At 37.8% G+C, this 71,269-nt stretch overlaps 7 protein-coding genes and 3 pseudogenes across 8 annotated transcripts; 2 read left to right on the top strand and 8 right to left on the bottom strand.

Annotated features, from left to right (window-relative positions):
* Positions 1 to 60: 60 nt before the first annotated feature.
* On the bottom strand, positions 61 to 823 carry LOC147944119 (uncharacterized; annotated as a pseudogene).
* Positions 824 to 1,368: 545 nt separating this feature from the next.
* LOC104789327 (uncharacterized) lies at positions 1,369 to 6,181 on the bottom strand (annotated as a pseudogene). The gene is made up of 4 exons (XR_015557292.1): positions 6,027 to 6,181; positions 4,275 to 5,927; positions 2,944 to 3,403; positions 1,369 to 2,848 (listed from the first exon to the last, which is right to left on the bottom strand). The product of XR_015557292.1 is annotated as an uncharacterized LOC104789327 (transcript).
* Positions 5,274 to 14,544, bottom strand: LOC147944118 (uncharacterized). The gene is made up of 4 exons (XM_087512469.1): positions 14,424 to 14,544; positions 14,304 to 14,325; positions 5,682 to 5,927; positions 5,274 to 5,517 (listed from the first exon to the last, which is right to left on the bottom strand). The coding sequence occupies exons 1-4, from the start codon at positions 14,542 to 14,544 to the stop codon at positions 5,274 to 5,276; spliced, it is 633 nt and encodes a 210-aa protein (XP_087368595.1).
* A 9,202-nt stretch (positions 14,545 to 23,746) lies between these two features.
* LOC147944117 (uncharacterized) lies at positions 23,747 to 26,683 on the bottom strand. The gene is made up of 2 exons (XM_087512468.1): positions 25,726 to 26,683; positions 23,747 to 24,618 (listed from the first exon to the last, which is right to left on the bottom strand). The coding sequence occupies exons 1-2, from the start codon at positions 26,681 to 26,683 to the stop codon at positions 23,747 to 23,749; spliced, it is 1,830 nt and encodes a 609-aa protein (XP_087368594.1).
* A 23,529-nt stretch (positions 26,684 to 50,212) lies between these two features.
* Positions 50,213 to 52,037, bottom strand: LOC104787098 (putative aldo-keto reductase 6). Its single transcript, XM_010512612.3, has 5 exons — positions 51,603 to 52,037; positions 51,311 to 51,514; positions 50,988 to 51,160; positions 50,811 to 50,913; positions 50,213 to 50,684 (listed from the first exon to the last, which is right to left on the bottom strand). Exons 1-5 carry the CDS (start codon positions 51,825 to 51,827, stop codon positions 50,346 to 50,348), a joined length of 1,044 nt encoding a protein of 347 aa, XP_010510914.1. The 5' UTR covers positions 51,828 to 52,037; the 3' UTR covers positions 50,213 to 50,345.
* Positions 52,038 to 52,513: 476 nt separating this feature from the next.
* Positions 52,514 to 53,786, bottom strand: LOC104789326 (F-box/kelch-repeat protein At4g23580 pseudogene; annotated as a pseudogene).
* A 5,485-nt stretch (positions 53,787 to 59,271) lies between these two features.
* On the top strand, positions 59,272 to 60,031 carry LOC104787097 (uncharacterized). The gene has a single exon (XM_010512611.3). The coding sequence runs from the start codon at positions 59,354 to 59,356 to the stop codon at positions 59,843 to 59,845; it is 492 nt and encodes a 163-aa protein (XP_010510913.1). The 5' UTR covers positions 59,272 to 59,353; the 3' UTR covers positions 59,846 to 60,031.
* Positions 60,032 to 60,129: 98 nt separating this feature from the next.
* On the bottom strand, positions 60,130 to 62,260 carry LOC104787096 (large ribosomal subunit protein mL101 (rPPR4)). Its single transcript, XM_010512610.3, has 2 exons — positions 61,939 to 62,260; positions 60,130 to 61,660 (listed from the first exon to the last, which is right to left on the bottom strand). The coding sequence occupies exons 1-2, from the start codon at positions 62,164 to 62,166 to the stop codon at positions 60,410 to 60,412; spliced, it is 1,479 nt and encodes a 492-aa protein (XP_010510912.1). The 5' UTR covers positions 62,167 to 62,260; the 3' UTR covers positions 60,130 to 60,409.
* Positions 62,261 to 62,440: 180 nt separating this feature from the next.
* On the bottom strand, positions 62,441 to 65,675 carry LOC104787095 (AP-1 complex subunit mu-2). The gene is made up of 11 exons (XM_010512608.3): positions 65,266 to 65,675; positions 64,751 to 64,897; positions 64,590 to 64,652; positions 64,273 to 64,449; positions 64,082 to 64,185; positions 63,841 to 63,948; positions 63,612 to 63,708; positions 63,407 to 63,504; positions 63,155 to 63,296; positions 62,932 to 63,054; positions 62,441 to 62,819 (listed from the first exon to the last, which is right to left on the bottom strand). Exons 1-11 carry the CDS (start codon positions 65,392 to 65,394, stop codon positions 62,721 to 62,723), a joined length of 1,287 nt encoding a protein of 428 aa, XP_010510910.1. The 5' UTR covers positions 65,395 to 65,675; the 3' UTR covers positions 62,441 to 62,720.
* A 3,219-nt stretch (positions 65,676 to 68,894) lies between these two features.
* LOC104787094 (cyclin-dependent protein kinase inhibitor SMR15-like) lies at positions 68,895 to 69,263 on the top strand. The gene has a single exon (XM_010512607.2). The coding sequence runs from the start codon at positions 68,931 to 68,933 to the stop codon at positions 69,261 to 69,263; it is 333 nt and encodes a 110-aa protein (XP_010510909.1). The 5' UTR covers positions 68,895 to 68,930.
* The last annotated feature ends 2,006 nt before the right edge of the window (positions 69,264 to 71,269 follow it).

Genomic DNA, 71,269 nt, shown 5'->3' with positions numbered 1-71,269 from the left:
AAAATAAACATAATTTTTTTTAATATAGATTATTTTCTAAATAATTTCACAATTTGAAAACATTAAACACAAATTATCCAAATGCAACAAAAATAAAACTTAGAATAGTTTAATGGAAATTATTTTGATTTTCCCATAACATATCTGCAATATTTTCTCTAATGTTTGTCATTTAATCTCCATCAGCTATAGCTGTAGTCTCCATGCCACCTTCATTATTCTCTGAATTTGTGTCGCTAATATCAGTATGCTCCATTACTTCAGCAAAATCTTCATCGAAATAATTTGAAATTCTGATAAAGTTATATAGTCCCATTGTAGCCATCACCACTCTTTTTTGAACATAAGTGTTATATCTAGGAAACTCACAAAGGATCCTCCATTTCTTCTTCCGAACTCCAAATGTCCTCTCGATGACAGAACGTAGTGATGCATGACAACGATTAAATAGTTTTTGTTTGTTTCTAGGAGGAGGACCATTGTAGAACTGTGACATATGATACCTAACAACCCTATTCTGTGAAGATCTACAATGAGCCAAAAAACCTTGTTTATTTGGATAGCCAGAATCATCTACATAATATTTGTCTGCATGAGGCAAGAGTAATTCAGCATCACTATCTTGCGCCATCGTGCGAACTGCTGTATCGTGACATGATCCCGGTGCTCCATTCCAAACGTATGTGAACATCATATTCAAATCACATATCCCCATTATATTAAACGAGGTTCTGTCATGGTGATTCCAATACATTCCTTGGAGTTCAGGTTTAACTTTTACACATACATGAACTCCATCCATGGCTCAAACAAATCCACTAAAATATGGCCAATATCTTCGATCCATTTGCAGTCGTTCAGGAATTCGACGTAGTTCTTGTCTCGTTGGAGTCTTGATATAATCACAAAAAAGTAACTCAGTTGCTCTAAGGACTTCAAAAAATGCTCTTTACACTGTCTCTTGCGTTCGTCCAAATCTCAATCCAACATCTCTTTGAACTTCACTGTGGCCACATATTCGTAAAAACATGGCCACTCCCTCTTCGATGCTTACATTCATTGTAGGTTGTAACCCATAACTCATTTTTAATTTGTCACACAATGCTCTAAAAACATCAAGTGACATCTTAGTAATTGAAGACATGCAGTATTATCTTCTTGGACTCGACGCCATATATTTTTCCATCCTAAACCGTTATATGTTTGCACTGGACCTCTTTCAAAATATCGATTATAGTATCTCAGTGACGGTTGAATTATTAACTCTTCAAATTGTTCATTTTCCTGATTCCACAACTCAACTCTCTCATCATAGTTCAGATTGTGGGCACCTTGTGATCGCAACTGACATATACGAAATGCCTGAAATTTTATAAAGACAACATAAAACCAAATTAAATTGATGAAAATTACATTATTCAATAATAGTAAAAACATAACATAACTTTTAACAACAAAGTACAAATGTTATAACTAATCATCATATCCTGAATCACTTTGCTGATTTTCATTTAAATTTGGTACTTCTTTATTTCCCCAAATGTTGAATAATCCTCCTCGTCTACGTGATCGTGATGTTTTCCCTCCTGATGATTAATTTGTGAAATTGAATTCTGGTGAAACTCCTCTAAAAAACATTATCGAAAGAGGGTACTTCTACTCCATGTGAAACTCTTTGTTGAGCATTTGTGGTAGTCTCTACTTCTGTTCCTAGTGAGAATCCATGCTGCACATTTGTTGGAGGAATACATTGTGGAGCATTTTGTGATGAACCCCTGTGTTGAGTACTTGGTGGTGAAGTCCATTGAGGCGCATTTTGTTTTGTTCTCCATTGCGGACCAGTTGGAATTGTACCTCACTGCAGAGCATTTGGAAGTGTACCGCACTGCAGAGCATTTGGAAGTGTACTCCATTGTTGAAAATTAGAACCCTATTGTGGTGCATTTTGAGGTGTGCCCCATTGTTGAAAACTGGGACCCCATTGTGGTCCATTCGGAGGTGTACCCCATTGTTGAAAACTCAGACCCCATTGGCCACCAAAATTTTGACTCCATGAATTATTACTACCAGATGGACTTCCAAAAGTAAAGTTGCTTGGATTAGGACTTCCACCATTTTGCCCAAAGACTAACCGCTTTCCCACAAATTCGCTGTCCCGTGTATATCTAGTTAAAGCTTGTAAAAAGCGCAACTTATCTTCCGTGGTTCTTTCAGCTCGATCAATAAAGTACTTACGCCAAAATCTTTCTTCTTTAAATGCATGAATGCAAGCCCAATAAAAATCTGTGTCACTCGGAAGCTCCAACAATTCAAATATCTTGACAGCATTATCAAATTCTTCGTAATCATCTTGGTCGAAAAAATTTGGACGTAATCGTTGTAAACTTTGGTGCTGAAACTCTCTGAAACCATTCATTGTATCTGTTAGGGTTGCCTAAAACGACTGTTTTCTACGGCTTCCTAATGAACCACTTCCAATAGTGATTCGTGAGCTTCCTGCCCCTTTTTGTGAACTACTTCCCCGTCTTAGTCCACCTTGTTGTTGAACTCTTGAAGCTGCAGTATGAATTGGAGGAGCATGTAGAGAATTATGTTGTAAATGATCCTGGGTGAATTCATTTGAGGGACGTGTTTCATTGTTGATATTAACGCGATACACCTCTTCATTTTCTTGTGTCTCAGGAACTTGGCTCTCATCATTATCTATACCCTCATTCATTAACTCCTCTCTTCTTTGGTGCACAGAGTAATGAGACTGTGATTGTACCTCATGTAAGATGAAACAATGTTGCATCACATCCCAAAAGTCAGGCGCTTTTCGTTTAAATGATTTTACAATCTTACATACCTGTTAATAAGATTACAACATTTTAGTATACAAGTTTAATGTATACTAAAATTACTAAATTTATGTTGGTTGTGAAAGATATTTTAAATACTTACTTCATGATCTTTCCACCATGAATCAGATGCAGATATAACGGATGTAACAAGATCAACTGTTATTCCCGTAAAATTTTGCAGAAGTTGCTTGTACTTCTTGTATTTTCTTTTTAGTTAATCAAATTTTTCTTTGAAAAATCGATAGTTTATATTTAGATTGAACTCCTTGTTGAATTTTTCAACCAAGAACTCTCTTCCAATGGGTGTAGGATCTTTCAAGCAATAACCATTCATGGCAATTGCTTGATTGTACAAATCAATAAATATTCTTTCTCGACTATAAGTCCATTTGAAAGTTTCTTCGATCTACAAGTTTGAAATTTTTTAAAAATTTATTGTACTTAAATTCTAACTAAAACTTAGACAAAGGTGTAACTTTATATCCGTGCTGATGTTTCTCTAGGAAAATTTGTATCTTCTTGCATGGACGAATTTTTGTTTTGTCTGCGGTTAGCCATACCTACAAATACAATTTTAATTTGATTTTTAGTTATTATATATAAGAGAAAATTTAGAAAATACTAACTAATATTTCCTCACCAAAAAAACTGATAACAACTTATTTATCTTAACTTAGATAAACTACTATATCTAACAATAAATCTTATAGTAAATTTTACTTATGATTGAAATAAATGATTCCAAAATTTTTTTTAGAACAATATTATTCTACAAAACTAAGTGAGACTTATAAATAATCTACAAATTAAGTGAGACATGTGCATCTATATATCAGTATAAGAGACTTATATATATGTACTTAAACATTTTCATAAGCTTTAAAAGTTTCTGAGAAAATAGATTTACAATATTCTAAATGATTATCTAATAGTAATTATTGAGTTCATAGCACATTTTTTAATCTATAATAAGAATAATTATCTATCTTTAAATCTGATTAAATAAAGATTTATGTATATAAATTTTTCTAACATTTAATCCTATACAATATATATTCATATTATATTATTAATATTAGGAGAAAATATACCTAACAATTATGAATAAATATGATAAAGTAATCATAATTCCATGGAAAATATCTAATAACTAAGAAAATATTTTATCAAAAAATTAAGAAAAATATTAAGCACCACCATATATAAAATCAGCATTCGTATTACATGTAAAAAAAACTAAGAAAAATATTAAGAACCACCATATATGTATATATATATATATACATATGTATACAAATATAAAATCAGCATTCTTATTACATAATTGGTTGAAAAATAAGACAGTTTACAATAACTATTATATAACATAAATAGAACTACTAACATATTATATAGCATAAATACATTTATTTATGAAATAAAAATAAATACCTTTCAACAAAAGAATATGGAAACAAGAGGTGATAGGTAAAAGCTTTGATTGTCTTTTGAATTCTGTACAAAAAAAAAATTGATGTTACAACAAATATTATATAGCATAAATAGAACTACTACCATATTATATAGCATAAATACATTTATTTATGAAATAAAAATACACACCTTTCAACAAAAAAATGTGGAAACAAGAGGTGATAGAGTAGAAGCTTTGATTGTCTTTTGAATTTTGTACAAAAAAAAAATAGATGTTACAATAAATAGAAAAATAAAAAATAAAAAATGTTTATTTATTAAAAAATATATATTTTATGGAGAGAAGATGAATGGAAATAGAATTGATAGAAATTTGAAATATTTGTTTTGTGTTGGTTGTAAAAGTGAAGAAATGATGTATTATATAAAGGGTAAATTTGTTGAAACTGTGGGGAAAAATTTTGATCTGCCGATGGACAGCTTCAAAAAAGTTGTGGGCGAGTTAATGGGTGTTTTTCCTGCATTTATGGCTAAAAAGACAAAAAAAATTGAGAAACTGCATTAACTTTTAAAAAAAAAATGTTGAATTGTGCTTTTATGACAGAAGAACTGTAGGTGCGGATCCACTGCATTTTATCTGCCACCCCATTCAATGCCTTAGCCTTAGAAAGAAGACGGTAACCTCAGAGACAAATCAGTAATGTCCTACAATCTTACCAAAGTAGGAGATAAACATATAAGTAACCTCAAACACGGACCTCCAACCAAACGCCGTCGACCTCTGATGTGCTTGCGTCATCACTAGCGAATTGATTATTGGCTCGGACCCGATCCATTTCCGTCCCAATGATGTCAAAACACGTCCGGATATTTGTCGGGAGATCCAATCTCACTTTGTGCTTGCCGACGGTTAAGTCACCGATTCTGTTGAGATCCATGCCACCGGAACTTGGTGTGTCGGATAAATTTACAACGAGCGTTCACCGGGCTGAATCCATATGGTCGGCCATCTCTTAGTCAGATAGAGATGGTGTTCTCCCATGGCGAGATATTCTCGACAAATTTGTAGTCGAACTCGTCTAGAGCGTTATCGTCATCAACGAGAGGAAAGTATGTGGCCCTCCATGCAGTCTCCCAAGCTCCGTTGGTCCTCGCAAGATAGTGGATGTGGAGAGGAACAGAAAAACCACCAAGTAGACTTGAGCAATCGGTAACAACATACACGTAGGCTCTGTTTTGGAGGGGTCGCTCGTAATGACTCCTTAACGAACAACAACGTTTGGTACAGGGAACTGAATGTTGAGGGGTGGAAGGTCGTACCGGTCCGTGCTAACAGGATTGTAGAGAAAAATAGTGTGTGCAGACTAGGGGTTGAGGTTAACCGAGTCAGAGGCCACAACCCAACCTAGGTGAGAGCCTAAGAACCGAGCACCATGGAAATGGTAGTCGATGCAGCGGTAACGCCTCTCCCGAAGCGGATCGTAGAGATAAGCTTGAGCTGCTCCCCTTTCATGGCACAAAAGCCATGGCTCGTCACCACGGTATCCTCCTTCCTTGAGAGTAGGTAAGGTATTTTTCCAGTGCGTGTTCATCAGACGTAGCTCATGAGCTTCCACCATGTTGAACTTTTTGGGATCACCAATTGTGAGCATAACATCACGAAAACTTTCCCTATAAAATAAAGGACGAAGAGAGAGATTAGTTACATTTGATTACTCTTCTGCAAAACTAACAAAATCGAGAACTGAGATAGGGTTGTTAGAGACTTACAGGTTGGAAAACATTATGAGAGAACAGAGGCGGCGAGGAGTTAGGAGATCAAAAAAGAGAAGTGAAGAGAGGCGGTGAGGAGCTAGGGGGGATCAAGAAACAATAGTGAGAGTGACTTGAAAAGATAATGAGAGTGTATTATATGTAGAAGAGGAGTCCAGATTATAAACAAACAAGAAACACTAACTTTCTCACCCCAAAACAAAATAAAATAAAATAAATAAATAAAGAAAACATAATTTAAAATATTTGAAAATGACAAACAAATTTAATAACATAATAATAAGTCACATATTTGCTATATATTTTTTCTGTGCTTTTTATTCATTATTAGCTGTCATATGGACATTCAGGCCCTGATTGGAAGCATGGTAAAGTGCGTATTTCAATACATAAAAACAAAACAGTATTTAATGTTACCAATCATAGTTTTCTTCCAATAGTGTGTATTTTTCCAAAAAAGTGAAAACAACTCATTTGCGTTTTTTAAACCATGATAAAACACAATGGACCGCCTTTGTTTATCACACCACCAAATACCTAGCGGATTGTTTCCAAAAACGCACCAACTACAGTAAAATAAATTATATAGTTTATGATTAATAAAAGGAACAATAATTAACATATTATATTTTTTAAAATATCTCTATGTTAAACATGTTTCTTAATTTAAATTTTTCAAATCATTTTTAAATCATTAATTTTTAAATGTATGTTTTCACTATTTTTGTTATTTTAATGAACAAAAATTAACATGATTAATTCAAAATAAATTTTGGGTTTTAAAGTTCATAAATAATAAATGAAAATACAATTCCACTAACAATAAAGAAAAATTTTTACATTTGTAAATATATTAACATGATATATTTGTTTTTAATGTTTATTTATAATATATAATTATACTAGTTATTAATAAAATAATACTAAATGTGCACCACAAATAGATTTTTTACCAATCAAACATTATTTTATACCACTTATTTTGCATTAACCGCACTTGTCCTGCAAATATATATGTCCCACACGTACCGCAGTTCAACCATACTGCACTATCAAATCGTTTGTACCGCAAAACCAAATCCGATGTTACCATTCGGACTCTAAATATGTAGTTACGTCTATTTATATTCAAAGGTATATGCAAACGTATAACGTATGTAGGTTCAAAGGTATATGCAGGAGCTTAATTTATGTATGGGTGTTTTCCATAAATACAGTCTAACTACCATCCTGGAACTGGTGGCATTAATCTAACGTTATAAAACCTGAAACACATGCCACATTTAATTTACCTTAATCCTATAATATCTGTTTTTTGCCCCTCTTCCAATATTTTAAAATGACAAACAAATTTAATAACATAATAATAAGTCACATATTTGCTATATATTTTTTCTGTGCTTATTTACTCATCATTAGCTGTCATAGGGACATTCATGCCCTGATTGGAAGCATGGTAAAATGCGTAATTCAATACATAAAAGCAAAACAGTAGTTAATGTTACCAATCATAGTTTTCTTCCAATAGTGTGTGTTTTTCCAAAAAAGTGAACATAACTCATTTGCGTTTTTAAACCATGATAATACACAATTGACCGCCTTTTTTTATCACACCACCAAATACCCAGCGGATGATTTCCAAAAATGCACCAAGTACAGTAAAAAAAATATATTTAATTTATGATTAATAAAACGAACAATAATCAACATATTATATTTTTAAAAATGTCTCTATGTTAAACATGTTTCTTAATTTAAATTGTTAAAATCATTCATAAATCATTTAATTTTTAAATGTATCTTTTCAATATTTTTGTTATTTTAATGAACAAAAATTTACATGATTAATTCAAAATAAATTTTGGGTTTTAAAGTTTATAAATAATAGATGAAAATACAATTTCACTAACAATAAAGAAAAAATTTACATCTGTAAATATATTAATATGATATATTTGTTTTTAATTTTTATTTATAATATATAATTATACTAGTTATTAATAAAATAATACCAAATCCGCACCGCAAATAAATTTTTTATCAATCAAACATTATTTTATACCGCTTATTTTGCGTTAACCGCACTTGTCCCGCAAAACATTTGTCCCGCACATACCATAGTTCAATCGTATCGCAGTATCAAATTGTTTGTACCGCACAACCAAATCTGCTGTTACTATTAGGTTCAAAGGTATATGCAGATGTATAACGTTTGTAGGCTCAAAGGTATATGCAAGAGCTTAATTTATGCATGAGTGTTTTTCATAAATGCAGCCCAACTACAATCATGGAACTGATGGCATTAATCTAACGTTATAAAATCTGAAATACATGCCACACATTTAATTTACTTTAATCCTATAGTATCTGCTTTTTGCCACTTTTCCAATATTTCAAAATGACCAAAAAAAATTAATAACATAATAATACGTAACATATTTGCTATATATTTTTTCTGTGCTTTTTTACTCATCATTAGCTGTCATAAGGACATTCAGGCCCTGATTGGAAGCATGGTAAAGTGCGTATTTCAATATATAAAAACAAAACAGTAGTTAATGTTACCAATCATAGTTTTCTTCCAATAGTGTGCGTTTTTCCAAAAAAGTGAACACAACTCATTTGCTTTTTTAAACCATGATAATACACAGTTGACCGCCTTTGTTTATCACACCACCAAATACCCAGCGGATTGTTGAAACAACCCTTCCTTTTTTTTTATATCATATAATATAATTCTCTAGTGGTCCCATACCCACTAACATCCTAGCAACAATCAACAACAACGGATAACCAAAGAAAACAATTCCATTAATCCAACAAGAAATCCAACAATAATAATCCAATAACCAATAATGCAATAATCCAACCAACAATGAATAACAAGTTCCAAAATCCTACAATGTTCTATCAACTCAATGCTAGCAACATAACAGTAGCTAGACCACAATCAATCAAGCCTCTAGAACATCCTCCTCCTCATCGCCTTTGATTCCACGATCACACTTTTCCTTTATCTGCACACCACAAACAACAATTGAGATGCGTAAGTATTATCATAAATACTTAGTGAGGCCGTCCTCCCATCTACTAGGTTATACACACAAGCATATGAGACCCTCAAGTTTGAGCAAGCAAACAAAACACAAGCAATACATTAAACCAGGAAAACAAGTCTCGGTTGAGACTGGTGTCGACCGATGCTACAAGAGAGGTGCCGATCAATGCCACAAAATCCGGTGCTGACCGATACTGAAAAGTGTCGATCGATGCTTCACCAAAAAGGTGTCGATCGATGCTACTCATTAAGGTGTCGATCGATGCCACTTCTGCCGACACGATCTGCGCGAACACGAACGTCAAACTTCCGTTTCAATCCACCTCGAAACTGTGTCAAACAAACCCAAACACCTCAGGAATCACTGGGAATCACGAAAACAATGAACCCAAGCAAGCAAACACCACAAACAACAAAGAAACACCCAAATAAAAGAGATCTCATGCTTACATCAACCATGGTCAAGCACTCACCTCAAATACAGTAAGATTGGATTGAGAAAACGATGGAATCAACACCTCCAGGAGCTTCTCCTTCGTTCCCAGCAACAGCTATCACTTCTACAGCCTCAAATCTCTCCCAAAACACCAAGAACAAGCCCAGAAATTCACATAAACGTTTTCTTTCCTTTTTCTCTCTTTTCTCACTCAACGGCGACACAAGACTCTTTCCCAAAACCCTTATTTTGTCGTTTAGCACTTATAAATACGATAAGGGATTTTAACTGAACCAAATCGAACCAAACAGCAATTAAAACAAACCCGACCAAACCGGGAAAACATGGTGTCGATCGATACACCAAGGGTGTCGATCGACACCCACACCAAAACTACAAAAATTGGTTCGCGGATGTTACAATTCTCCCCCACCAATAAGGATTCGTCCTCGAATCCCGCAACACCGTCCATCCGTCAAGGACCTCCGTGCCACCATCAACACAGCTCGCACGTCCTCCGACCGGACTAATTACCGTCAGCCAAGGTTTCCCGTGCACTGTCGCAACAGCCCGCACACCTCCGACTGAACCATGAGGTCTCCCTCTAGCGAATATACTCACATCAAAGACACTATTTGCTCACAACTCAGTACTTCCCCCGTCCGTGGTTGCAACCAACAAATCATGCCGGCTCGCTATCAGGCCAATCGCCTTAAGCTACGGCATCCAGGAAGTCACTCACACACACTCCCCCCGCTCTCGGGTCGCAACCCTCGAGACATACCGGCTCAATGCCGAGCCACGGCTCACAGCTACGGTATCCAGGGAGTCTCAAATATCCCACTCTTGGGTCGTCACCCTAAAGCGCGCTCTCGGATCGTCATCCGAAGCAACATACCACTCCCACTCTCTGGCCACAAAGTCTATCGAGCTATCGGTATCACATGAGTTGGGCCCACACAGCCTTGAGCAAAAAAACAAATATGATGCCATCGAGTATCTCCCGGCTAGATCTACCTCAACACTTCCCACAAAAATTCCCCTTTTAGAAACTTTCTAATTCTGGAAACCTTCCTTTTGTGGAAACTTTCTATTTATGGAAACTTCCAAAAATAGAAACCGAGCTATTTCTCTTTTTCCCATGACAACAACAGTCAACATAAAGAAAAATACTCATCTTATTTATCTCAAAAATGTCATAATCGTTATAACCTCAACGAAAATACAACAGAAAAAATAAGATACAACAATCTAATTCATCAACCCGCATCCCGAGATCCACCTCATCTTGGTACTTAGTCGCACAACCAACCACCCCTAAACGACCAAGTATCAAGAGAGATGGGCTGGAATACTCCATACCCGCTCCAGCCATGGACTACAACTCGGACCAGGCTAGACAAGCTCAAGTCGCGGCCTGCTTCTCAAACCACTTCTTAAACCTTGCCTTCATCCTCGCCTCGGGCTCCCAAGTCTGCTCCTCTATTCCATCACAGTCCCACAAGACTCTCATCAAAGGAATCTTCTTCTTCCGAAGTTCCTTAACTCTCCTCCCGAGTACCCTCAACGGTCTCGCCTCCAAAGTCATATTTGGCTGAAGATCCTCAGGAATCTTAGGCAACGACTAGTCACTCTCGTGAAGACACTTCCTCAGCATCGACACATGAAATACCTTGTGGAACGCACACATAACCTCAGGCAACTCCAGCCGGTATGCCACTGGTCCCACCCGCTCAACCACTCTGAACGGACCCATGTACCTCAGACTCAACTTAGTCTCTGTCAATGACCTGTTCGGACCCCGCAACATGGCCATCTTGAGATACACTCTATCACCAACCTGAAACTCAAGATCCTTTCTCCTCTTATCAGCATAACTCTTTTGCCGATCCTGAGCCTCCCTCATGTTCAGCTTCAGAACCCGAATCTTCTCCGAGGTCTCCTGAACAAAATCCGCACCATATATGCTCCTCTCCCCCACCTGAGTCCAACATAATGGTGTACGACACGGCCTCCCATACAAAGCCTCATAAGGAGCCATCCCAATACTAGCCTGGTAGTTGTTGTTGTAAGCAAACTCCACCAAGCTCAAATGATCTACCCAATGACCACCCCAGTCCAACACGCACATCCTCAGTAAATCCTCCAAAATCTGGATCGTCCTCTCTGACTGACAGTCTGTCTGAGGATGGTAGGCTGTACTCATATGCACCTTCGTGCCCATCTGTGCCTGAAACGCCCTCCAGAACACCGAAGTGAACTTAGAATCTCTATCAGACACAATACTAGCAGGCACACCATGCAATCTGACTATCTCCCTCACATACTTCTTGGCCAAAACCGCTGCTCCATCAGTTTTCTTGATGGCCAGAAAATGTGCAGACTTAGTCAAATGGTCCACAATGACCCATATCTCATCAAACGTCCTCGACACAGGCAAACCCACCACGAAGTCCATCGTGATCAAATCCCACTTCCACTCTAGAATGGGCAAACTCTGTAATAAACCACCAGGAACCTGATGCTCCGCTTTTACCAGCTGGCAAGTATCACACTTCGCCACCCAGTCAGCTACATCCTTCTTCATCCCTACCCAGTGATAATATCGCTTGAGGTCACGGTACATCTTGGTCGCCCCTGGATGAATAGAGAACTTGCTCGAATGAGCCTCTCTCAGTATCTCCTGCCTCAAATCCTCACCCTTGGGCACACAAACTCGACCATGCACAAGGATAGTACCATTAGCAGAAACCTGATACTCCGAACCCGCAGCCTTAGAGGCATTCACCAGCCCCTCATCGCTCTCCTGAGCTAACCGCACTCTGCTCAACAAATCCGCTCGATCAGCTGCCTCCAAACCCAAAGGTTCCTGTGAGATAGCACACAAACTCAATGCACTAATCTCACCTACCAATGCCTCGATATCCTGCTCCTGTGCCGAAGCCACCTGCTTCCGACTCAAGGCATCTGCAACTAGGTTAGCTTTACCAGGATGGTAAGCTATGTCCAGATCATAATCCGCTACTAACTCCATCCAATGCCTCTGCCTCAAATTCAGCTCAGGCTGAGTAAAAATGTACTTCAGACTCTTGTGATCTGTAAATACTTGTACCTTCCCACCATACAGATAAGATCTCCAAATCTTCAGAGCAAAAATCACTGCTGCCATCTCCAAATCATGAGTAGGATAATCAGCTTCATGCTTCCGTAACTGCCGCGAAGCATAGGCTATAACCTTCCCTTGCTGCATAAGCACACAGCCCAACCCCACTCCATAAGCATCCATAAACACAACATAAGGCTCGTTCTGCTCAGGCAGTGCTAACACCGGCGTGGTAGTCAACATCTGCTTGAGGCTTGATAAACTCACCTCACACTCCGGTGACCATACAAATGAAACCTCCTTCCCTATAAGCTTAGTCATCGGCTGTGCCATACTCGCAAAACCCCGAACAAACCTCCTTTAGTAACCTGCTAACCCCAGAAAACTTCGAATCTCAGTGGCGCTCTGCGGCCTCGGCCACTCCCTGATGGACTGAATCTTCTCTGGATCCACTGAAACTCCCTCAGCTGAAACAATGTGACCCAAGAACCCTATCTCACGCTGCCAAAAACTGCACTTACTCAGCTTAGCAAACAACTTCTGCTCCCACAGCTTCTCCAGAATTGCTCTCAGATGTACTGCATGCTCCTCAGAACTCTTGGAAAATACCAGAATGTCGTCGATGAAAATGATGACTGACTCGTCCAAAAACTCCTGAAACACGCTGTTCATCAATCTCATAAACGCAGCTGGCGCGTTAGTCAACCCGAAAGGCATCACCACAAACTCATAATGCCCATATCTCGTCCTGAAGGCTGTCTTCCTCACATCTGCCTCATGTATTGGAATCTGATGATAACCTGATGCCAAGTCGATCTTGGAGAACCAAGTAGCACCCCTCAACTGATCCAACAACTCATCAATCCCCGGGAGAGGGTACTTGTTCTTCACAGTGACTCGGTTCAGACCCTGATAGTCGATACACAACCGAAAACTCTCGTCCTTCTTCTTAACAAACAACACCGGTGCTCCCCACGGTGAACAACTAGGACGGATAAAACCCTTACTCAACAAATCCTCCAGCTGCTTCTTCAGCTCTGCCATCTCTGCTGGAGCCATCCTGTAAGGAGCCTTGGATAATGGCATCGCCCCCGGTTCCAGTTCAATAGTAAAAGGATCCGACCGAGATGGTGGTAATCCCTGCAATGACTGAAACACATCCTCAAAGTCCTCCACTACCGGAATACCGCTAACCATAGACTTCCCCACTGACTCTAGCATAGATATAGTAACCAGATAAGCCTCACGGCCTTTCTCGATCATCTTCCCAGCCTGAACGGCTGAGATCACGAGACTCCCCGAAGTCGGTCTAATACCCTGAAAAACCAACTTCCCTCCTGGACGCTCAAACTCCACTCTACCCCGATAGCAATCCAAATGCATCTTATGCCGGTGCAACCAATCCATCCTGAGAATCACATCATACAACTCCACTGGACTGATAAGCAAATCCACTGGCCACGACTCTCCTGCGATCTGAATATCAACTCCTCTAGCTCGTCCAATGACTCTCAGGAACTTGCCTCCCGCAACTCTGACAACTCCTGTACGCTCCCCGGAATCCCCTCTGATCCCCGCACTCACTACACACTCTGGAGTGATGAAGCTATGAGATGCTCCAGAATCAAACATAAAATGGGACTAAAACCCGCCCACCGACAAGGTCCCTACACAAACCTCATGTGTTGAGAACCTAACCCTTGATCACAAGCAAAAACAAATATAATCTGAACTATTGAATTGACCAAGTTCGAATCTCAGAAGTTATACCTGTGATCGCTCCTGCACTAGTGCCACCGGGCTCCACAGTCGAGTACACCCGCGACGTCGGCTCGATCCAACCCACCAGCTGCACACCGTGCTGCACACCCTGCTGCACTCCTGGCTGACCACCAGCCTGCACCGCAGCTACTGCCATCTGATGCAAATTGGGACAACGAGGCTTGATATGCTCCGTCTCTCTGCAGTAGTAACACACACGAGTATCTGTCCGCGGATCCGACACCGCCCGCTACTCTGTCACTGCCCGCTGCTCACCTCTCTGTGGAAATTTGTGTTGGGATTTAAGCGGAAGAAGTTGAGAAGGAGAGAATTGTCGGCAAGAAGAAGAATGAGATAAATGTTGTATTCCATAAGTGTGTTATACAAAGGTTTACATAAGACTATTTATACTAAGGGAAACTAGGGCTACACCCTTTACTACAAATCACATAAAAGAAAAGAGATAAGGAAAGAGAATTGGTTCTTCCCAAGAGTGAAAGCGACCCCTCCTTGTTTCCTTAAACGAAGCACAACCCGTGACTCCTCTCTCTCTTCTCTTCTACTCTAACGGCTACAAGGAGAATCTGGAACCTTCTTATGGGCTTTAATGTGACCAGGCCTCCTCACTACTCCATACAATTCGTAGATGATTCGGCCCTATAGCATACTTGTACGGACACCCTTAGCATATTTGTACGGACGACCAATACTTGTTCGGACTAGCATGATCACTTGTCAATACTCCCCCTCAAGCTTATCCAGGTGAAACGGCTAAGCTTGGAACCCATGGGAGATCACCTCATTAAAAACCTTAACATAGAAAACCACACGGGACAAAATTATGCTAAGGAAAAGAGTATGATCTTCCATAGGTTAGGAGAGTTTCTCACGGATGTGTAGGGTCTACTAGTCCAAGCTTGCTGGAGATGTATTCGCAAATTTGAGGACTAGTAGCCTTGGTGAAGATATCCGCCAATTGGTCTTTGCTTGGAGTGTAACACGGTAAGACTACCCCTTCTTCAATCTTTTCCCGCACCTTATGGCAGTCTACCTCAATGTGCTTAGTTTTCTCATGGAAGACCGAGTTGGTTGCTATGTGTATTGCCGCCTTATTATCACAATGCATGGTGATTGGTTGATCAGACTCCACTCCGAGATCCTTATGGAGTCCTTTGAGCCATGTGAGCTCGTTGGTTAGCTTCTTCATAGCCCTATATTCTGACTCGGCACTTGATTGAGATACAACCTTCTGTTTCTTTGACTTCCAGGTTACTAGGTTGCCTCCAACAAATGTGCAATACCCTGTTGTGGACCTCCTATCAATTGTATCACCCGCATAGTCTGCGTCACAACAACCCACAAGTTCAGTGTTTTCATTCTTTCCCATCCAAATGCCTCGCCCCCGACTGCCCTTGAGATAACATAGGATCCGCTCGAGTGTTTGCCAGTCAAAGTTCGTTGGAGCCTTCATGTGTTGGCTAACTTGGTTCACCGTATAGCATATGTCCGGCCATGAGATTGTGAGATAGATAAGTTTGCCCACCAACCTTCGGTAGCGTCCCACATCTTCATATTGCTCGTGCGACTTTTTAACTGGAGCACCAGGTGTTGGCTTCTCCCCCTTTCGCTTGACCTGGTAACCTTCCTCAAGTGGAGTCGACACTGGTTTGGCTCCCATCTTACCTGTCTCATGTAAAAGGTCAAGTGTATACTTCCTTTGAGAAAGAAACAATCCCTCCGGAGAGCGAGAGATTTCTATCCTAAGGAAGTATTTAAGTTCACCCAAATCTTTAATATCAAAGATAGAGTTAAGAAGAGCCTTAGTGGCACAAATACCCTCCTTATCATCACCGGTGATAATAATGTCATCGACATAGACGAGAACGACGACTCGGCCACCGTTGGTGTGGAGAGTGAACAACGTATGATCAGCCTCAGAGCGCTTGAAACCATCCGTGCGTAGGGTAGAGCTAAGCTTGTGGTACCACGCCCTCGGAGATTGCTTAAGACCGTAGATCGCCTTGTGGAGCTGGAGAACTTTACCCGGAGCAACGATGTGCTCTAAACCCGGTGGAGGATGCATGTAGACTTCCTCTGATGTGACCCGAGGACACGGTCACGGTATGATCGCGGTACGGACGCGGCTTGAGCTCTCGGTCAACTTTCAGTCGGTGAAGCTTTTCTCGGCCGAGGTTCTGGGCTTCGGATCTAGGAGAGAATCAAACGAGGGAAACGGAGTTTGAAGGAATTCAAACGAGCCGTTCGGGAGATACGTCGGGAAGCCACGAACGGTTCAATCGGACAGTACGGATGCGGAATGAGCGGGTGAACGTCTTCGAGGGGAAACGATAGCGGGGATGATTTGAAGTGATTCGAGGGGACTCGAGAAAGAGGAAAGAGGACTCGAGTTTAAGAAGAGGACAGATGGAAACGAGGTTAGGGGAAATATGGATGGATCGATTGACGACACAAGAGGTTTGGCTCTCCTCTTGATACGGTCGCTAACAAGGGCGAACCCGGTTCGCGGCTTGTTAGGGTTTTCTCAAGGTTCAATCCCGGATTGAAGAAAGAGAAGAGTGAGACAAGTTTCAAGAATCTCTCTTGAGGAAAAGTTTTATTTTCATACAAGTCTAAGGAGGAACAAGGGCTTAAGGAGAGTTTAAATAGCTAGGTCTAGATAGGAGCTTAAGGACACGCGGATTCATCTTGATCCGCACATCGTCCTTTTGACGTGTCCCTTTTACAAAGAGAACACATCGCCACCTTTTGACTAACACGCTTAGCCACAAACACTCTCCAATGTTCACAAACATAGGATCAAAAGAGAATATTCTCAAGTTCAAAATTAAACCAAAAATAAGAGGGAAAGAGAGATAACCGCCTTGGCCTTGCGCGTGAAGCAACTTAGCCTTTAGGCGTTTTGCGTTTAGCTCCATGCCTCGTTAAAACCTCCTCCGGTAAACCCATTGGGACAAACCCGGAGTGAGGAAAAAGAGTACACTTCCTCGCTTAACGACTTGACCGTCTTCACTCTTGGGTAAGAGTGAAGACTAAGCGGACTGAGCCTTCGGAGTCTTCGTGGGGTGGCTGGTGTTGGACGTAGGTTCGGGCAAATAGGTTGAGCCGCTGTTTGGCCGCCTTTGCTGAGCTCTTGGAACGTGTGGTGGCTCCGGGAAGGATCGTTGGAGCCTTGGCCGCGTCTGAAGAGGTTGCACTGGTCGCGTCCGATGCGTCTTGGTCAGGCGTCTCAGTCGCGTCCGGCGTGTCTTGGTCTTCTTGGCTGAGATCGCGTCCTGCGATCACATCATTCCCTCCCCCTTGAAAAGGTTTTGTCCCCAAAACATCTTCGTCTTCACCTACGTCAAACGGAACGAGGTCAGTGACATTGAATGAGGTGGATGTACCAAACTCACTTGGAAGCTCAAGTCGGTAGGCATTATCGTTGATCTTTTCGATGACTCGGAATGGGCCATCTCCTCACGGGCTGAGCTTGTCCTTGCGTTTCTGTTGGAACCTCTCCGGCCTTAAGTGTAACCAGACCCAATCACCAGGCTTGAACCCGTATGCGACCTCGAACGGCGACCTTTTTGTGGCTGAATGCACCGCTTGATTGTACGCAAACTCGATGATCGGAATGCACTCGAGCCAGGAGCCTTTGTTGCTTGCGATAGCTGTGCGGAGTAAGGCGCCTATTGATCTGTTGACGACCTCTGTTTGTCCGTCGGTCTGAGGGTGAGCCGCGGTGGAGTAAAGTAGTTTCGTCCCGAGCTTGCGCCAACTAGTTCGCCAGAAGTGGCCAAGAAACTTGGGATCCCGATCGGATATGATGGTGCGCGGAACGCCATGAAGCCTTACGACCTGACTAAAGAACAAATTTGCCAATTGCACAGCATCATTGTTCTTATTGCATGGAATGAAGTGAGCCATCTTCGAGAACCTATCAACAACCACCATGATACTATCTTTATGCGCCAAGAAGGGTAGGCCGAGTATGAAATCCATGGAGAGATCGATCCATGGTGCGGTGGACACGGGCAAAGGCATGTAGAGGCCATGCGGGTGAGTTGTCGACTTGGAGGTGCGACAAACTACGCAACGGCCGACGTGCTTCTCCACCATACTTCGCATCTTTGGCGAGTAAAAATGCTCCTTGAGCACGGCCAAGGTCTTGGTGATGCCAAAATGACCCGCTAAACCTCCACTATGGGCTTCACGAACTAGCAACTCCCGGATAGAACCATTTGGTATACACAGCCTTCGACCTCTGAACAGGAAACCCTCGTGAATGTAGAACTCGGTGTAGATTCCCTTCCCATGGTTCTGGAAGCAATCTCCAAACTCAGCATCTCCAGCATAAGCATCTTTGATGCTTTCAAAACCCAATACTCGCGCGTCCATTGTGGTGATTAGTGCATGCCGTCTCGACAAGGCGTCGGCGACTATGTTCTCCTTGCCCTTCTTGTACTTAATGACGTATGGAAATGACTCAATGAACTCCAACCATTTCGCATGACGTATGGAGGTGCTTGAGAGTTTCGTGATCGGTGTGAATCACAAACTCTCTTGCCAATAAATAATGTTGCCAAACCTCCATGGCACGAACGAGAGCGTATAACTCCTTGTCATACGTCGGGTAATTGAGCGTGGCTCCACTAAGCTTCTCACTAAAGTACGCCACCGGTTTGCCTCCTTGAGTCAGGACAGCTCCGACCCCGACTCCCGACGCATCGCACTCGACTTCAAAAGTTTTGTTGAAGTCGGGCAATGTAAGCAAGGGTGCTTGCGTGAGGCGTTTCTTGAGCTCGGTGAACGCCTTGTCTTGTTCCTCTCCCCATCAAAACACGCTATTTTTCTTGATCACGGAGGTGAGAGGTGCGGCGATCGTACTGAAGTCTCGCACAAACCTCCGGTAAAAGCTGGCTAGGCCGTGGAACGACCGGACTTGAGTGATGCTCGCTGGCGTGGGCCACTCCTCTATTGCGCGTATCTTCTCTCCATCGACCTTGAGGCCCTGCGAACTCACAACAAAGCCTAAAAAGACCAATTCATTAGCAGCAAACACGCACTTTTTCAAGTTTGCGTAGAGTTGCTCTTCGCGGAGAGTAAGCAAGACAGCCTCTAGGTGTTTAACATGATCAGTCAAGCTAGCGCTATATATCAATATATCATCAAAATAAACCACTACGAATTTATTGATAAACGACCTCAAAACACGGTTCATAAGACGCATAAAGGTAGAGGGGGCGTTAGAAAGACCGAATGGCATTACCAGCCATTCGTACAAACCCTGTTTTGTCTTGAAGGCTGTTTTCCACTCGTCACCCTCCTTCATCCGAACTTGATGGTAGCCGCTCTTCAGAACGATCTTTGAGAAGACACTGGCGCCGCTAAGCTCGTCTAGCATGTCATCGAGGCGTGGAATGGGATGGCGGTATTTGATGGTGATGTTGTTGACGGCTCGACAGTCAACGCACATCCTCCATGATCCGTCTTTCTTCGGGACTAGAAGCACTGGTACAGCACACGGACTCAAACTCTCTCGGACGTAACCTTGCGCCATGAGCTCTTTGACTTGTCGCTCAAGCTCCTTCGCCTCTTTGGGGTTGACACGGTAGGCTGGCCGGTTGGGAAGCTGCGCTCCTGGAACTAGATCGATCTGATGTTCGATGCCTCTGATCGGTGGTAGGCCTTCGGGGAGTTCTTCGGGGAACACATCGGCGAATCGCTTGAGGATGCCGCGTATGACCTCCGGTAAGGCCTCTAGTGAACCATCAAGACCTGAAAGCAATGCATCTCGAAACAACATCAAAATCACTTGGGCTGAGTCCTTAAGGGACTTTCTAACATCACCATACTGAATCAGGAAATTCTTTTTATCGTTCGAGTCTTTAGACAACTTGTTTTGCATTTCATGTACTTGCGTGGGGCTCAAGGGTTTCAAGCAAATACGTTTGATGTCATGAACGAAAAAGTATTGGTTAGTATGGCCGCAGTGTGTGGTGCGCTTATCAAACTGCCATGGGCGCCCCAATAAGAGGTGGCTAGCTTGCATAGGCACCACATCACAAAGGACTTGATCCTTATACGGACCGATACTGAATGGGACCGTGACTTGTTCCTTTACTTGGATCACGGTCTTATCATTTAACCATCTCAAGCGATAAGGGCGAGGGTGGTTTGTGGTTTCAAGAGAAAGTTTCTTGACAAGACTGGAACTTGCCACGTTAGTGCAAGAACCTCCATCTATGATCAAGCCACAAACGCGACCACTTACAGTGCATCTCGTGTGGAAAATGTTGTCACGTTGGTTGGCGTCATCCGTGGCTACACCGGCGTTCAGGATGCGGCGTATCATGAGCAGTTCTCCAACCTCGGGTTCCGCAACAGCTTCTTCCAGCTCGGTTTCTCCTCGCACCATTTCTTCAGTGGCCTCATCATCGGACTCGATCTCGCCAGCCTCGGTCAGTATCATCGTCCGTGCGTTCGGACAATCACGAGCGTAATGGCCTCTCCCTTGACACTTGAAACATACAATGTCGCGACTCCGGACGTCGGTGGTGTTGCGTCGCGGATCTTGGCGCTCATTGGTGGCCGGCTCCCTAAGTTTGAATCTCGAGTCCGCGCTGGTCGCCTTTGGTTTTTCCGGCAATCGGTTTGATGGCAACGCGTTAGGAGTCCAATTGGTAGCTCCTTGAGTTCGGCCACGAGGCGCAGAGGCGCTCTTCTTCTTGATTTGAGTCTCAATTTGCACCGAGAGATGCAATAACTCCTCAGAGGTTTGATAGGATTGGCGCTCGACCTTGCGTGCAATGCGTTCTTGCAATCCGTCCAAGAACTAAGCCATGAGTGACTCTTCGGAGTCATCGACTTACAACCGGATGCGCAAGTGTTCAAATTCTTCGTAATACTCCTCCACGTTCCGTGCGCCTTGCGTTAGTCGCCGAAACTTCTTCTGGAGCTCGCGGTGGTAGTAGGGAGGCACGTAGCGCCTTCGCATCTCTGCTTTCAAGACCTCCCAAACAGTGATAGGTCGGTCGCGGTTGCGTTGTTGTACAGCTTCCAGTCGATCCCACCAGGTAAGGGCGAGATCGGTGAATTGTGCCACCGCATATTGGACCTTTCGTAGCTCCGGATAGGCATGGCACGAGTATAAGTGGTCCATGCGACTTTCCCATTCAAGATAGGCCTCGGGGTCTGACTTGCCTGCGAACATTGGTGGGACCATCTTGTGGTTCGGCTCGTAACGTCTCGGACCTTCGTCGTCTTGATCATCATAGCGGTGTCGTCGTCTAGGCCTCGGTTCAAAGTCCTCATCGGACTGATCACTCGCCGGCTCGCGTCGTGGTCGCCTCGCGGGTAACGGATCTTCGCGAGGAGGATTCATAAGTTCAATCCTCGTGAGGCGATCAGCTAGTTGCTCTAGGCCGGTTCGTAATGCGGCGAGGGTGACACCAATCTCTGGTGGCGCTGGTAGAATTTCTTCGGCCATCGTACGGACTGGTTGTTGGTGACGTGGCGTGGCTCTGCGGTATAAGTTTGAATTTAAACCTTGCAAAAAGAATACCACACGTGAGTCTCACTCGCTCAAGAGGACCACACAAAGATTCGTTTCACTAACAATGATTGAGGACAGCTATGACACATGCAATCCTATGACTAAAACAAATAAAGCAAAAGCAAAAGTAAAAGTGCTACGCGACAAGAATTGCTTTATGCCTAAGACCGGAAACACAAAAATAAAACGCGTAACTAGCTTTATGGATCCAAAAGTGAACATGCAAGAACACAAAGGAACAGAGATATGAACACGAAGAACTAATGCGAATTCTAACAACCTAAGCGAACGAAAGACAATCCTAAGCATGCACCAAATTAAACCAAAAAGAACAAGCGAGTCCTATGGAGCTAAAAGGTGCAAGCTTTAAACTCAAAGATGGAAACTTTAAAGGAACTGAGAGTTCTGGAAAGAAACAACCTCGTAGGAGCTTTGAAGCTCTGATACCAAGCTGATGTGACCCGAGGACACGGTCACGGTACGATCGCGGTACGGACGCGGCTTGAGCTCTCGGTCAACTTTCAGTCGGTGAAGCTTTTCTCGGCCGAGGTTCTGGGCTTCGGATCTAGGAGAGAATCAAACGAGGGAAACGGAGTTTGAAGGAATTCAAACGAGCCGTTCGGTAGATACGTCGGGAAGCCACGAACGGTTCAATCGAACAGTACGAATGCGGAACGAGCGGGTGGACGTCTTCGAGGGGAAACGATAGCGGGGATGATTTGAAGTGATTCGAGGGGACTCGAGAAAGAGGAAAGAGGACTCGAGTTTAAGAAGAGGACAGATGGAAACGAGGTGAGGGGAAATACGAATGGATTGATTGACGACACAAGAGGTTTGGCTCTCCTCTTGATACGGTCGCTAACAAGGGCGAACCCGGTTCGCGGCTTGTTAGGGTTTTCTCAAGGTTCAATCCCGGATTGAAGAAAGAGAAGAGTGAGACAAGTTTCAAGAATCTCTCTTGAGGAAAAGTTTTATTTTCATACAAGTCTAAGGAGGAACAAGGGCTTAAGGAGAGTTTAAATAGCTAGATCTAGATAGGAGCTTAAGGACACGCGGATTCATCTTGATCCGCACATCGTCCTTTTGACGTGTCCCCTTTACAAAGAGAACACATCGCCACCTTTTGACTAACACGCTTAGCCACAAACACTCTCCAACGTTCACAAACATAGGATCAAAAGAGAATATTCTCAAGTTCAAAATTAAACCAAAAATAAGAGGGAAAGAGAGATAACCGCCTTGGCCTTGCGCGTGAAGCAACTTAGCCTTTAGGCGTTTTGCGTTTAGCTCCATGCCTCGTTAAAACCTCCTCCGGTAAACCCATTGGGACAAACCCGGAGTGAGGAAAAAGAGTACACTTCCTCGCTTAACGACTTGACCGTCTTCACTCTTGGGTAAGAGTGAAGACTAAGCGGACTGAGCCTTCGGAGTCTTCGTGGGGTGGCTGGTGTTGGACGTAGGTTCGGACAAATAGGTTGAGCCGCTGTTTGGCCGCCTTTGCTGAGCTCTTGGAACGTGTGGTGGCTCCGGGAAGGATCTTTGGAGCCTTGGCCGCGTCTGAAGAGGTTTCCCTGGTCGCGTCCGATGCATCTTGGTCAGGCGTCTCGGTCGCGTCCGGCGTGTCTTGGTCTTCTTGGCTGAGGTCGCGTCCTGCGATCACATTATCCTCGGTCAGCTCCCCCTGAAGAAAGGCTTTCTTGACGTCCATTTGACAAAGCTCCCAAGAGAGGTTAGTGGCCAAGGATAAGACGACCCGGACTGTATGGAGTTTGGCCACCGGAGCAAAGGTGTCCGTATAGTCAAGTCAATAGGTTTGAGTGAAGCCGCGTGCGACCAAGCGGGCTTTGTAGCGCTCGATCTCTCCAGTGCTCAGATATTTAATAGTGAACACCCACTTGGAGCTGACAGCCATTTTGCCTTTAGGGAGATCAGCCTCGTCCCAAGTTCGATTCCGGATCATAGCCACCGTTTCATCGTCCACCGCATCAAGCCACTCCTTATTTTGCTTAGCTTCCTCATAGGTTTGAGGAACAAAGTGCTCATCAAGCTTACCGAGGAAGGCAGAGTGATCCGAGGAGATAAGGTCAAGCGAACACACAGCCTGAATAGGGTGGGCGACAGCCTGATTGTTGTAGTAGACTCGTTGATTCTTTAACCTTTCACTACGCCGCGGGTGTTTTAAACGTTCACTGCGCCGAAGTTCAGGTGGAGATGGTGTGGGCTGGCCTGTCTCAGCTGTACTATCGTCAGGTGATTGATCAGGTAGTGTAGTCAAGGCTTCTTCGGGTTGTGTCTCTCTTGGCTCTTGAATATTGTTCTCCGTACGGGAAGGAGAAGCATCATGAGTTCCCGGAGGTTCCGGTAATATTGTAGGCCCATCAGAGGGTAGTTTTGGTAGAGATGCCTCGGGATATGATGGTTTGGTGATGCCCAAATGGTCAAGGAGGAACCGCAAGTTGGCCGCCCAGTCAGTATTGGATTGAGATAAGTCTTTGAGGCCTTCCCAGTCCTTCTTATCATAATACCCTTGTTGTTCAAGAAACTTCACATCTCTAGAGACTAGTGTGCGGCCAGTGATCGGATCGTAACACTTGTACCCCTTCTGACTTGTTGAGTAGCCAATGAACATACTTCTAGTGCTTTTGGCCTGAAGTTTATTCCTTTGTTCTCCGGGCACTAAAACAAAACAAACACACCCGAACACGCGTAAGTTATCAAGAGAAGGTTTAACCTTGTTTAGTACCTCATAGGGTGATATGTCATTTAAGACTTTTGTTGGTGTCCGATTGATCAAGTAGCACACCGTCATGACCGCATCACCCCAAAACCGCTTAGTGACATTCGAATGAAACATCATTGACCGAGCCACCTCCATTAAGTGTTGATTTTTCCTCTCGGCCACTCCATTTTGTTGAGGCGTGTATGGACAGCTGGTCTGTTGGAGGATTCCATGCTTAGCTAGGTGCTCTTTGAGTTTGTGGCTTGTATATTCACCTCCATTATCCGATCTTAGTACCTTTATTTTTGCATTAAATTGATTAGTAACATAATTCTGAAAATTGACAAAGGCATCATAGACTCTATCTTTAGATGGTAACAAGGTGAGCCAAGTATATTTAGATTTCTCATCAATAAAGGTTACAAAATACTTGTTATTATCCCTAGATAGGCAAGGAGATATCCACACATCAGAATGTACTAAATCAAAGCAATGTTCATAAATAGTACTTGATTTAGGAAAAATAGTCTTGCAATGTTTACCAAGAATACAAGACTCACAAGTGGAGTTATCAAACGAAACATTAGGCAACATTAATTCAAATGCACGAGAATGAGGATGGCCTAGTCTAGCATGCCACACATCACTTAAACTACTACTAAGATTTGAAGCAAAAGAAAAAGAATTAGGAGGGCTTGAAGCTTTCTCTAGGACATAGAGATCTCCTCTACCATCTCCTTCTCCAAGAACCTTTCCACTCTTAATATCCTGAAAATGTACACTATTAGGTTCGAAAATCGCATAACAATTCAAAACATTAGTAGCTTTCTTAACCGATAAGAGATTCGAAGTAAATGAAGGCATAAAGAAGGCTTTAGAACTTTTATCAAACAATTTTAGTTCTCCTATTCCTTTAACATGTACTCGATCTCCATTAGCAATAGTAACATTACCTAGTGCCGGTTTTATGTTGTGTATAAGACTAGGGTTACTAATCATGTGGTGAGAAGCACCCGAGTCTACAACAAGTGAAGTACTAGGTTTTGAAGCGAAGAAAGTGGTACCGGAGTCCTTTAGCGTGGCAATGGACTTGATGAGGGCCTCTAGGTCCAACTTTCTCACCAGGTCTCCAAGGGAAGCTGCCATGGCCGTGGCTGCTGCATCTCCTTGATTTGCTGTTCTGGTGCCTTGACCGCTTGGTCCTCCTTGCGATAGGTTGGCCTTGAACTTAGCCGGCTTGAGATGCGGGTGAAGGATCCAACATTTGTCTTTCAGATGGCCCCTCTTCTTACAATGGTCGCATACCATCGCTTTCCGGTCCTCATGCTTGTACACTCCCTTGTTAGCCGTAGCCAAGTCCTCCTTACCGCTAAACAAGCCTAGCGATCCTTGCTCTTTTTGAACTTGAGAACACACATCTTCAAGAGTCGGAAGCTTGTCACCACGAAGGATGTGCTTGATAAGGTCATTGAACGCCGCCGGGTTCAGAGTGAGAAGGAGACCGAAGACCTTGTCTTGTTCCTTTCTTTCATTGAGGATGGCCGGATCTATGGTGCTTGGCCGAAGCATCTCTAGTTCGGCCCAAAGAGACCTAAACTTGCCGAAGTGCTTTGTGAACTCCAAGTCTTCTTGGTGGAGACAGTTGATAGCCTTTTTGACTTCAAATACCCTGGTCAAGTTAGTCACGTTTCCATACACGTTTGCAAGTGTCTCCCATAACTCCTTGGCCATCTCACAGTAAGAGTATGCTTCAAGGATTGGTGCATCAAGCGAATTCTGAAGAATGGCAAGCACGGTCTGATCTTCTTGGAACCATTTGACTTCCTTTTCGAGTTCAGCCTCCTTGTCTTCTTCCTTTCCTTCTTTACCGTCATTCTTGGTGACTTTCTTGGGAAACTGGTCCGTTTCAACGTGAATCCATAGTCCCCGGCCACTCAACGCGGTCTTTGTGGTTCTTTTCCACAACAAGTAGTTGGCCCCCTTTAAGACCACCGGTGTAACAATAGGTTTGGTAGTGTCCATGAGCGAGATTTGCAAGAGATAGAGAGAAAAATAACTAAGAATGTCGAGTAGCGAGTATAGAATATGAGTAAACTGAGAATAGAAGGAGAAAGATTGAAGAAGATAGAGTATAAGAGAGAGTAAGAGTAGGTTTAGAGAATCAAAGATCGAAAAACTGCTCTGATATCATGTTGGGATTTAAGCGGAAGAAGTTGAGAAGGAAAGAATTGTCGGCAAGAAGAAGAATGAGATAAATGTTGTATTCCATAAGTGTGTTATACAAAGGTTTACATAAGACTATTTATACTAAGGGAAACTAGGGCTACACCCTTTACTACAAATCGCATAAAAGAAAAGAGATAAGGAAAGAGAATTGGTTCTTCCCAAGAGTGAAAGCGACCCCTCCTTGTTTCCTTAAACGAAGCACAACCCGTGACTCCTCTCTCTCTCCTACTCTAACGGCTACAAGGAGGATCTCGAACCTTCTTATGGGCTTTAATGTGACCAGGCCTCCTCACTACTCCATACACTTCGTAGATGATTCGGCCCTATAGCATACTTGTACGGACACCCTTAGCATAGTTGTACGGACGACCATTACTTGTTCGGACTAGCATGATCACTTGTCAATAAGTTGGTCACCTTGTGGTCCCTGCTACTACACCCAAAGCATCTCGCACCCCTGTGCCTCGATCTCTGCATATCATCAAACTTCCGCTTTTGCCCATGCGCAGGCTTGCCGCCCTTGCTAGGAACAAAATGCGGCTGAGACTGCTGTGGCTGCACCGAAGAACTGACCACAACAACCTGTGACCTCAAGTCATCCTCTATCCCAGCTGCAACCTCAACCAGCTCCGCTCTCGTAGCATAGCTCCTCACTCTGCACCGAGTCCTCAGATCATCCCGCAGAGCCAACAAGAACCTCCGCACCTGAGCCGACTCTGGCTCCCATGCCCGGCCTGCATACCCCACAAGTCGACTGAACTCTGCATCCAGCTCCCGCACTGTACGGTCCCCCTGAGTCAACCCCAAGAACCGTGCCTCCATACGATCAAGAGCCTCCTGAGGAAAATACTTAGAGTTAAACTCCCTCACAAAATCTCCCCAAGACATATCCCGCTGCACCCTACGTGCTGTCACCGACCTCCACCATACACGTGCATCACCTGACAAGTAATGCACTGCCAGATCCACCCTCAACTGGTCGAGACTCTGTCCGCTCTCTCCACTCATCCGCTACACTCGGATTCGTACCTCCTGAAAAATACCCCGCTCCTACTCGCTGCAGCTGCACCATCATCTGCACATACTAAGCATCCACTACCTCGGCTCCCGGCTGCACACTTGCCTGCAAACCCGCCACAGGCAGCACCGCTGGAACCTGCCCACCAACCATTGGCGGCACTATCGGAACCTGCCCACCAACCACTAGCGGCACTACTGGAACCTGCCCACCAACCACTGGCGGCACCACTGGATCCTGCCCACCAACCACAGGCAGCACTACTGGAACCTACCCACCAACCACTGGCGGCACTGCTACTGGAAGCCGCGCCAAAACCTGAGATAGCAAGTCCATCAAGACATCCTCCCTGCTCGGACCACCCTCTGCTGCAACCTTCACACCGAGGCAACACCGTGACCAACACCGGGCCCATCCGCCCTGCCGTCACCCAAACCAGCCTGGTCTCCAGACACACTAGGATGAACCTGTGACTCCGCTACCTCCTCACTGGCCATGCTCTGGGTCACACTCTCACTGGCCTCAGGAACCTGACCTCGTTCCCGACCACAACCACGACCATGCCCACGACCACGACCACGACCGCGACCAACAGCATCCTCACCTCTAACCATCTGTATCACCAAGAACAGAAGGCTAAGCAACAAATAGTTCTAATAACACAAGAACACAACTTACCGTGGAATCACAAAACAGGCTCGAAGAGGATGTTCTAGGACCTCATGCCACACACAATTGACCAACTCACACAATCAACTCTAGCATGAAATCCTAAACATCAACAACAAAAGCACAATGAACCCTAGACCTAGAATCGTAAGGGCTCTGATACCAAAATGAAACAACCCTTCCTTTTTTTATCATATAATATAAATCTCTAGTGGTCCCATACCCACTAACATCCTAGCAACAATCAACAACAGCGGATAACCAAAGAAAACAATTCCATTAATCCAACAAGAAATCCAACAATAATAATCCAATAACCAATAATGCAATAATCCAACCAACAATGAATAACAAGTTCCAACATCCTACAATGTTCTATCAACTCAATGCTAGCAACCTAACAGTAGCTAGACCACAATCAATCAAGCCTCTAGAACATCCTCCTCCTCATCGCCTTTGATTCCACAATCACACTTTTTCTTTACCTGCACACCACAAACAACAATTGAGATGCGTAAGTATTATCTACTAGGTTATACACACAAGCATATGAGACCCTCAAGTTTGAGCAAGCAAACAAAACACAAGCAATATATCAAACCAGGAAAACAAGTCTCGGTTGAGACTGGTGTCGACCGATGCTACAAGAGAGGTGCCGATCGATGCCACAAAAGCCGGTGCCGACCGATACTGAAAGGTGTCGATCGATGCTTCACCAAAAAGGTGTCGATCGATGCTACTCATTAAGGTGTCGATCGATGCCACTTCTGCAGACACGATCTGCGCGAACACAAACGTCGAACTTCCGTTTCAATCCACCTCGAAACCGTCTCAAACTCACCCAAACACCTCAGGAATCACTGGGAATCACGAAAACAACGAACCCAAGCAAGAAAACACCACAAACAACAAAGAAACACCCAAATAAAAGAGATCACATGCTTAGATCAATCATGGTCAAGCACTCACCCCAAATACAGTAAGATTGGATTGAGAAAACGATGGAATTAACACCTCCAGGAGCTTCTCCTTCGTTCCCAGCAACAGCTATCACTTCTACAGCCTCATATCTCTCCCAAAACACCAAGAACAAGCTCAGAAATTCACAGAAACGTTTTCTCTCCTTTTTCTCTCTTTTCTCACTCAACGGCGACACAAGACTCTTTCCCAAAACCCTTATTTTTGTCGTTTAGCACTTATAAATACGATTAGGGATTTTAATTGAACCAAACCGAACCAAACAGTAATTAAAACAAACCCGACCAAAGCGGGAAAACATGGTGTCGATCGATACACCAAGGGTGTCGATCGACACCCACACCAAAACTACAAAAATTGGTTCGCGGATGTTACAATTGTTTCCAAAAACGCACCAAGTACAGTAAACAAATTTTTTATTTAATTTATGATCAATAAAAGGAACAATAATCAACATATTATATTTTTTAAAATGCCTTTATGTTAAACATGTTTCTTAATTTAAATTGTTAAAATCATTCATAAATCATTTACTTTTTAAATGTATCTTTTCACTAATTTTGTTATTTTGATGAACAAAAATTTACATGATTAATTCAAAATAAATTTTGGGTTTTAAAGTTCATAAATAATAGATGAAAATACAATTTCACTAATAATAAAGAAAAAATTTACATCTGTAAATATATTAATATGATATATCAATATAATTTGAAACTATATATTTTTTTCTTTTAAATATAGTTTTAAACTTACGAATTAGAATTTCAATTTAAACAACAGTAAAAACAAAAAAGTCATGTGTTTTACATGTTTCTCTTTTTTTTTTTTTTTTTTTTTTTTGTGGACAACTCGTTTGTTTTAAAAAATAGTTGCAGCAGAAGGACATGTTTCATATAGTAACCTTTATTATAGAGTCATCATAAGAAACTCGATCCGACGAGGACGAACCATGACCCAAAGACACACCCGAGCGATTTACGGTTTTGTTATGAACAAAAAAAATAATCATCCAGTAAAGATAAAGACTGTTGTAAAATCACATAAGCTACACGTGTGTTTAAATTAATATACCATAATAATATACACTAATTTATGGATCAGTATACTATGAAACTCGGGCTTTTACTATGAGCTTCCAACTTAAAACCATTTGGTAATGAGTGGAGAGACCCTAACCCTTTATATATTACTTAAATCCCTTTACATCTTTCTGATGTGAGATATTTTACACTAACACCCCCTTCCCCTCATGTTCAGACATGACCATCTGAAGCGTGGGTATATAAGGGAACAATATCCACGGGGTGGCCCAACAATCAACTTGGCTCTGATACTATAGTAAACTCGGGCTTTACTATAGGCTTCCAACTCAAAATCATTTAGCAATAAATGGAGAGACCCTAATCCTTTATATATTACTTAGAGGGGGTATTGAACTTGGTATTTTAGAAGACTTTAGAGTATTCTTAAAATCACTTGTTATTCAATTGATGATTTTAAAAAATCTTTTAAAATCCTATGTTATTCAACTTGGATTTATGTAAAATCATTTAAAATAATTTAAAATCTCTTGTTATTCAATCAATGATTTATAAAACTTAATTGAAATCTATTTTTATTCAAAATATCACAACTTTTTTTAAAAATACTACTTTGAATGATTTTGAACTGTTTTTTAGTTGAAAATACTCTCCCTCAAAATCATATCATTTGAGGTAGAATTTTACAGGATTTCATATAAAAAAAACTGCACTTCCTGGGAAATCAAAATTGAAACGGAAACGGTCTCACCTTGTCATGTCTTCTAGCTCTTCCCACTCCTCCGCTCCAAACCCACCACCGGCGAATTTGATTGCTTCCTCTCTCGTTTCAGATTTGTTTTGCATTTGGCAGTCTCAATGGGAGATATATACAAATGACTGAAGATCATAAAGTGATTAGCTTGTCCGAGAGAAAACAATTCCAGTATGCAGGACTATCATTGAGAGATGGAGAGAATCTGATCTTTTGTACTAGCTTAATGAATTAAACACGCTCTGGTGATTCCATCTTCATTGTAACAAAATCACCAAGTCTGATTTGATAATTTTGTTTCAGTTATTAACCTTGCAAAGATGCTTGTAGACAAATTTCCAAAGCAGCCGTTTTATTGCAGAGCCATACATAAGCCTGCATGTGCATATCGATCAATCTAGTAAAATGTATTTGGTCAATTGACTAAGCAAACACATAAACGTAATAAGTTTGTCCCTTGTTCTCATTATTTTTTTGCTTATTCTAATAATAACTGAAAGAAAAAAAAAATCTGTAGTGATGGATTTAACATTAAACCAAAAAAAAAATCTGTTGTGATGGCTTATGGAATATGTAAGTCCGAAGAATGTTGTGCAGCTTGTACTTCAGGTAAACAATTTTTTTGAATCATCAATACATTTGTTAGTAGTATGTCTTAGAACCTGGATCTAATGTAGTGTTTATGTATAAAACAAATGGAACAGACGAAAGAGAAAGAGGGTCAGAGAATGTTGCAGAGAAGATAGCAAAATGGTCTGCTGAATGAAGCTAGAGCAATGCGTACAAAGGACAACACCTCCATCATTTACTTATATTTCGATACTTCCACTTTTGTTTTTCTCTAACCTTTTCTTCTTAGGCTCTTATAGACTTCATCTTCTTCCAATAGATAAAACTCTCTATTTTGTCATCTTCTCCTTCTTATGCTTTTTTTTTTCTTTTCTTTTCTTCATCTTCTTCTCAGTAACTCCTTTTTTTTTTTTGATGTTGTGTGGTTGCTACTCTCTGTTTTTGGTTAAACTCCTCTGCTTTTTACTTTGCAAGTCAGAACAAATCTTATCCACATTAAACTCTTGTAATCTCAAATACAATACTCAATACTGCACAACAAGCAACACACATGTAAATCAATCTCCTAAGCTTACTTCTCAATCAATATAATCCCTTGTTAATCCAGAAAAATAAAGACATGGAACATAAGATTGTTTTGGTAGGCTATGTTGTCCATGTGATGATCATGATAGGATGGTGGTGTTTCTTTGCTATTATCATCGGTACTGCTATTGTGATTGGACAGCATAGTACCGTAGAGAAATTGTCGTTGAAGTTGTTGTGATGATGATTGATGTGACCATAGGACGCGAACCCGACCGAGAGACACCGAGCCTGCCCGAGACGCGTGACCAAGAAGCAGCCAAGATGGCCAAGACGCAAGCGGCCAAGGCACCAACGATCATTCCAGGAGCCATGACGTGTTCCAAGAGCTCAGCGAAGGCGGCCAAACAACGACTCAACACATTTGTCCGGTCATTCGTTCAAAACCAACCGATCCAAGGAGACTTTGAAGACTCGGTCTGATTGGTCTTCACTCTTACCTAAGAGTGAAGACACCAAAGTCGCCAAAGCAAGGAAGTGTACTCTTTTTCCTACTCCGGGTTTTTCCCAACGGGTTTACCGGAGAGGTTTTAACGAGGCATGGGAGCTTGGTGCACAATGCCTAAAGGTTAAGTTGCTTCACGCGCAAGGCCAAGGCGGTTATCTCTCTTCCCTCTTATTTTTGGTTTAAATTTGAAATTTGGGGAATATTCCTATCTTGATACTTTTACTTATGAACGTTGAGAGAGTTTGTGGCTAGCGTGTTAGTCAAAAGGTGGCGACGTGTTCTCATTGCAAACAGAACACGTCAAAGGACGATGTGCGGATCAAGATGAATCTGCGTGTCCTTAAGCCCCTACCTAAACCTAACTATTTAAACTCCTCTTAGCCCTTGTTCCTCCTTATACTTGAATGAAAATAAAAACTTTTCTCAAGAGAGATTTTTGACTTGTCTCCATCCTCTCATTAGCTTAATCCGGGATTGTCTAAGTGAGAGAACCCTAGCAAGACTCGAACCAGGTTCGATCTTGTTAGCGACCGTATCAAAAGAAGAACCAGCCCTCTTGTGTTGTCACTCGATCCACTCTCGTTTCCCTTCGCTTCGCTTCCATCATTTCCCCTTCGCAACCTCGAGTTCTTTTCCACAAGTTCTCGAGTCCTCCACCGAACCGTTTCAACACGTCTCCATCGTCGTTTCCATCGCAATCGACCGTTTGCTTGTTTCCGCATCCGTTCCATCTGATCGACCAGTTCGCGGCTTCTCGACCATATTCCCAAATGGCTCGTTTGAAACGCTTCAAACTCCGTTTCCCTCGTTTGTTTCTCACATAGATCCGAAGACAAGAACCTTTGCCACGGAAAATTCCACCGTTCGAGAGTTGACCGAGACATATATGTCTTTGTACGTAGTATCTACAGTACATGCAAAAATTGCATATCACCTAGTTAACACATATACAAGTTGTACAAAACCGTCTTAAACAACCGATTTAGGCAATTAAAACAAATAAAAAATTAGCTAGATAATCAACAAAATAAATTTCCGTAAAATTGTCACATATGAAACAATGAAGAAAAACTTATCCCAAAAAAATTGATGGAAGGAAAACTGAACACAGACAAACACACCGGACCGCGTCAATGGTTCCATGCTACATAACATTTCCCCTACGTGACCGACATATCCTATCCGTTAACTGTGGGAGTTTATGGCTAACAAATTTTTAAAAATTTAATCTAGCTAGATCGGAATCATCGATGGAAAATTGATTTGTACTAATAATAACATGATTAAGTACAAATAAATTTTTGGGACCGAGAATGATAAAAGATAATTAATTAAACGTCATTAGTATCAATTGGTAATCTTTGAAAGAAAACTAAATTAATTTTGTTTTTGTACTTTCGTACAAGATTAAAGTAAAATAAATTAAATGGTCAACTTCGTTTACTTTAATCATTACCTGCCTTTTGAATGTCTACTTACGAACAACTGATGTCACTAAGGAATTGAAATATTCAAGATCGGATATTCCATCAACTAATTAAACTATTATACATGTTCTTGGGACCAATACGAGGTTTCTAGTAGCTAGTGGTCGTAATATAACGTCCAAAAAGAATGTCAGGCAAAAAAGACCCCACAAAATATCTTTCTATAAAATAAAAAAATACAGTATTGTTGTGAACTATAATATAAAATTAGAGGCAACAAAATGTTTACTATGAGAAAAATCAAAAGGGAAAAAGAAGAAATTTAGAGAGATGAGTTTATGGAAGCTAGAGAGAAACTAAAGAGAAGTTAGAAAGAAATTTAGAGAGATGGTAAGACTTCTCACAACTCTTCTTCTCTTGTACATAACTCTTATTTATAGAGGGAGGAGACAAAGACAAGCATAGAGAGGTTAGTGACAAGTGGTAAAACAAGTAAACAAGTGTCACATGCATTGCATGAGGACGGACACTTGTTGTGTGGTTTGCATGAAGAGGGACACTTGTGCAGGTGATGCATACTCACACTAATTCTATAACATTCCCCCTTGAGTATCCATCACCAGCGATGAGTTACACACTGCCTCATTAAAAACCTCATCTTGGAAAACCCAGTAGGATAAAAACCATGACAAGGGAAAAAGAGTACAGTAATGTAAACTCCCCCTCGAAAAAAACTTCACAGATCTCGTAGATGCCGCATTCCAATACTATGAACATGCTTTCTGAATGTTGAAGTAGGAAGTGCCTTTGTAAATAGATCTGCTGCATTGTCACTTGAGCGGATATGTTGAATATCAACTTCCTTCTTTTGCTCGAGTTTTTGACTGTAGGAGAAAAATCTTGGAGGTATATGCTTTATTCTGTCGCTCTTGATGTAACCTTCTTTGATTTGGGCAACACAAGCAGCATTGTCTTCAAATAATGTTGTTGGCTCTTTACTGGTGGCTATTCCACTCGATTCTTGTATGTGGTTAGTCATTGATCTGAGCCATACACATTCCCTCGATGCTTCATGAAGAGCAATTATTTCTGCATGATTTGAGGAAGTGGGAACCAAAGTCTGTTTTTGTGAGCGCCATGAGATTGCAGTTCCTTTAATTGTGAAAACATATCCAGTTTGGGATCAGGATTTATGTGGATCTGATAAATATCCTGCATCTGCAAAACCAATTAGACCAACCGAAGAGTTTCTAGGATAGAATAATCCCAAGTCAATCGTACCTTGAAGATAACAGAGAATATGTTTTATCCCATTCCAATTTCTGCGGGTAAGGGATGAGTTGTATCTTGCAAGTAGATTCGTAGCGAATGCAATATCTGGTTTAGTGCAATTTGCAAGATACATGAGTCCACCGATAGCACTCATATAAGGTACTTCTGTACCAAGTATTTTCTCGTTATTTTCACAAGATCTGAATGCTTTGTTTTTAAGTTTTCTTTCCTTTTATAAACTCATGTAATAGCAATGAAATAAACAACCAACTTTTCATTAAATTTTTGAATTGATTTCTTTTCTGTTCTTTGTGAACAAAATTGATTGTTTGGTGTGATTCCAACAGTCAAAACTGATTGTTTGATATGATTCTAACAATCAAAAACCGATCCCCTTGGTGATGCTAGAAATCCATTTTGGTGATGCTAGAAATCCATTTTTTTAGTGGGAGGCTGAAAGATCAAACAAAAATATCAAGAACTTATAAAGCAGGAAACGATTAAATTAATTTGTACTCGACCAGATACAATACTCTTTATTATAAACAAAACAATGTGATAATAATGAACTGACTTTGGTTGTGAATTGTGTGATCAGTGTAGTGCACACATGAATGTCGGGTTGATTATATGTTTCGTAACTCAGGGAAATAACTTTTCATTTTTTTTTGACATTTTCGGATAAAACAAAATATGGTCCTATCACTTCTATCTATATTAACACTTCTATCTATTTAGAAATAACTTTTCATTTTTTTTGACATTTTGTGTTATATCCTTTTAGTTTTGTTTATTTAAAAAAGTTTTTACAACATTAACCCCTAAAAATTTCCAAAAATAACAGTGCACGAAAACTCAATTACTAAAACTTCTTAAATCGACCAAAATTTATTATGTTTATTGCCATAAAATCATGACAACATCTATACATTTTGATTTTTCCAAAAACAACTCTATCCATTAAAGTTTTATTCCCATAAAATCTTCAAAACTATCTTTAGAGATGGTATAATCTCTCAAATTTAAATGATATATCTTGATATTATATAATAACTTTTACGGATATAATTTTTTCACGGATAAAATCTAAAAAACATTAAACTTACGGGTAAATTTAAAAATACTAAAAATTGGAAAATATAATAATATAAAATAGTTCTTTCATGGGTTAAATCTAAAAAACACTAAAAATATAAATTTTAATAGCCATAAAAAAGTCAATACGGTAAAAATGTAATATTATTATAAATAAAGCTAAATAGTTGTTCCGTCATGTCAGCAATAAACAGCTGGTCAAATTTTAGAATTAAAAATCAAAATACAATTATACAATCTTAAACACTAAACAAAAAAACAAAACAAATACAATTTTTAAAAATTAGTTTTTTTATTATTAAAATATTGTCTCGCAGTGTACTGCGGGTTAAAATCTAGTATCTATATTAACATTTTTTAAAGTACATTTTGTGTTATACTCTTTTAGTTATAGTTATTTAAAAAAAATATTTACAATCTTAATCCCTATAAAATTTCCCAAAATAACAATAACATCATATTTTGTTTCCTTAATATTTTACATTCCATTCCTAACACAATACTGCAATCAATATTTTATGTAAACAGAAATTATAATATATTAATAAATAATGACACCTTCTATTGTTTTTTTGAATTTTTCGCTTCTATTTTATGGAAACAGAAACTATAATATATCACGTGACGGGTTATATAGCAGTACGGATTTGAGTTGATATAAATATAAATTAAAATATTATTAATTCTGTGTTCATCATGTTATTATTTTATTAATACCATCAATATTAGAAGATTTAAAATTTTAATTAAATTAATTAAATTATGATTATGTAAAAAAACAAATATCATGCAATATACCACGAATTAACCCTAAAATTGACAATCTAAATACAATTATACGATCTCAAACACTAAATACAATCAACAAACAACTATAACTTAAAATTTAAAAGTTTTAGTTTGAAAAAAAATTGCTCTACAGTGTACAACGGGTGAAAATCTAGTTTTATCTATAATCTATTGATGTAACTAATTGTTCTTGTTATGAGGCTTTTACTTGGTTAAAATGTAATCACGCTAAACCCAAAAACAATGAATGGGTTGGGCCTGTAACAATTATTTCCTCATGCATTAACCCTTTATGACAAAATGTAACAATAATGAAAATATAAGATAGTTCATGTAGTTAACTCTTGTGGTTCAAAAAGATGACTAATTTCAGGATAGGGTCGGGTATTTCGGATTTTAAAAAATAAGGTTCGTTTGAATGATTTTGGATCGGGTTTGGGTAAACACCTATCGGATATGGATAGTTTCAGGTTATATCCAAAACTTCAAAATATATTTAGGCTTCCGATCGGATTTGGTAGTTTTTTTATGTAAACCAAACTAAAAAACCTGAAATCAATCCAAATTCAACAAAAAAATGAAATACATTCAGATTCATTAAAGTGATTGTAAACATTATGGCCAAGAAACCTCGTATTGGTCCCAAGAAAATGTATAATAGTTTAATTAGTTGATGGTTTTGTCCAAAATATTATATTAAATTAAATTAGCAACCAAATTACATAGAATATCCGATCTTGAATATTTCAATTCCTTCTAAATTCTAGAGACATCAGTTGTTCGTAAGTACTAAGTACACATTCAAAAGGCAAGTAATAGTTAAAATTAAGGTAAACAAAGTTGCCCATTTCATTTATTTTAGTTTAATCTTGTACGAAAGTACACAAAAATAACTAATTTAGTTTTTTTTTTCAAAGATTAGCAATTGATACTAAACACAGTTAATTAATTTTCTTTTATCATTCTTGGTCTTAATATAGAAGTCGACAAAATTTTATTTGATAGTTAATTATGTTTTTATTAGTACAAATTAATTTTCAATCTATAAATCCTAGCTAAATTAAAATTTACAAATATCGTAACCCAAACTTAAAAATATCCTAATGGATGTTCTTTGTTTAATGTCCTGGATATCCAAATCTGATAGAGTATATTCGAAAACCTTATCTACACCCTAAATCATCCAAACTTATTTATTTCCAACACTATATCTAATTAACACTAACGAATCCGAACGAGGTTTTTCTTTCTTTTGTATCCCTTAATTCTTTATTGTTGTTTCCACTTCTCGTTTTTTGCAATCATCTAGTGTCAATATCTGGGTCTTCATTTTTGTATATGCCAATTTTCATACTACTGTATATGTTAGCTTAGATAGATTATATGATTTTAACTTTAAATTTGGTACCATTTAATGTTTCCAAAACTTGTGAACTATGGGTTTATGAACTTGGTGTTTTGGAGTTTGGAATTATCTTTTACTTGTGAAATCAATTTGGTTTGATAAGTTTGGCTTCCTTTATGAAAGCCTCCTTGAGTGTCTTTGACACACTTGACCAAAACTGGTTTTTGCAAAACCATCGTGGCTCTACTTCATATTCTTATAGGATTGGTAGTTGGGCTACATTTACGGAAACATAGGCTGCATTTAGTACTCTACTTTGTTCTGGTTTTAAAACTCCTGCATACTTTTGATATTAAGCTTCAGTCTCCCAATTTTTTTTTACATTGTGCATTTTGAATACCAAACTTACCTACTTTTCCACTTAACACAAACAAGTGGATTGGTAGTTGGGGTGCATTTATCTCTCCTTACATTTGTTTTAATTTTGAAGTAATTGTTTATCTTTCACATTTTTCATTTAGCTAAATGGTTCACCGCTTATTTAATATTTTCTTTAATTTTTTTTAATATATTTTTTTTTATGGTGAGAAAGTTAGGGTTTCTTGTGTGTTTATAATCTGGACTCCTCTATGTATAATACACTCCCATTTTCTTTACATGTCACCCCCACTACTCTTTCTTGATATCCTAACTCCTCGCTGCCTCTCTCATACTAATTATGATAAGAATCACATATGTTAGTTTTATCAACCCATCTAATGTTACTTAGAAAAATATACATATCAATTATCCAAAGATTATATAAGTATATTTAGATAACTATATCAAATAATATATATTTTTTTTTTACATTGAATTGACAAATTACATGTTAAAAAGTAAAAATAAGGAAAAAATAATTTAGTAGTATAATTTATTATAACTATGTATAGTAAACTGTAAAATTTTATTTAATTTTTGGTATTTTTAGGATATGAATATATATATGAAAAAAATTTATTTAATTTTTGGTATTTTTAGGATAGGAATATATATATGACTATGTTTCACCATTCAATACATAATTAAGAATATGGTAAAACCTCTTAATTTGCATTATGCACTGTTGACACCGGTTGACTCGCTCTTATTTTAGCTGATTTGATGAGTTCCGCATGTATTGTTTTCGCTATTTAGACTTTAGAGCCATTATTATTGGATAAATAAATAAGAGGTATTGAATATACTTATACTTGTTATAGAATTAGTGTGAGTATGCATCACCTGCACAAGTGTTCCTCTTCATACAAACCACACAACAAGTGTCCCTCTTCATGCAATGCATGTGACACTTGTTTACTTGTTTCACCACTTGTCACCAACCTCTTTATGCTTGTATTTGTCTCCTCCCTCTATAAATAAGAGCTATGTACAAGAGAAGGAGAGTTGTGAGAAGTCTTACCATCTCTCTAAATTTCTCTCTAGCTTCTCTTTAGTTTCTCTCTAACTTCCATACACTCATCTCTCTAGATCTCTTCTCTTCTCTTTTGATTCTTCTCATAGTAAACATCTTGTTGCCTCTAAGCTTATAATATAGTTTACAACACGTTATCATCACGACCGACTCTCAATCCGTCATCAGTTTGAGGTAACATTTAACTTATGTTAAATTTGTTTAAATTTAATTATTTTATATGCACATTACTATATGTATTACTTATAGAGTAAAAAACTAGATATATATACTTCTTGATCATAATGGTAGGCTCTGCCTCCTTGATCATTTAGATATACATTCTTGATCATTATGGTAGGCTCTGCCTCCTTGATCACATGTTCAGATCTATATATGTTTAAATCATATGGAAAGCTATGTCTCCTACAATGATTGTTTTAATTTATGAATATATTATATAGCTTATATTTTGTTTTATGGTTTATATTTATTGCTAAAAAAAGATTTTACAAAAGTGTTTCATAAAATTTTATATTTAACAAATTGTTTTACTATTTATATAGTATCATGCCAAACTTGACAAAACTTGAATTCCCCGCCCTTGATGTCTCTGGGAAAAATTATATGACATGAGCATCAGATACAAAATTCTGTCTGAAAGGGAATGGACTTCTCAAAACCCTTGACCCGTCAGAAACGGGGTTAGAAGAGGAAAAAGCAAGAACCATGATGTTCTTGCGTCACCATCTCCACGATGGATTAAAAACTGAATACTTCATGAGAGAAAATCCTGCAGATCTCTGGATCGCGCTCAAAGATAGGTTTGATCACCAAAAGTATGTGATCTTACCAAAAGCCAAACATGAATGGCTAAACCTGCAGTTTCAAGATTATAAAAGTGTAAGTGAGTACAATTCCCGCTTTGTTCAGAATCACTTCAAGGATGGCTCTCTGCGGAAAAGAAGTTTTTGATTATGATATGATCGAGAAAACATTCCAAACTTTGCATCCTTCAAATGTACTCCTGCAGCAACAATATCGAGAAAGAGAGTATACTCGATATTCTGAATTGATGCAAGTTCTGCATGTTGTTGAACAAAATAATGAGCTCGTGATGATAAATCATCAAACCCGTCCAACTGGATCAGCTCCACTTTCAGAAGTGAATGTTGCTACATCCAGCTATAATAATTGGAAAGGACGCGGACGCGGACGCGGAAGAGGCCATGGTCACGGTCGTGGAAGAGGAAATGGAAGGGGTCTCTCTCCTAATGACTTCAACGCAAGAAAAACCAACAAGCATCTTCAAATCAATAATGTTGGTCGCGTTTTAAAGAAACAAGTTGAAAGTACTTGTTACATATGCGGCATGAAAGGACATTGGTATCTAACCTGTTGTATTCCAAAACATTTGGCCGATCTGTATCAAGCATCTCTGTAACATCCGTGAACCAAAATTGGGGATTTTGGGGATGGGTGTCGATCGACACCAGTGTAGTGTCGATCGACACCAGCTTTTCTGGTTCGACCAGATTGTTTAATTCGTCGATTTGGACCGGTTTGGTTTAAGGAAACCCATTGAACCGTCATATTTAAGTGGGAGAACGATCTAGGTCGTGTTTTTGGTGGTGTTACGCTGTTTGAGACAAAGAGAAAAGGAGAGGAAGTGTTCTTGAGGTTTTTGGGAGAGATTATGGGATTTCTAGGCTTGTGGGTGAGATATGTTCCTGTAGAGTGGAGAGCTAGAGCTAAGGACGAAGGAGAAGCTTCCTAAGGTGTTGGATTCGTCATCTTTTGGTCAGAATCTTCCTGCAAAGAGGTATGTGACGTGGAATCATGGCGATGAGGAGGAAGATGATCTAGGGTCTCGTTTGTGTGTTGTTGGTTATATTGTTTATGTTGAAACCTTGGATAGAGTTATGTTAGGTTGTTGGATAGGATGTTTAGGAGTGTTATTGTATTGATGATGTATTAGTTTTGTATTATTGGTGTGTTTCCGCTGTGCTTAATGGTTATTGTTGGTTTAATGATGAGTTGTGGTTTGGGTTGGTTAATTAAGTAGTATGGGATGCTTAATTATGTAATGCATTTATTTAAAAAAATAAACGGGTCTGGTTGTTTCAATCTCAAAAGACAAAAGAAAGGGATGTTGAGACCAACCTCATCTATGATGAAGCTGGACCTTCCTTCCATGGCCTAAACGATGAACCCCATTTTGATATAGCAGATTTTCTCGTTGATCATGAAAACAGAAAATCATGCGAATAAGGCCCATGTGCCATAATATGTTTTGTCATAGTTTGATATGTACTTTATGTTTTAATATATGTATTTTTGGATAATAGTTTTATTGTAATATATAAGCCTTTTTGTAAGATTTTTTGTTATTTTATTAATGCTTATTTTATAAATATTTTATCTCAGAAAATGTCAAATTAAAGATAGATAGTTGAATGATGATTCAACTCTTGGTGTTCTCCCTTCCTCCAAAGTGACTCTTGAACTTTATTTTCGTCACTCCTCTTTGACCACAAAATAAAGTGATTATTTTGGGCTTTCTTGGACTTGAATTAGAGTCAAAGCGGGCTGGACTTGATGGACATCATCCCCAATATAATTTTCCATGCTCTCTTTGGCCATAAGCTCTTGAATTAGCCCATTAAGTGCATTCCTTAGCTGCCTAGCTTTCACTCGAGTCATTAGTCCTTCGGGTACAACCAATGGTTCTTCAGCTACAAGCTCCTCGGGTTCAAACTCAGCTACAAGTTCCTCAGGTTCAAGATCAACTACAAGCTCCTCCTCCTTAGCTCCATCTATGATCACATCATACCCTTTTCCCATCGAATGTTCTCCTTTTCTTTCTTTTTTTTTCTTTTTCTTTATTTACGAATAAAACACTTATAAACATTAAACTTTCTAATTGTATTGAATAATTTTGCTGGATCAGTTGGTTAAAGCATAGTTGAATTAAGTTTCAGACCCGAGTTAGAATACGAAATGTTACATTTTTTAAAAACAGAATAACATAAAATGATGTTGTTTTTTGTTTAACAATGCCACTGTAACACCCGCGAACCAAATTGTGAGGTTTTAGAGGGAGTGTCTGAAACAAGTCTTTTTTAGGTTGTTATGCTTATGCAATGAATGTATGAGAACATGCAAACAGAGAAATAAGCAAGATGGACAGGTGGAATGCAAGAGGTTTCAATTCTCTTATGATGTTGTAGTATAAGAGATGTCAATCCATAAGGGTGATTATGCAAGCACTTAAGATGTAAACACTAGTTCAAGTCAAGCCAGATATGATGAATGTTTTGGTTTACTAACAACTTAATGGCAATAATGAAATGCAGAATGTAAAACTACTAAGATCAGAGACTAAATGCAAGATAAACAAAGACAAACTAGGCAGAAACAATACTAAACAGGAACAAGAACTAAGCAAGTGCAAGAAATCAAACTACAATGACGCCGATCTGACAGCACCTCCGCTTGCTCTTTAGCTTCTACCTTCCTTTAGATCTCCTCCTTCTTCCTTCTCTTTGGTCGAAAATCAAGAGATTTTCTCTTCAAAAGTTTGAGAGAAAATTTGGTAGAGTTTGGGTGTTGAGAGAGTTTTTGTGTCGAAAATGAGAGCAATGAGGGCTATTTATAAGCTCTCTCACTCGACTCTCTAGCTGGGCAGGTGGCGATTTCGGCTTGGCAAGTGGCAAGAATTTTTCATGTAAATTACCCATACTCTCACTCACGAGCGCGTGTATCTCATGCGCTGGCAAGAACCACTTAATCGCATGACACGTGGCATTGCGCTCCCATGCAGAGAGACCTTTCCACTTCCTCGTCCATCCGCGTATCTCTTGCATCCCAAGCTCCCGCGCTTGTCCGCAATTGAAGGTTTTACGCCCGCGGCTTTTATTTCCTCGTCAGTCCCCGGTCCTTCTGACTGTGACTTTCGCTTCTCTCGCCCGTCTCCGGACCTCTCATCCGTGACTTTGGACTCTGTCGTCCATCTCTGGACCTCTCGTCCGTGACTTTGGACTCTCTCATCCGTCTCCAGACCTCTCGTCCGTGACTTCGGACTCTCTCGTCCGTTTCCGGACCCCTCGTACCTCCCATACGTTCCGTCCATGGTCCCGCGGTACTTCGACCATTCGGCTTGTACGCGGCCATTCCGTTCCCGTTCCCATGGTCCGTTTTACGTCCCCTTGACCATTTTTCCACGGCCATCTTCCTCTTAGACCATCTTTCGGACTTCCCACCATCGTCCTCAATCATCCATCGTCCGATTCACCGGATGTCGTAACGGTTCACATCCGTTCTTCGGTCTTGGACCATTCCGAGACTTAGTAACCTCCTTTGCAAGTCACTCGTTCGTTCTTTGAGATTTTCTTTTCTCCGTCTTTCTGAGGTATCTCCACATCCTTCAGACACCTTTCTCCTTGTCCGGTCCGTACTTCTTGATACGTGTCATTACACAATCCGTCCAAAACTCGACCCAAAAGCCACAAGAAGCCGTAGGAACCTTATAGCAACCATAACAAGCAAGGAAAACACCACAAACAACACATAGCAAGCAAAACAAAAGAAATCTCAAACTTAGATCAGTCATGGTCATGCACTCACCTTTCCAGTGGAAGATTCTGACCAACAATTGAAGAAAACACACTCCTAGCAAGCTTCCAACACGTACACAGCTTCAGATCTCCTTCCACATAGACAAATCTCACCAAGAACAGATAGAAATCTCAAAAACACTCAAAGAAACTCCTCCTCTCTCTAATTTCTCTCTGGAACGGCAAACAACTCTAAACTCCACGACCTAGATCGACTTTCCCCTTAAATAACCTGGCTTTAAAGTTTCACTAAAACCAAACCTAACCAAATCAACGATTTAAAGCAAACCGGAAATTGGTGGTGTCGACCGACACCCTCCTTGGTGTCGATCGACACCCACCCCCAAAACCGACTAATTGGATTGCGGATGTTACAACTATATATAGTAGACATGTATCTTAATCTTAAATCCCTAATCGGCTAATCCTTTTTCCTTTGAGCAATCACAAACACTTATCTCCTCTTCTTCTCCCTTGATTCTGCTAGCAAAAATAAGCTTCTTCAGACCATCACAGGTGTTGGTTTGGTCTCTTAGGTTTTCAGCCAGTCCAAGCTCGATCAGCAGAGCCGTGCTTACCCTTGGGCAAGAAGGGCAAATGCCCCAAGCCACCAAAAAAATACTAAAATTTTAGGCCACATTTTATAGAAAAGGTAAGCTTATATTTAGTTAACTTAATATAATGTGTTTTTAATAATGGAAACTTTTCATTAGAAATTGTATATTTTAAAAAATACTTTAAGTTTTATTGAGATTTTCTTATCTTGAAAATAAATTTCTTACTAATATATAGCAACATAAGTAAAAAACAGTATTTAAACAAAGAATTATTAAAAGTAGTACATGTGGATAATTACTATAGAACATTGTGATTTAAAAAAATGATTTTAATTTTAATTTTCATGGTTTTGTTATTAACATTTTATTTTTATTTAATATTAAAATAATTTACTAAATATTCAAAATTCAAAAAAAAATTTGCCCTAGGCCTCCATAAGTGTGAGCACGGCACTATCGACCAGTTACCAAGAGACATCGCCATTGGTTATGTCAGGTACTCCACCGCTGGTTCTTCCATGCTTAAGAACGTTCAGCCCTTCGTCAGTGGTCATCGATTTGGCTGTGTTGGTGTTGCTCACAATGAGAATCTTCTTAATAACACGAAATTGAGAGCTCATTTAGAGGAAAACAGTTCAATTTTCTTAAGCTAGACTTTTTTCATCATAATTTTGGATGTTTTTGAAAAGCTTCAAGGTGCGATGGTGTTTGTTATAGTGAGGATAAGCTAGATTTCTGTCTGCCCTTGTAATTCGGGTATCTCAATATTAATAAAGAGAATCAAGGTTGTGTGCTTATCATATTGTCTCCCTCTACTATTTAATATTTATTAATTAAACTGTAGCCGTCTAGGCCAATAAGCTTTAGTTGCTATGTTCAAAATTAAACTATACGGCACATACAGCAGATGTTTGAACTGAGAAAGAAGCTTGTCAAGGAAATGTTTTGCTCTAACAATGTAAAAATGTTTATCTTTTTTGAATATAATTTAACATTAAATTAAAAAAAAATAAGAATAAAAAAAAAGTGTTCTGATTTATACATTGGGAAAAATGTCATAAAAAACCTCAACTTTTAAATTTGGGACTAAAAAAGCATGAACTTTCGAGATATCGTTTTAATCCCGAAGTTTAGTTTGACTTTTTGATAAAATAGTAAAGTTTCGTTGACCTGACCATTTCAAGCACGTCGTTAAGTTTCTGTTAACGGAGTTAATTTTCCGTTAACAATATCCGTTTAGTCAAATACAAGATATATAATTTTATTTTCTAATATTTGTTGAAAGCGTGACGTGGTCTATTGGTTAAGGGTGGAGATTGGTTTTCACCTGCCGCGGATTCGACTCGGTCTGGACGAAGGTTTTTTTGTTTTTTTAAATAAAAGATATAACGTGGTTTCGAACTCGAGACATCAAAGCCGCCAACAATAAAGCGTAACCACCTACGCTAGGTAGATTTATTAACCATTAATGAAACACAGATTCTTATATCGTGTATTATATGTGTTTCTTTAACTTCTTCATTGACAAAATCATCGTAACCTGGGGATTTCTCGGGCTTTCGGTTAATAACTTCTTCATTGACAACGTTTGTTTATAAAGCAACATTTCATTACAACTCCTCGTGCTGCTTGGCAAATCGACCCCTTTGGTCATTCCTCTGTCCAAGCATACCTCCTCGGAGCAGAGTTAGGGTTGGACTCTTTGCATTTCCCGAGAATCGACTACCACATATAATACGTTATATAAAAATTTGTGTTTCATTAATGGTTAATAATTCTACTTAGCGTAGTTGGTTACGCTTTGATGTTTGCGGCTTTGAGGTCTCGAGTTCGAATCTATGTATTATATTTTATTTTAAAAAACAAAAATACTTTTGTCCTAGCCGAGTCGAACCCGCGGCAGGTGTAAACCAAACTCTCACGTTAACCAATAGACCACGTCACGCTTTCAACAAATGTTAGAAAACAAAATTATATATCTTGTCTTTGACTAAACGGAGATTGTTAACGAAAAATTAACTCCGTTAACAGAAACTTAACGACGTCCTTGAAATGGCCAGGTCAACGAAACTTTACTATTTTATCAAAAAGTCAAACTAAACTTCGAGATTAAAACGACATCTCGAAAGTTCATGCTTTTTTCGTCCCAAATTTGAAAGTTGGGGATTTTTATGGCATTTTTTCCTTTATACATTCCTATTTAAAATGTTTTTTTTTGCTCATTCTGTAAGAGAGTATATATGTTTCTCACCGTTCTCTCATTTAAATGTCGGAATCAGCTGTTGAATGCTAAAAACAGAAGACGATTACAACATATATTTAGCTATAAACTATGGATCACCGGACTGGAGAACCAAAGCACCCTCGGAAGATCCAAATTTGGAAGCCAATGAAGTGAATGCCAGGTTATGAAGATAAAACAACTAAACCATATAATTTAAATGATTCGTAGACTGTCAACATCCATTATGAAGCAGGGTCTTTTAAGATTAGAACTTGTCACACACACTGTGTTTGCAATGGGATCTGCATCAGCTAATTTTCAAATGCTTATATATCAAACATTCACTTCTGTTTCTCGACAATGTCAAATGCTTGGACTGCAGAAATCTCTTCTTGGCACTCCCTTGAACCCATCACAATCGACATCTTCAAAGGGAATAAAGTGTCTTTCATGAATTGGATCAGAGGTACAGTCTTTCGACAATAAGAGAGAACCAAAATTTCTTACAGAAATCTCCCGCTACCCGCTTCAATCATGTGTCCTACAGTCAGTGTAAGTGAGTGTAGTTGTTTAACTTGTTAAAGCATATCCAACCCACCTCTATTTTTGCCTCTAAAATCTATTATAGAGTAATTTTTGCTACAACTCGCCTATATTTCTATCTCTATAATAGAAATTGATATTTTTTTCTCTATATATATAAAAGAACTCTATTTTTCCTTTGTAAATAGAGTTAAACTATTTTATTTACAAAATAGTCTTTTTAATCTTTAGTTTTTTTTTATTTAGGACCAAAATAAATAAAATAAATATTTTTAAGAACTAATAATATAAATGTTTTTAAAAGTTTTAGTATAAATATATATTCTCAAATATTGAGACTACCATTTGCAAAAGATAATTTCTATAAATTTCATAAATATATATAAATAATAAATTGATTATTTGTGGGGAAAATACACTAATGCTGATAGTTAAAAATCTAGTATATTTTGAAATATTTGTATGTTATGATGCTCTTTATAATAATAAATGCTTAATTTAAATAAAAATAATAATTTTATGAAAGTGTTACAAACATTTAAAGTAAATGAGTCAGTTTGCAATTTTTATAAATAAAATGTGTTAATTGTAAAATAAAAATAGTATCTATTTAGTATATTCTTTTTTAGAGAAAAAAAAATAGATAAATCCATTGGAACAAAACTTACGTCTATTATAAAAATACTTTAAGAGCATCTCCAACTCATCTCTATATTTGCTTCTATATATAGAGCAGAAAACTATAGCAATCTCTATTTTACAAGCAAATTTACTCCGACCCAACTCTATTCTCACTTTTAAAATAGAGATTGTTATATAATTTTTTCTATAAATAGATTTATATTCTAGATCTAACCGGCTTGCTACTCACGCTCTCTACTAACTGCTTCTCCAAAGCTTGCTCCCCTTTTATACTCCTGAGGAGACACCTCTGACAGCTCACTAAACCTAGGTGAGTCGAACCTCGTCATTTGTCAGTGTAACAATGAACCTGTACACTGAAATACACGACAAGGAGCTTGTGTTGACCAGAGATGACCGTTGCCAAACTTCGAATCCGTCGTGGGCCTGATTTCTTAAGTGCTCGGCCCATAATCCTCAATTATGGTCCATTAAGGAATTGGATCGGCACTTTACAGTCTGAGAATTGAGTAGAATCAATTGTTCTCGTAGTTGTCAAGTTGTACTCGGTTGCACCAAAACAAACAGTTGTATTTTAGTCGAGAATTGATTAGAATCACTTGTTCTCGACTCTAAATCAATTTTTTTTTGGGTGGAACCGATGAAGTTGCCTCGTTAAAGTACATTTACTCTTCATTGCCTTCCTATTTTGAGTACCTTTGGTTTATCTTTTCCCTTCTTCTTCTTTGGTGATTGGAGGGGACTCTTGATGCGATTCAAAGTCTTCTTCTTCCCTTTCTTTCTCCGAGGTAGAATTGGTTCTGGAGGTGCCGTTATTAAGACATAATCATTGGTCCTCAAATAAGTTTACCTTCTAACTGGGTTAGGCCCTGTTTGATATTGTTCGGTCCACCTCCACACTTGAGTACCAAACATTGAAACTACAAAACCTTCAATATCCTTACTGATATCCATGATTGCTGCATAGGCATGTTTACAATTGGTGAAGAAGTACGTGTTAAAGATTGGTGTGAAGTATGTGCACGTAATTTAAAAGACACGGACACAAAAGTACACTGGAGATCCATGTACGAAGTTCGGTCACTATTTCTATAAATGGTGGAAGAAGGTTCAAATTCTTCGTAAATCTATTATTTCTCGACCATTATGTGATTCTTGCAAGAACCGTTGTCAAATGAATATATATAACATAGGCAACCGCATAGCATGTTCTGTAAAATGTTTTTTAAAAACTCTATATCCTTCTCAAGATAAAGTGACGTTACTCTTTTTACTTCAGTTTGACTTCTTTATCTGTTAAGCGCTTGCTTTGATGATGTAATAAAAGAAACTTTATTCTTTCTAAGGCACTAAATCTTTCTTATTGCAAACTCGCACACACCTTCGGGACGATATGACCACGATTTGGCCAAAGTGCATAACCTTTCAAACAAGTTATCAAACATGTATATTTATGTTGCTTTCCAAGAAGACAGTGGTGGAGTCTCTGAGTCCTTGTAAGTGATCATGTTGTTGTCATACCGTTCTCCTTTCACGGAATCCGGCTGAGCAATGGCTTCAAGCTCAACCATCTCTTCAGGAGTGAGCTTCACGGATAAAGCTCCAATGTTTTGGTTCAAGTTTTGGATCTTGGAGGTTCCTGGAATGGGACAGACGTCATCTCCTTGGTGGTGAACCCACGCGAGAGCTAGCTGCGCAGGAGTGCAGCTTTTCTTTGTCGCCATCGCTTGGACTTTCTCGTAGAGAACCTTGTTGTTGTCAAGATTCTCCTGTTGGAATCTCGGTAGACCCTGTGACAGAGCAATATCAAAAAACAGAAACATACTAAGATGACTACAAATCTTGGAATGTGATCCAAAGAACTATCATACAGTGTTGAGTTGCGGAACAGAGAACTGAATCAATCAAGTACTTGCCTTTCGATAGTCATCTTGGTCCAGATTCTCGACAAGCTTGGGTCCGGATGCAAAGAAGCCTCTTCCTAGAGGGCTATAAGCTACAATCCCAATCCCTAGTTCCCTATAGAAATCAAAGGAGACAGGTTATAGAACTAAGCATGTAAACGAAGAGCAAACTATTCTAATTCCTCACACCTGCAGGTAGGAATGATATCATTTTCCACGTCTCTTGACCATAAAGACCATTCTATCTGCACAGCGGTTAGCGGATGAACAGCATGTGCTCTTCTGATAGTTGAAGCTGAAGCTTCGGACAAACCAATATACTTTATTTTACCTTCTTCATCTAGCTTCTTCAGTGCTCCCATCTTCACCGAACCCATAAGTTCAAGAAAAACAAAGAGCAAACAAAATTATAAAGGAACCGAAGTCAGAACAAGAAACAGAGGAAACAGAGCAATATGGATAAGTAACATTGTACGCAAGTTGGAGTAGATTCAAATCAAGAAGCTATATACCGTGACTTCGATGGGAAGAGTGGTATCAATTCGATGCTGGTAATAAAGATCAATAGAGGTAACACCAAGACGTTTTAAGCTTGCTTCACAAGCAAACCTCACATACTCTGGATCACCCCTAAAACCAAATTTTCCATCTTCAGAAGTAGTGATACCAAATTTTGTTGCCAACTCCACTTTCTCCCTCAGCCCATCTTTCAAAGCCTGCCATCAAAAATAAAAAAACAAAGCTTGATGATTGATATTAACCCTAAACCAGCATAAACCCTAGCTCTAGTCGCTGATTGGTTACCTTTCCCAGGAGCAGCTCGTTTGTCTCGGGACCGTAGATGTCAGAGGTATCGAGGAAAGTAACGCCGGCGTTGATGGCGTGACGGAGGAGAGCGACGGCGTTAGTCTCAGGTGTTGGAGCACCGTAGAAGGCGGAGAGACCCATGCAGCCAAGTCCCTGAGCCGAAACCTCAAGGCCTTGGCTCCCAAGCTTTATTCTCCTCACTCTGCAAGCTTCCTCTGCCATTGATGAATCAAATCTTTAGAAGATTTAAGAAAAATATATGTTTTGGTGAATTGAGAAAGCAGATTCGAGTGGGATTTTATAGGGGAGTGGAGTGGAGTGGAGTGGAAGATAAAACAACGATCACCGCCTCGCCATTACTGACAGTGTTCTAGAGTTTTTGATTAGTCAAATAAAGAAAGCAAAGTGGACAAATTCAAAATTGTAGTCTTCATTCATCATTTGTATGTATTATTGTATATAAAAAAAAGAGTTGTTAAATGATCAAAAGGAATATAAAAGTTCTATAAACTTTGACGTCATTGGTGATTTCATATCAGCACTAATCAGGCTTTGATTTCCAAAATCATTTTAGTACGTACGTGCTTTGGAGTTTTAAATTTGGACCGCTCGAAGAAGATTCAAACAAAGACAGTAGTTGGAATAATCATTAACTATATAAAATTTGTTGTCTCTTTGGGACGCTTTGCAATGAAACTTTACTGATCGTGAAAACAAGGATATGCTCGAGTAATCATCTCACTTGCCCTCTCACTCCATCCAAATCTCAATGATATTAACCACGGATCAGAGGTCAAAAAAAAAAAAGACAAATGGATGAAACCGAGTATAATTTTTTTGAAAACTTGCACTTTCCAATTTCAGTTCTGAAGCCATAAAATTGAATAATTGATCACAAAGAAAAATATAGAAAAAGCTCTCACCATGCCTTTGTTTAGTTATATAGATTACACACAAGCCAAATTCATTAGTTCATTCAAAGATCGAACATACGATTCTTATGCCTGTGTCTTTAATCTTCGGGAGTGATTAAAAAGGGGAAAATAAAAACAAGATGATATTTTAATGCATGGATGAATGAATCATTCAACAAACTGTACTAGTAAGAGCATGCACTAAAGGGTGTGGCTCATTTAATGTGAACACATTGTCAAACCACTCGAGCGTCCCCCAAATTTCTCCATTCTGGCGTTTTTCAATCGCAATTTCCGCACACCAAATCAGTTTCTTGTTATCGTCAGACACATAATCCACCCACAAAATCGCCATTTTTCCACAATGATCCGCCAATTTAACCTTGTCAATAGAAATAGGCAAGCTAGGCAATCCTTCTAAACCCTTCAAAGTTTTCCATAATCTTTCTTTCGGATTATACCAACAGATCCTACAACCATCACCACCACCAAAACAGTAGAACACATTCTCTATCACACAATAAGATAGTGACCATCCCCATCTCATATTCATGGATAAGTCTGCCGACCTCCATCTACTTTTATGCAGCTTGTAAGTCACATCTTTTGCCTCAGACCTCACATAGATGGTTCCTTCATACCTTGCACTTTGGTACTGAGAGCCTCCGCATATCTCTTCGCTAGGGATCTGTAAGAACTCCCAAGTTTGGGTTTTCGTATCAAAAACCTCCATCCAGTTCGTTGAATCGAGATTGTAGAAGCCTCCACTAACATATATTTTCCCATCAAGGGTGCAAGCAGATGGGCACATGCGGGCCACCAGCATGCTTTGAGCCTCACGCCATGTGTGAGAACGAGAGTCCATGACCATAACTCTAGACGAAGCATTATGGTTTATTCCTCCGCCAATGGCGTAGATACTAGGACCAACCACTGCAACACCAGGAAGGTATATAGAGGAAAATTTGGGTGATGAAATCGGGACCAAAACTTTTCTGGGGCTATTTGGTCTCTGGCAGAGAATGAACCAACATAATAGTTGGGAATCGGTACAGAAACTCAAGCACACATAGAGAGAACTCTCGGTCCGGCCCAAGAGGGTTCGAGTTTGGTAAAGCTCCGTTGAAGCAATGAGAGAACGAAATCTCTTAGAGACTAAGGAGAGAGTTGGGTAGTGGATTCTTGAGACGCAAGCTAAGCACTTTAAGAGCATATCATCAGGAAGAATCATATCTCTTTGAATGGTTGGCTCTTCTCCATGATTCATGGTTGTCTTTAAGGTTTTTTATCTTTAAAAAAATTAAAATTATCAAAAACATAGAAAAATATATAAGGGTGCAATTACATAAATGTTGAACACTAGAAAATATCCCACGCGTCATGTTGCTTTAAAATTGATATAGTAAAATATGATAAATATATATATGAAATGTTAGCTGATTTAAATACATAGACTTTTTATATTAAACTATAAAATATCCCACGTAATATGTGGGTTTAAAAATGATATAGTAAAATTTGGTAAATCTATATTAAAATGTTTAGCTGCTAAATACATTGATTAATTTATAGTAATAAACTAGAAATTATCCCACGCGTCGCGTGGCTTTAAAATTGATATAGTAAAATATGATAATATATATAAATATATATATATATGTATATATAATGTTTAGCTGCTTTAAATACATTGACTTTTTTATATTAAACTATAAAATATCCTACATAATGTGTGGGTTTAAAAATGATATAGTAAAATTTGGTAAATCTATATTAAAATGTTTAGCTGCTAAATACATTGATTATTTTATAGTAATAAACTAGAAAATATTCCACGCGTCTCGTAGCTTTAAAATTGATATAGTAAAATATGATAAATATATATATGAAAATGTTTAGCTGCTTTAAATACATTGACTTTTTATATTAAACTATAAAATATCCCACATAATGTGTGGGTTTAAAAATGATATAGTAAAATTTGGTAAATTTATATTAAAATGTTTAGCTGCTAAATACATTGATTAATTTATAGTAATAAACTAGAAAATATCCCATGCGTCGCGTGGCTTTAAAATTGATATAGTAAAATATGATAAAATATATATATATATATATATATATATATATAATGTTTAGCTGCTTTAAATACATTGGCTTTTTATATTAAACTATAAAACATCCTACAAAATGTGTGGGTTTAAAAATGATATAGTAAAATTTGGTAAATCTATATTAAAATGTTTAGCTGCTAAATACATTGATTTATTTTGTAGTAATAAACTAGAAAATATTCCACACGTCGTGTAGCTTTAAAATTGATATAACAAAATATGATAAATATATATATGAAAATGTTTAGTTGCTTTAAATACATTGACTTCCTATATTAAACTATAAAATATCCCACCTGTTGTGTGGGTTTAAACATGACAGTAAAATATGATAACTATATATTAAAAATGTTAAGCTCCTTTTACATACATTGTCCATTTTATATTAACTAAATGTATCATTTATATTAAATAATTATTTTTCAAGACAAATTTGCTTTATCATAAAAACTGGGAAGGTATATAAGTTTCTATCATAATGAATTGTCAAATGCAGCATAAGACTATAAATCCTTGTTAAAAATAATGATTAAAATAAATAGACAACACAAATGAATATTTATAGAAAAATGATGACTTCGGAATATGTATCCCCTATATAATAAACGGAAGTACACAACTGTTTTTGTGAATTATATAATTTTATAAGTTGGTTACAAAATAGGTTATAAATTAAATATAGGTTGGTTACAAAAAAAGGTTATAGATTAATTGGAATCCATATTTATATGAATACACTTAAGAATATTCCAATGATTAATACAATTTCTAAAATAAAATCTTTAGTATTTCATGTATTGTTAAAAAAAATATATTGTTAGGCATATAAAATGCTATGGTCCATGGTCTGAGGGGATGTACGGGCATTGGCCCAGAACCTCTTAGTAATTCAAAAAAATATATATATACTGTTAGGCGTAAAAAAGAATAAAATCTTTGCAATTTATCACACTTAATCGTGATTCCCGAGATCTTATTGTGCAGTTGAAAATAAAGTCTTACCTAAGCACGGATCATATTAAAAAAACTTTCACCAAACATGTTCAAAAATTAAAATAAAAACAAACAACAAACATAATCATTTCTATACATAAAATTACAAAATTAACAATATAAAACTTACAAAATAAGTGTTTTTTTCAAGCAATCATATTTAGCATATAATTTTATTGCATAATGTTTTATCAAAAAAAAAACTTTTAAAAACAATCATATAAATTATATTTTATTCTAAAGTTATAATATAAATAAAAAGAATTTCAACTCGTGCTCTAGCACGGATCTTAATCTAGTGTATAAGTATAGTGTCACACTTTGCGTTGTATATGTAAGGGCCAATTCTAACATAATTAGTATTTTAAAATATAATAGATATGCTAGAAAACAAAATTGAATTGAAGAAAGAATATTTCATTTGCACTGTAGATTAAAATAAATCTATATATAATAGCAAACCCACTTTTTGTGTCAACTTTTAATCCAACGGATGAGATTAGTTCCCATTTAATCTAACGGTTTAAAATTATTAATCGTGTCTTTTTGTCGCACCCCCATCTTTCAAAAATCACACCTCTTAATTTTTGCATCTCTTTGTTGTACCTCCTGGTTTCAAAAATCACAACTATTAATTTTTACACCTTTTTATTTCACACCTCTATGTGTTACACCTCTTTGTTGTACCTTCATGTTTCACATCTATTAATTTTTACACCTTTACATTTCACACCTCTATGTCTTACACCTCTTTGTTTATTATATATAAACTTTTCTTGACTACATAAACAAGTTTCGAAAAATTGTTTTCTGAATACTAAATAAGGTCAACTTTAATCGAACGGATGAGATTGTTTCTATTATCTCATCTAACGGTTTAAAATTATTAATGATCCCAATAGTTGCAAGTTTTTTTCTTCCAAAAATCATGTTTCTTCGTCGTACCCCCATCTTTTAAAAATAGCAAACCCACTTTTTTGTGTCAACTTTTAATCCAACGGATGAGATTAGTTCCAATTTAATCCAACGGTTTAAAATTATTAATCGTGTCTTTTTGTCGCACCCCCATCTTTCAAAAATCACACCTCTTAATTTTTGCATCTCTTTGTTGTACCTCTTGGTTTCAAAAATCACATATATTAATTTTTACACTTTTTTATTTCACACCTCTATGTGTTACACCTCTTTGTTGTACCTTTATGTTTCACATCTATCAATTTTTACACCTTTACATTTCACACTTCTATGTCTTACACCTCTTTGTTTATTATATATAAACTTTTTTTGACTACATAAACAAGTTTCGAAAAATTGTTTTCTGAATACTAAATAAGGTCAATTTTAATCTAACGGATGAGATTGTTTCTATTATCTCATCTAACAGCTTAAAATTATTAATGATCCCAATAGTTGCAAGTTTTTTTTCTTACAAAAATCGTGTTTCTTCGTCGTACCCCCATCTTTTAAAAATCGCACCTATTAAACATTTTGTTAATGATCTCAAAAATTGCAATGTTTTGGTCCAACAATTGTGTTTCTTTGTTGCATCCCCAGCTTTCCATGTTGGCACCCGTTAGTTTTCACACCCTTTTGTTTTACACCTGTTTGTTTATATAAAGTTGCAATGTTTTGATCCAACAATTGTGTTTCTTCGTCGTACCCCTAGCTTTAAATGGTTTCACTTCTTAGTTTTCACACTTTTTTGTTTCACACCTCTTTCTTTTCACACTCTTTGTTTTTATATATTTACAGATTACAGACTTTTATGGACTTTGAAAAGAGTTTTTGTTCTTTGAGTATTATTAATGATCTCAGCCTTTGTTAATGATCTCAAAGTTGCAAAGTTTTGGTCCAAAAATTGTGTTTCTTCGTTGCACCCCCAGCTTTCCATGTTGGCACCCGTTAGTTTTCACACCCTTTTGTTTTACACATCTTTGTTTATATAAAGTTGCAATGTTTTTATCCAACAATTGTGTTTCTTCGTTGTACCCCTAGCTTTCAATGGTTGCACTTGTTAGTTTTCGCACTTTTTTGTTTAACACCTCTTTGTTTTCACATTCTTTGTTTTTACATATATACAGATTTTTATGGACTTTGAAAAGAGTTTTTGTTCTTTTAGTATTATTAATGATCTCACCCTTTGTTATCGATCTCAAAGTTGCAAAGTTTTGGTCCAACAATTGTGTTTCTTCGTTGCACCCCCAGCTTTCCATGTTGGCACCTTTTAGTTTTTGCACATTTTTGTTTCACACCTTTTTGTTTTACACCTCTTTGTTTTCACACTCTTTGTTTTTATATATATACAGATTTTGATCCAACAATTATGTTTTGGTAGTACAAAAATATTTTGATCCAAATATACATAATTGTTTCTTCGTACTAAATATTTTGATCCAAATATACACAATTGTTTCTTCGTACTAAATATACCTCTTTGGATCAAACAATCATCGTACTAAATATTTTGATCCAACAATTATGTTTCTTCGTCGTACTACCAACTTTCAATATTCACATTTGTTAGTTTTTGCACATTTTTGTTTCACACCTCTTTGTTTATATATATATATATATGGATTTTGAAAAAAGTTTTTGTTATTTGACTATTGTTTAATACCTTTAAATTTAAAAATTCTGAGTATTATTTTCTTTCAATTTATTAATCAACATTAATTAACTCATCTTTGTTAAAAATTTTGGATTGTTTTATTTATTGATTCATTCATCTAACTTTTGTTTGGTGTCATTTTCCATCTAACTGTATTGATTATCTCTTTCAAGTATTAATTTAGGTAATTAATGGTGATTTCTAATTTTCATAGATTTATCTTTTTAGTCAATTTGTTTGGTTGCAGTTGCAGTTGCAGCTATGAGCTCTTTCTCCCTGATTCTCTTATTATTTTTTTTTATAAATTTTGATAGAATAACAATTTAAATTTTATTCTATGTGAATATCTTTTTAAATTGATTATCTGAGTATGATTCAGTAAACCTAAATTTATATATCTTTAATATTATTCTCTTATTGTCACTGAATCGATTTTTCATTTATATATATATATAACAAATACTTTCTTTAACTAATTTGGTTAATTCATCTTAGTCATTATTTATGATTTTTATATTATACATTAAAAAATTACCAAAAATATTTCACTCAAAATGTGAAATTAACAATGTTAATCATTTCAAATTTTCACTTTCCCGTGCGGTAACGCACGGGGGCCGACATCCTAGTATAACTAATAGAAAATATTATTAAATATTTCTAATAATATAACACGCATAAAAACCTTTTAAAATATTTCTAGGTTACCCTAGGCAATGAAAATGTTTACATTCGAAATTAGAGATATGCCTAGATTTATCTAGGCCACCCTTGGCAATGAAAATGTTTACGTTTGAAATGTTAACGTAGATATATTGCATTCTTGTGATGATGAAAAGTTTGCCATCGCCACCTTCTTACTTTTGAACCACTAAGATTGCCATCGAAAATCTTAGTTTGCAACGATACATAAATGCATAAAATAATCAGAGAATTGACTTTTTTCCTAAAAAGAAGTTAAACCTCAAACAAGCTAATCAAATTTATAATTAAGAAAACGGATATCAGAAATTACCAATACCAATAATTTAGACACCAGCAAAAAGGTTTCTATATTTAGAAGGATAAATTTGATTAGAAGATTACCCATGATCATTTCCTTCCAACCTTTTTACGAAAATGGCGATCCGCAACACAATTCAGATGTACCTCACCACTGTCGTCGCAATCGCGATCCTCCTCGCGGCAAACCAAGCGACAGAAGCTCGTTTCACAAGCTTATGCACTAAAACCGCATACCCAACCTTGTGTCGACCGCTGGTGAAAGGGCCAAACCCGAGACGAGCCACACACAGCACGATCCGAGCCTTGGAGGCTAAGACTAAACTGGCGATTGCAGCTTCTGCAAGGTACAAAAACGGAAATCCAACTGTTGCGATTTGCTATGCGACTCTTGTGGATGCATCCTTCAATCTTGTGAACGCAAGGAAGAGCATTAGGAAAAGAAATGTTATGACCCTAAAAATGTTTTTGACTGCGGCTGTGTCAGATTACGGAGTTTGTGTAGACGTGTTCATAAATTCGCGTCAAGTCAACAGAGTTCAGAACGCTGTAGATGAGCTCAGGAAGATAGGAACTAACTGCTTGTTGCTTGCTACATTGATAAGGTGATCGAGTCATCGAGCCACAAAAGAAGGAAACATTCAAACTAATTCCTCAAAAAACTGACAGAAAAAAAAAAGCTTAAACTTAATAATGTAAATGTTCTTTTTCTAGTTTTTAGAGGGTGTTCTTGGTCAACAACATCAATTGTGTAATGCAATTATAATAGAACTTTTAGCCATGAGTCTCCTGATTCTCAATCATCTACAGATTTCAACAAATTGCTGCATGGATTTTTGGTGGTTTCTTTGACAGAATGTAGTAATAAAAAAGTGTGATTGGCTTGAGGGGAGTTTCAAAAAAGCTTACTTTGCCTCCTCTTCTAGGAGCTTTGAGAATTCACAAAAGAAAAAAGATGAATGGCTACGCCCGAAACAATTCACAAAAAAAACACGAACAAACTGTCTTTAGGTGAAGTAAAAGAGACCCGTACGATTGATATTGCCAACTAGAGCCTTTTTTTTTTTTATTACCAATAAGAAACAGAGCTGCGAGAATGCAAGTGCCCCTAACACGACTAATAATGTCTTGGCTTAAGGCAATTATGAAGGAGAGAGATATGGAACAGACCTCTCACTCCTCCTGAGATACTTCATCCAGCAGTTTCTTTGTCGCTTCATTAACTTCCACGTTTTCCATCTTCAGACGTCGGCGCATAGCAGGATGACTCTTTCCTGCGGCTGCATATGTTCTTATCAGTGGTTCAAAGATTTCTGCACCTATGGTATCTGTTACCTTCTTCAAAATCTCCACCAAATTCTCAGCTCCATTAACATCTTTCTTTTGCTCGAATTGGCTCATCAGAGTTCTGATTGTTTCCTGTGACGGTACCCATTTGCCACCATCTCCTCTGCCGATAGAAACTGCCTTAGACATACATTCGAGTGCTTGAGCCATATCACCTCTCTTTACATAGTAATCCATGAAGATTTCCCAGGTTTTAGCATTGGCTTTGCCTCCTCTTCTAGGAGCTTTCTCCTTGAGCTCTCTTGCCTTTTCGATGAGACCATCTTCTTTCGCATAAGCTCCAATCAACACATTTACAATCCTGATGTCATAAGTAGAACAGTTAGCCTGCCATTCCTTGAACAGTGTCGCTGCACCCGGTAAATCTTTCAAGTTCACCAGCACTTGTATCATGTTTAGATAAGCTACATTGGACGTTTTTGGAATAGCCAGCCTCAGTGAACGCCAAACCCTGTAAACTTCAGTCAACTTCCCCAGTCGTCCATACAAAGTAATAAGAAACTGATATGCCGTAAAATCCCGTTGCGTGTTCTTCATCTCCAGTTCCTGAAGGGCTTTCTCAGCTTTCTGAGACAGTCCAGCATCAACATATATAGATGCCATATTGCTGTAAGTAGTCCAATCTGGAGCAACTCTACCATCTCTATTCATCTCTTCAATGACTCTCTCAACACCAGAAATGTCATTAGTAGCAGCCAAAGCCCTCATCCAGACATTGTACGTGAATGAATCCGGCATTACATTCTCGGCCTTCAATTCCTGGATCATTGCTGGAACCTTCTCAGGCTGACCCGTCTTAGTGTAAAGAGTCATAAGACTGTTATAAGACATGGAACTAGGAGTAATGTTGAGCTCTTTCATCTTGTTCAATAAACCTTCAGCTTTCTCCGTCATCAACTCCTTGCAGTAACAGTTCAAAAGAGACCCATAGGTGAGTTCCGTCTTAGATGTTTCCGGAAGATCAACAAAATAATTCTCCCCAGCCGTAATTCCCCGAGATTTAGCAACAAGATCAAGATGGATTGCTTGATCACTCACTGTCTTGTTCATACCTCTCTCTTCCATAACTTCAGAGAGCTACAAAACCAAAAAAAAAAAAAAACAACTCTACAATATAAATCCTCAAGAAACAATCATCACACAGCCAAAGTCTAGTTTTACAGATTCAAGCTCACACCAATTTCAATAGAAGACATTCAAAACAGTTACCAAATTATTCGTAGTGAGCATCAAACTACCAGTTAACGAATCTACATTTCTATAAGAAAATGGTTGTACAACCTGAAACTAACTGTGAAGCTAATCCCTAAAGAATCGAAAATGCAATAAGATGGAGTTTGTTGATTTTATAAAACCTTGAGAGCTGGGTAATAGAGTCCACGATTTCGAAGCTTCTTGATCGTGTCTCCAACCTCCCATTTGAAAACGTGCTTAGTGCCTTTGAGGAACTGATTCAGCTGCTGTCTAACTTTGACCTCTGTGCCGCCATCTTTGAAGAGAAGATGGTAAAGCGGTTCTTCGATGTACTTCTTCGTCGATCTCTTCGTGACGTCTCTCGATCTGCTCAAATGTCGCATCGCCATTTTTTTCCCGTCGGACTGAGTGAGCAACGACGGACGACAAGGTTTTTGGGGGGGGGGGGGGGGGGGGTAAAACCCTAATTCACTGTGACGTTTCAAGCTGGAAGAGGAGTGAAGAAGATTATGGACCTTTAAATGGGCCTCAAGATTCATTTCCTTTTGGCCCATATCATTATTTACAATTACAAATGTATGCGAAACACCATCCTAGTCTATTGTAATCATCATTTGTTTGTGTAGTTTTTTTGTGATGAGATAAAATTTGTGCAAGTAAACATTTTGATCAAAACCTCATCGTATAACAATTTGATTGAAGAGAAAAACAAAAAAAAACAAGAAACATGTTCCGTGAAGGTTACAAAGGGGGCGCAAGTAAATTACCATAGAGACAAATTCACAAGAATATGGCTTCTAAAACAAATTCAAAACTCAAAAGGGAAATTTTGATCAGCTAAAATGTTTTAAAAAGTTTTTCGTTTTCTCTACTTTTGTCTTCAGGCAATTCCCCGAGGAATGTGGTAATCAGAATGACATTGACGATGAAACTGAATGAGCCCTTACACGAGTCTTAGTTCGTACTCACCCGCCATGGTTATGTATCTCACCCATGGAAGTGCTTGGTACCCGCTCTTCTCAATTATCTTCAGGTACCGAACCTACACGCCAATAAAAACGTTAAAATTTATAATATGACACTGTGTAACGCAATGGGATGAGCTAAAATTGCAGAAAATGTAGAAACCATTTATTATGTAGCACAAGCTTTACCTGAATCCCTGAAACGGTGAAATAAGGGATCTCGAATTTGACACGGATGGGAGCTTTTCGCTCAGGTGTTGCTTCCTCTGCAGTAATACTGGGAAGATGGAACTCTGCCCTTAACATGTACTCCTATATTGGTTTTGTGAAGGTTAGCACTCATACTACATTGCTGATTGTTTCAACTCGATATAAGAAGATTATAGAACTTGCTAGTGTTATAAGCTTCTACCTTGTTCCCGGGGAAAGATTTGATTTTCCACACTAACGCATCCTTTTCAGGAGCATAAGAGGCAGACCCAAGAGATGTCCTAACTGTTGGGTTAGATGCATCGGTTGGTACTGGCAACTCAATCTCAACGTTCGTTGCGGTGCTGCAAATAGAAAGTTCTCGATCAAAGGTTTAAAGAATCTGGTCATCAAGATCTTTGGTTTATAGGAATAGGGAAAGGAAAAGTGGCTCAATACCGTCGAATATATTTACCTTCGTTCCTTGAACTGACTTCTAGCTTTTACAAGCATCTCAACACGACTTCTGGAGTGACTTTCTATTTGCGCCTCCACCCATATAAGAGGCTTTACCTGAATAAGGAGTATACAAAAGAAACATATCTTGAGATACACTTGTTAAGGACGAGGAAAAATTCCTATAGATGCTATATCATCCTGCTATATCCGACATGTCAAACCTGAGTACTGAGTCTATATGTCATCAGATCAAAAGCTCCATCAGGTGGTATGAAAGATATCGTCCTATCGTTTTCAAAACGGGCCAATCGAACACACCTGCAATAAATGATTGGTTGTTGAAGAATACATAAAACTTCCAAGTATAGAATCTTTTTGAATAAAAGAAAATAGGGTTAGGATCAATGGATACTTTCCAAGTTTCAATATAATATAAGCTTAAAGACGTACTGATGAAATTTGATGTCCTCTAAATCAATGGCTTTTCCCTTTGTTGCTCGTCCCTGCGCTTCCAGCAATACTCTATCATTCAGTCCTAACTTACACTCTGGCATTCCACTGCAATAGAATCAGAATGGATCAAAGAGAAAAAGAGTCAAATAAAACGCCAAGACAGAGATCAAAGCAAAAGGGACATGATAAAGCATGATTTGGCTGATTAGAACATCCAAAATTTCATGTGTTGACATACGTTAAGTAAGTTCGCATCTTCAGCGCTCCAACAACATCAGACCTCACAATTTGCCCATTACTGTTGACAAGAATATTTACATTCTCAATTACATCCAAGAAAACCTGGAAAAAAAAAGGAGTAGGTTGTCATCATTTGAACACCCAAACAAAGCACAAACATGTTCCTCTCTTGAAAACAGAAGCACTCACTTCATTCTTCTTGTACTGTATTCCCTCACTCCTCCAGGAGACAGCATTTGTCACAGCCATTGGAGGTCTCTGTGTAACTTCCATTCTATATGCATCCGTCTTGATGAATTCACTGAGAATTCTTGCTTCGGTGTACTGAGGGTAACCAAAGTCCATCATTTCGTCAAGTAGCTCATACTGCCACCACAAGAGATCGGTTTCAGCATCTAACAATGATAAATATTTTTCAGAAGTCCGATGATCTATTTGGTTAGGCAAGTAGTAGAAAGTTTAATTCCAAACAGTACTGTTAGAGCGATGGCAGAAACTTAACATACCACTACCACAAAGTTATCCCTCAATGATTCCTCTTCTAACTCCTCGAAGTAATGTTTGAAAACCTATAACCAGATAGCAGATACCATTGCATCAAACATCCAAGAAAAAGATGGAGCCTCAAGAGGAAAAAAAAAACGAAGAAATTACCAGCAATACTTACATCGACCACGCGGTGAAGAAAGAAGATAAGACTAGCAGCATTACAATTCTGTCTGGATGCTATCATCAAGTATACATTACTATGTTGTACAAACATATAAGTAACCCCATTATCGTAAGCAACTGGATCATTTGACTGTGAATCCCCCTGAACAATTAAACAAAACCATGAATGACAACACTCTGACTCTAAACCAGATAGCTTTAAATTGCTGATTCGGATCAAATCCTAATCCAAACCATTTAAGCCAATGATAAAACTTGCTCATTACTTCCAAAAGTTTCAGTGGCATCAGATCACAAAGACGGACACGAATACATTATCATAGACAGACATGAATCCAGCTTTTTAAACCAATCAAGCGTGTTCATTGCTTCGAAATGTCTCAAATTCCAATTGACGAAACCTCTCTAAACACAAATCTACAAGTTCATAAGTTCCCTGCCAATTCTACAGTAAACCAGCAATAACCACCGATCAATGAGCGATAAAAAGGAAGATCACAGAACAAAAACCTCTTTCTCGATGAGCTTAGTAAAGAACCGCTCGGCTTGAGCAGCAGAGACATCGCCACGGTAATCACGCCAAACGAGAACGCGACCCTTGATATCAAGCAAAAACAGGGCGGAGGCCGCTCCTGCCATGTTCTTCCCTAAAGAGTTACGAATCAGATCCAAAATGCGGATGATTAATCAGCGAGATCTGATGAAAGTATCGTTTATATGAAGAAGACGAAGTAACAACATCTACAAGGAGAATGAGATAGATCTCTCCCAGCTGAGATTTCTCATTTCGCAATTGGTGTTTTTTTTTTTCTGGCGATCTGATCGATTTCGTTATCGTTCCTTGATTTCTCTAGCTACTACTCTTTGATTTTGAGCTTCCCATATTCGCCTCTGCGTTCCACTACAACGGCGTCGTTTTCGACTTTTTCCGTTTTAACGAAGGGCCGTTCGATCCAGATAAACCGATCTGGTCCGAACCGAACCAAAATATTTAATTTGACAATCGAACCCGGTTCACTGCATTTTTTTTTTAACTTTGTTCGTTTCTAGGCCTGGGCAAAAAAACCCAGACCCGAAAACCCGAACCGGAACCGACCCGAAAATATGAACCCGAATCCGAACCCGGAACCGGTAAAATACCCTATTGGGTCCTAATCCCCTAAACCCGAAGAACCGGAACCGAACCCGGAACCGAACCGAAAACCAAATGGGTACCCGACATACCCGTAATAAAATCATATATAGAGAATATTAGTTATATATATTTTTTATATAACATAGTTATTCAAAGTTATAACTTAAAATTCAAAAATATTATTTTTTCTTAGATCAAAATAATAAAAATACTCAAAATAACCAAAATTATATTGAAATGTTTAGCTATATTTTTAAAAATATTTATTTTTAAAATTTTATTTTAATATTTAACATTAAAATTTCTGAATAATCGGGTAAAATTCAGATTTTCGGGTTAAATTTCGGGTAATCGGGTACAAAATACCCGAACCCGAATGATATCCGATTTTTTTGGGTATTTATAGGTTCTGAAATTTTAAACCCGAACCGACCCGAACCCGGTAAGACCCGAACCGAACCCAAACCGATATTTTCTGTTTACCCTATTGGGTCCTAAACTCCTCTACCCGAGAAACCCGAACCCGATCGGTTCCTACCCGAACCCGACCCGAGTACCCGAATGCCCATGGCTATTCGTTTCTTTCTAGGGGACCATCAGTTAATTTGACTCATGAAATGAGTCAAGAAATGTTATCTTGAGGACCAAATATATAATTGGCAATCAAAGTGTCTTTGTAAAGTTATCAACTAATCTGTCAACATGTCAAGTAACTACTGATGGACCTTGTATTGAATTGTACAACAAACAAGTGAACTTCGAAATGATTTATACACGAAAGACCAGTTTAATAACTAACCGCAATGTGACGATCCGATTGATTATGCAAACATACATTTATGAAAGGAATACTAGAAACACAAATTCATTATGTGGATGTATAGACATAGTATATTAAGTAGTTATCTTAAATCAAACACAACTTAAGTTATCGTTTTTTTAAGCTTTTATCAAGTGCATAAATAGAAGTGAAAACCGAATTGAAAATTTAAGCGGTTCATCACTTTAGTAAGTTTTATTTGTCCATTTTGGTTTAGTTTCACAGCAACATATATATGTATGAGCTTATTATGCTGGCTCAGGCTCACAGGATTGACGTTACTGTCAATTACAAATCCAATTTTTATAAAACAATTAAAAGTATCAAGACTGGTTTTCTACAGCTACCTCGTCTCAAGATTTTGAGTTTGAATTCCTAGAAAAATGACGCAAAATTACAAAGAATAATATTTAAATGCTCAAAGTCAAATATATATGAGATTTTCAATTGTTTTTTATTCAGCTTTAAGTTTTTGAGGATAAACCGCATGAAAATGTTGTAATTTGTAATTCAAAAACAAAAATAAAGAATAATCATAATCATAATCATAATTCATAAAAATTCAGTCAAGTTTTTAAATTCATCTTTTATTTGAAGTTAATTACAAAAGAAGAAGTCAGCGTTGACTTTCATATAAGTTTACTAAAGAAAAATGAAGTCAAAGTCAACAAATGGAACATACATTCACCAAAATTTTTTTTGAAAGTATCCATACTCTCATCTCGTTACCTTCATTAATTACTTGCACTGAAAAACAAATATTAAAAATGGTTAAATAATAAATATATACTCCATATTTATGAAAAGTGTGCAAATTAAATTCACATGGCTTAGAGTCACGCGTTTCGTCGGAGGTCGGAATCCCTACTTTATCATTGAACCCCTATTTTTGAGTATTTTGTGTTCACTCACTCTTCCATCGTTTCACCATGTATAATTCATTTAGAGTGAGGTCTGGGCGATTAACACGTCCTGGTTATATTACAGATCTATGTATAACTATATAACGTTTTTCTAATTCGTAACGTTAAAACCGTTGGTCTTTAAGTGTTCACAAACGGTGACTTCATCATTGGGTAATTAATCTTTAACTTTTTAGTTCAGTTCTAAGTTCTAACAATAAGACCGGTCTAATCACATAACTTCGACACTCGACCAATATCAGAAAATCATTAGGTAGAACACTTTTTAATTAGTTGACTACAATATCTTTTGCACCTATCTTTACAATATTTTATAACCTTCAACTTCAAAGTTCGAACTTTATGGTTGAATATAATTAAAGTGATCTTAGTTTTAATTTCATGTTAACTGCATGTATACCGCAAAACTATTTGCATGAATTACTCGAATATGTCAGCATTTTTTTAAAAATTATTTTTTCATTATATATCATAATAGAGAGAACTTGTTGACAAAAAAAAAAGAGAGAGAGAACTTGTTTGTTAATTATTCGGAAGACTCTATATATAATAGAACGAATGATTCTAAAGTTTAGGGTATCTGTTCATAGCAATATAATTTGGAAATAGAATAAGATCGATGCATGTTGTAAGTGTGACATATAAGGAGCATTTGATGTATGTCAACATTTTGATAAAATTTATGCTCGGTTGATTGCCTTACAAAAAGTGTGTGAACATGAAGTTCTTCATTTATTTTTTTAACATATTCCTACCGGTTTACTATGATGGTCTTATATATATATATAAAAGTTTATCTTACTCTCAACTAACTTATTAAAAAAAAACTTAAATTAAGTTCCATGCATAATTCAAATCTTTAATTAATACAGAATATAAGAAGACTGCGGGAATTATCTTTTTCTTCCTGCCTTCAAAATAAAAGGATTCTTTCATGCAGTATACGAGTATTTTAAACCTCACTCTCACAATTAACGAAAATACAATGTACACTCAATTTCCACTATCTCTTTGTTCTTTTAATGTTACGATAATAAATATCAATATGTATGATACTATGAATTTTGAAAGAGACAAAAAAAAAAGTAAGCAAATTGAATCGACAACGAAACGATCTCGGTTGTCTTAAAGTCGCTGTTGACTATAAGTCTATAAGACCATCTTCTCTCAATCACATGTTCCACTCAGTTCACATTCTCTCTCGTTCTAAACTAGTCTTAACCAAAACCAATTCTTATACTATTTCATTCTTTCCATTGCCCCTGTTTCTCTCAAAACTCCATTCGATAACCTAATAATGGGACTTTCCGACAACACTCACCACCACTTGGACGGCAAATTTAGCGAAACAACAGAAGGAAAGAAATTTGTAATCACCGGAATCTCCTTACGTTCACCGAAGAAGCCGAAGATTAGCCTCTCTTCCTCTGCCTTAGACAACACGAAAGACGAAGATCTCTTGTGTCCAACGACTCCAACGGCGGCTTCCTTTAGAATACCGAAAGCGTTTACGTGTCCTCCGGCGCCTAAGAAACGGAAAACGTCATTGAAGTTTAGTTATGGCGGTGGCGCTAGAGAGTTCTTCTCTCCACCGGATCTTGAAACCGTCTTCATACACAGAACTACTTAATTCTGATTTATCGACTCTCTTTCTAACCTTTTTAGGTTAAATATTTCTTCATTACTTTAATTAGCTTTTTATTAAGTGTTTGATTCGTTGTCTTTCATTCTACTCGGGGGAAAATTTGTTAGGAGTTAGGACCCTAACAAAAGTTAGTGAGCTTTGATGTTCATGTACATTTTTTCCCACAGTAAAACTGATTAATACATAATTAATAATATAATTTGCTTGAGATAGTTCTAATTATTTGCTGACCTTTCCTGTTCTGTTTAGGGCTCTAGACTCCTTTTACGTTTCTGCCGTTACATACTTACATTTGAGGATTTGATGATGATAAAAGAACCTATGTTAATACCTATGTGTCGTTTCAATTACAGATTTAAAGAATCTAGTATATGTTTGCGTTGAGCTTCATGATACCTCTAGTAGACGACTCAACGACAAATTTTTTTAATGTACGGATACTAATTCCATCTGAATGAATTAATCATTGCATTATAGCTCAAAATAAAGTTAGTTTGACCATTGCTTAGCTATATATAAGTTATAATTTGGAACCTAATCTAAGATACATTACATATATGTAATGTATCTTGAACTTAAATACAAAGTCCATATGCACCTGACCACCTGTTGACCTTTATCTATCTTACTGTATATACATATATACATTTTCTTCTATACATATATACATATTCTTCTGTTTAAAAAATTGTCCCATTAAAACTAAAAGCAAGAACTTTTTTATCTGATTCATTAGTTGGTTACAAAATAGGTTATATGGGTTGGATTCCTTAGTTATACGACCGAGATACATTGAAAGAGAATATCCCAAAGAATAAAACAATTAAGGAAATAAAATCTTTATCAACCATATAATCTGTTAGGTCATACATTTATTAAAGATTCGTAAACAAATCTTTAGAAACAATAAAAACAAATCTTTAACAAAATCTTTCTCTATTAAATACGTCTGATAGAGTATATATATTTACACAACCATATATACTGTTAGGCGATTAAAGAAATAGAATAAAATCTATGGAATATTTTATATTAAAAAATATTTTATTAAAATTAGATTTGGGTTATTAGTTGGTTATAAAAATATAATACATAAAAAATATATCGAAAAAACTTTTTTTTGGTAAACTATATAATAAATATATGGGTCATTAATTATAATATTAAGACATTAATAATTTAAATGGGTCTAAGTTATGTATTATTTGTATAATCATCATTTATGGGTTAATTAACTTGATTATCGATTGATATATAACTAAAATCTTTTAACTTAATTATCGATCGATTGACTTAAATTATTCATCAACTAAATTTTTTTGATATCTAACTTACCATATTAATTTATTACCACCTCTCATCTTTATATAATTCAATTTATCTGAAATAAATAAATTATCATATTATTTATTATAATTAAAAAACTTTATTTCTGTATACCATAATTTGAATTTTTAAAAAGAATATAAATTGTTCAATCTATAAAATATTCAAGCTTTAGTAGTATTATTTTTTTTAAAAATATCTATTCAACTAAAATCTTGACTGAATAACGGGTCAAAATTTGAATATTTAAAATCAATTTCATATACTTCTTTTGCTAAATTGTATAATTTTATATACTACAATAATTAAAAAAAAATTAATTTGAAATATTTAAAAATAGTTTAATTTGTATTTTTAATAATATCATAAATATATGATAGATCAAAAAGTTAATAATTATATACACTCTAATTTGATTTGTTATAGCACGGATCAATAATATGTCACTAGAATATAAAAATTTCAAGAAATATGATTTCTTGCTATAGCACAAGTTTTTTTTTTTTTTTTTTTTTTTTGTCAACTGCTAGAGCACAAGTTGAAATTTCAAGAAATATGATTTCTAGGATTAAATTGAAATTTTGAATAATGTTGTTTGGTAGGCTTTCTCGGTCAAGATGATTTTGACAAACATATGTTACATATTTGATCCTAAAATTAAATAT

Source organism: Camelina sativa, chromosome 5 (assembly GCF_030686135.1).
Source record: "Camelina sativa cultivar CO46 ecotype springtype chromosome 5, ASM3068613v1".
Taxonomy (NCBI): Eukaryota; Viridiplantae; Streptophyta; class Magnoliopsida; order Brassicales; family Brassicaceae; genus Camelina; species Camelina sativa.
The sequence above is the reverse complement of the archived record's forward strand: the minus strand, read 5'-3'. Positions and strand labels throughout refer to the sequence as shown.

What these genes read in the sequence shown, in the direction of transcription:
- LOC147944117 (XM_087512468.1), bottom strand. Translation starts at nt 26,683, where the DNA reads ATGGACACTACCAAACCTATTGTTACACCGGTGGTCTTAAAGGGGGCC. An exon ending in TGCCACGCTAAAGGACTCCG is followed by an intron (nt 24,619 to 25,725) that starts GTACCACTTTCT and finishes GTTTTGTTTTAG; the next exon opens with TGCCCGGAGAACAAAGGAAT.
- LOC104787095 (XM_010512608.3), bottom strand. Translation starts at nt 65,394, where the DNA reads ATGGCAGGAGCGGCCTCCGCCCTGTTTTTGCTTGATATCAAGGGTCGC. An exon ending in GGGATAACTTTGTGGTAGTG is followed by an intron (nt 64,450 to 64,589) that starts GTATGTTAAGTT and finishes TTGTGGTGGCAG; the next exon opens with TATGAGCTACTTGACGAAAT. An exon ending in AGTCAGTTCAAGGAACGAAG is followed by an intron (nt 63,297 to 63,406) that starts GTAAATATATTC and finishes TTCTATTTGCAG; the next exon opens with CACCGCAACGAACGTTGAGA.
- LOC104787097 (XM_010512611.3), top strand. Translation starts at nt 59,354, where the DNA reads ATGGCGATCCGCAACACAATTCAGATGTACCTCACCACTGTCGTCGCA.
- LOC147944118 (XM_087512469.1), bottom strand. Translation starts at nt 14,544, where the DNA reads ATGGCAGTAGCTGCGGTGCAGGCTGGTGGTCAGCCAGGAGTGCAGCAG. An exon ending in GTACTCGACTGTGGAGCCCG is followed by an intron (nt 14,326 to 14,423) that starts GTGGCACTAGTG and finishes CTTGTGATCAAG; the next exon opens with GGTTAGGTTCTCAACACATG. An exon ending in TACCATTTCCATGGTGCTCG is followed by an intron (nt 5,518 to 5,681) that starts GTTCTTAGGCTC and finishes TTGTTCGTTAAG; the next exon opens with GAGTCATTACGAGCGACCCC.
- LOC104787094 (XM_010512607.2), top strand. Translation starts at nt 68,931, where the DNA reads ATGGGACTTTCCGACAACACTCACCACCACTTGGACGGCAAATTTAGC.
- LOC104787098 (XM_010512612.3), bottom strand. Translation starts at nt 51,827, where the DNA reads ATGGCAGAGGAAGCTTGCAGAGTGAGGAGAATAAAGCTTGGGAGCCAA. An exon ending in GATATCATTCCTACCTGCAG is followed by an intron (nt 50,914 to 50,987) that starts GTGTGAGGAATT and finishes TGATTTCTATAG; the next exon opens with GGAACTAGGGATTGGGATTG. An exon ending in ACCAAGATGACTATCGAAAG is followed by an intron (nt 50,685 to 50,810) that starts GCAAGTACTTGA and finishes GCTCTGTCACAG; the next exon opens with GGTCTACCGAGATTCCAACA.
- LOC104787096 (XM_010512610.3), bottom strand. Translation starts at nt 62,166, where the DNA reads ATGGCGATGCGACATTTGAGCAGATCGAGAGACGTCACGAAGAGATCG. An exon ending in TCTATTACCCAGCTCTCAAG is followed by an intron (nt 61,661 to 61,938) that starts GTTTTATAAAAT and finishes TTGGTTTTGTAG; the next exon opens with CTCTCTGAAGTTATGGAAGA.